Source organism: Rutidosis leptorrhynchoides, chromosome 9, assembly GCF_046630445.1.
Source record: "Rutidosis leptorrhynchoides isolate AG116_Rl617_1_P2 chromosome 9, CSIRO_AGI_Rlap_v1, whole genome shotgun sequence".
NCBI classification, from domain to species: Eukaryota; Viridiplantae; Streptophyta; class Magnoliopsida; order Asterales; family Asteraceae; genus Rutidosis; species Rutidosis leptorrhynchoides.
This window is the reverse complement of record NC_092341.1, coordinates 366,443,159-366,515,247: the sequence shown is the minus strand read 5'-3', so window position 1 is coordinate 366,515,247 and position 72,089 is coordinate 366,443,159. Positions and strand designations below refer to the sequence as shown.

General features: G+C 34.0%; 3 protein-coding genes across 3 annotated transcripts; all 3 read right to left on the bottom strand.

Moving 5' to 3' along the window:
• Nucleotides 1–20,126: 20,126 nt before the first annotated feature.
• Nucleotides 20,127–23,033, bottom strand: LOC139869287 (uncharacterized). The gene is made up of 7 exons (XM_071857599.1): nucleotides 22,890–23,033; nucleotides 22,326–22,475; nucleotides 21,973–22,177; nucleotides 21,698–21,876; nucleotides 21,359–21,598; nucleotides 20,976–21,127; nucleotides 20,127–20,877 (listed from the first exon to the last, which is right to left on the bottom strand). The coding sequence occupies exons 1-7, from the start codon at nucleotides 23,031–23,033 to the stop codon at nucleotides 20,127–20,129; spliced, it is 1,821 nt and encodes a 606-aa protein (XP_071713700.1).
• Nucleotides 23,034–28,239: 5,206 nt separating this feature from the next.
• Nucleotides 28,240–30,859, bottom strand: LOC139865738 (probable xyloglucan glycosyltransferase 12). The gene is made up of 5 exons (XM_071853831.1): nucleotides 30,614–30,859; nucleotides 30,012–30,320; nucleotides 29,568–29,858; nucleotides 29,313–29,426; nucleotides 28,240–28,893 (listed from the first exon to the last, which is right to left on the bottom strand). The coding sequence occupies exons 1-5, from the start codon at nucleotides 30,752–30,754 to the stop codon at nucleotides 28,270–28,272; spliced, it is 1,479 nt and encodes a 492-aa protein (XP_071709932.1). The 5' UTR covers nucleotides 30,755–30,859; the 3' UTR covers nucleotides 28,240–28,269.
• Nucleotides 30,860–31,673: 814 nt separating this feature from the next.
• LOC139865739 (CASP-like protein 4D1) lies at nucleotides 31,674–33,171 on the bottom strand. The gene is made up of 3 exons (XM_071853832.1): nucleotides 32,446–33,171; nucleotides 32,225–32,360; nucleotides 31,674–32,135 (listed from the first exon to the last, which is right to left on the bottom strand). Exons 1-3 carry the CDS (start codon nucleotides 32,589–32,591, stop codon nucleotides 31,857–31,859), a joined length of 561 nt encoding a protein of 186 aa, XP_071709933.1. The 5' UTR covers nucleotides 32,592–33,171; the 3' UTR covers nucleotides 31,674–31,856.
• Nucleotides 33,172–72,089: the final 38,918 nt, after the last annotated feature.

Sequence of the window (72,089 nt, the reverse complement as noted above, 5' to 3'; positions counted from 1 at the left end):
GTGCTCCTTACAGACTCGCACCCAGCGAGATGAAAGAACTGCAAAGCCAACTGCAAGAACTATTAGAACGTTGTTTCATTCGACCAAGCACATCACCATGGGGAGCTCCTGTTTTGTTTGTCAAGAAGAAAGATGGTACATTCAGGTTGTGTATTGACTACCGAGAGTTGAACAAACTTACCATCAAGAACCGCTACCCACTACCGAGAATCGATGACTTATTTGATCAACTACAAGGCTCGTCTGTTTATTCAAAGATTGACTTACGTTCCGGGTATCATCAAATGCGGGTGAAAGAAGATGATATTCCAAAGACTGCTTTCAGAACACGTTACGGTCATTACGAGTTTATGGTCATGCCGTTTGGTTTAACTACTGCACCAGCTGTGTTCATGGACCTTATGAACCGAGTGTGTGGACCATACCTTGACAAGTTTGTCATTGTTTTCATTGATGACATACTTATTTACTCAAAGAATGACCAAGAACACGGTGAACATTTGAGAAAGGTGTTAGAAGTATTGAGGAAGGAAGAATTGTACGCTAAGTTTTCAAAGTGTGCATTTTGGTTGGAAGAAGTTCAATTCCTCGGTCACATAGTGAACAAAGAAGGTATCCAGGTGGACCCGGCAAAGATCGAAACCGTTGAAAAGTGGGAAACCCCAAAAACTCCGAAGCATATACGTCAATTTTTAGGATTGGCTGGTTACTACAGAAGATTCATCCAAGACTTTTCCAGAATAGCAAAACCCTTGACTGCATTAACGCATAAAGGGAAGAAATTTGAATGGAATGATGAACAAGAGAAAGCGTTTCAGTTATTGAAGAAAAAGCTAACTACGGCACCTATATTGTCATTACATGAAGGGAATGATGATTTTGTGATTTATTGTGACGCATCAAAGCAAGGTCTCGGTTGTGTATTAATGTAACGAACGAAGGTGATTGCTTATGCGTCTAGACAATTGAAGATTCACGAACAAAATTATACGACGCATGATTTGGAATTAGGCGCGGTTGTTTTTGCATTAAAGACTTGGAGGCACTACTTATATGGGGTCAAAAGTATTATATATACCGACTACAAAAGTCTTCAACACATATTTAATCAGAAACAACTGAATATGAGGCAGCGTAGGTAGATTGAATTGTTGAATGATTACGACTTTGAGATTCGTTACCACCCGGGGAAGGCAAATGTGGTAGCCGATGCCTTGAGCAGGAAGGACAGAGAACCCATTCGAGTAAAATCTATGAATATAATGATTCATAATAACCTTACTACTCAAATAAAGGAGGCGCAACAAGGAGTTTTAAAAGAGGGAAATTTAAAGGATGAAATACCCAAAGGATCGGAGAAGCATCTTAATATTCGGGAAGACGGAACCCGGTATAGGGCTGAAAGAATTTAGGTACCAAAATTTGGAGATATGAGAGAAATGGTACTTAGAGAAGCTCATAAAACCAGATACTCAATACATCCTGGAACGGGGAAGATGTACAAGGATCTCAAGAAACATTTTTGGTGGCCGGGTATGAAAGGCGATGTTGCTAAATACGTAGGAGAATGTTTGACGTGTTCTAAGGTCAAAGCTGAGCATCAAAAACCATCAGGTCTACTTCAACAACCCGAAATCCCGGAATGGAAATGGGAAAACATTACCATGGATTTCATCACTAAATTGCCAAGGACTGCAAGTGGTTTTGATACTATTTGGGTAATAGTTGATCGTCTCACCAAATCAGCACACTTCCTACCAATAAGAGAAGATGACAAGATGGAGAAGTTAGCACGACTGTATTTGAAGGAAGTCGTCTCCAGACATGGAATACCAATCTCTATTATCTCTGATAGGGATGGCAGATTTATTTCAAGATTCTGGCAGACATTACAGCAAGCATTAGGAACTCGTCTAGACATGAGTACTGCCTATCATCCACAAACTGATGGACAGAGTGAAAGGACGATACAAACACTTGAAGACATGCTACGAGCATGTGTTATTGATATCGGAAACAGTTGGGATCGACATCTACCGTTAGCAGAATTTTCCTACAACAACAGCTACCATTCAAGCATTGAGATGGCGCCGTTTGAAGCACTTTATGGTAGAAAGTGCAGGTCTCCGATTTGTTGGAGTGAAGTGGGGGATAGACAGATTACGGGTCCGGAGATAATACAAGAAACTACCGAGAAAATCATCCAAATTCAACAAAGATTGAAAACCGCCCAGAGTCGACAAAGGAGCTACGCGGACAATAAAAGAAAAGATATAGAGTTTGAAATTGGAGAAATGATCATGCTTAAGGTTTCACCTTGGAAAGGCATTGTTCGATTTGGTAAACGAGGGAAACTAAATCCAAGGTACATTGGACCATTCAAGATTATAGATCGTGTCGGACCAGTAGCTTACCAACTGGAGCTACCTCAACAACTCGCGGCTGTACATAACACTTTCCACGTCTCAAATTTGAAGAAATGTTTTGCTAAAGAAGATCTCACTATTCCGTTGGACGAAATCCAAATCAATGAAAAACTTCAATTCATTGAAGAACCCGTCGAAATAATGGATCGTGAGGTTAAGAGACTTAAACAAAACAAGATACCGATTGTTAAGGTTCGATGGAATGCTCGTAGAGGACCCGAGTTCACCTGGGAGCGTGAAGATCAGATGAAGAAGAAATACCCGCATCTATTTCCAGAAGATTCGTCAACACCTTCAACAGCTTAAAATTTCGGGACGAAATTTATTTAACGGGTAGGTACTGTAGTGACCCGAACTTTTCCATGTTTATATATATTAATTGAGATTGATATTTACATGATTAAATGTTTCCAACATGTTAAGCAATCAAACTTGTTAAGACTTGATTAATTGAAATATGTTTCATATAGACAATTGACCACCCAAGTTGACCGGTGATTCACGAACGTTAAAACTTGTAAAAACTATTTGATGACATATATATGGATATATATATATATAGTTAACATGATACTATGATAAGTAAACATATCATTAAGTATATTAACAATGAACTACATATGTAAAAACAAGACTACTAACTTAATGATTTTTAAACGAGACATATATGTAACGATTATCGTTGTAAAGACATTTAATGATATTCATACATGATAATATCATGATAATATAATAATTTAAAATCTCATTTGATATTATAAACATTGGGTTAACAACATTTAACAAGATCGTTAACCTAAAGGTTTCAAAACAACACTTACATGTAACGACTAACGATGACTTAACGACTCAGTTAAAATGTATATACATGTAGTGTTTTAATATGTATTTATACACTTTTGAAAGACTTCAATACACTTATCAAAATACTTCTACTTAACAAAAATGATTACAATTACATCCTCGTTCAGTTTCATCAACAATTCTACTCGTATGCACCCGTATTCGTACTCGTACAATACACAGCTTTTAGATATATGTACTATTGGTATATACACTCCAATGATCAGCTCTTAGCAGCCCATGTGAGTCACCTAACACATGTGGGAACCATCATTTGGCAAATAGCATGAAATATCTCATAAAATTACAAAAATATGAGTAATCATTCATGACTTATTTACATGAAAACAAAATTACATATCCTTTATATCTAATCCATACACCAACGACCAAAAACACCTACAAACACTTTCATTCTTCAATTTTCTTCATCTAATTGATCTCTCTCAAGTTCTATCTTCAAGTTCTAAGTGTTCTTCATAAATTCCAAAAGTTCTAGTTTCATAAAATCAAGAATACTTCCAAGATTGCAAGTTTACTTCCAAGTTTTCTAAATCCATTCCAAGTAATCATCCAAGATCAAGAAACCTTTGTTAGTTACAGTAGGTTATCTTTCTAATACAAGGTAATAATCATATTCAAACTTTAATTCAATTTCTATAACTATAACAATCTTATTTCGAGTGGAAATCTTACTTGAAATTGTTTTCGTGTCATGATTCTGCTTCAAGAACTTCGAGCCATCCAAGGATCCGTTGAAGCTAGATCCATTTTTCTCTTTTCCAGTAGGTTTATCCAAGGAACTTAAGGTAGTAATGATGTTCATAACATCATTCAATTCATACATATAAAGCTATCTTATTCGAAGGTTTAAACTTGTAATCACTAGAACATAGTTTAGTTAATTCTAAACTTGTTCGCAAATAAAAGTTAATCCTTCTAACTTGACTTTTAAAATCAACTAAACACATGTTCTATATCTATATGATATGCTAACTTAATGATTTAAAACCTGGAAACACGAAAAACACCGTAAAACCGGATTTACGCCGTCGTAGTAACACCGCGGGCTGTTTTGGGTTAGTTAATTAAAAACTATGATAAACTTTGATTTAAAAGTTGTTATTCTGGGAAAATGATTTTTATTATGAACATGAAACTATATCCAAAAATTATGGTTAAACTCAAAGTGGAAGTATGTTTTCTAAAATGGTCATCTAGACGTCGTTCTTTCGACTGAAATGACTACCTTTACAAAAATGACTTGTAACTTATTTTTCCGACTATAAACCTATACTTTTTCTGTTTAGATTCATAAAATAGAGTTCAATATGAAACCATAGCAATTTGATTCACTCAAAACGGATTTAAAATGAAGAAGTTATGGGTAAAACAAGATTGGATAATTTTTCTCATTTTAGCTACGTGAAAATTGGTAACAAATCTATTCCAACCATAACTTAATCAACTTGTATTGTATATTATGTAATCTTGAGATACCATAGACACGTATACAATGTTTCGACCTATCATGTCGACACATCTATATATATTTCGGAACAACCATAGACACTCTATATGTGAATGTTGGAGTTAGCTATACAGGGTTGAGGTTGATTCCAAAATATATATAGTTTGAGTTGTGATCAATACTGAGATATGTATACACTGGGTCGTGGATTGATTCAAGATAATATTTATCGATTTATTTCTGTACATCTAACTGTGGACAACTAGTTGTAGGTTACTAACGAAGACAGCTGACTTAATAAACTTAAAACATCAAAATATATTAAAAGTGTTGTAAATATATTTTGAACATACTTTGATATATATGTATATATTGTTATAGGTTCGTGAATCAACCAGTGGCGAAGTCTTACTTCCCGACGAAGTAAAAATCTGTGAAAGTGAGTTATAGTCCCACTTTTAAAATCTAATATTTTTGGGATGAGAATACATGCAGGTTTTATAAATGATTTACAAAATAGACACAAGTACGTGAAACTACATTCTATGGTTGAATTATCGGAATCGAATATGCCCCTTTTTATTAAGTCTGGTAATCTAAGAATTAGGGAACATACACCCTAATTGACGCGAATCCTAAAGATAGATCTATTGGGCCTAACAAACCCCATCCAAAGTACCGGATGCTTTAGTACTTCGAAATTTATATCATATCCGAAGGGTGTCCCGGAATGATGGGGATATTCTTATATATATGCATCTTGTTAATGTCGGTTACCAGGTGTTCACCATATGAATGATTTTTATCTCTATGTATGGGATGTGTATTGAAATATGAAATCTTGTGGTCTATTGTTACGATTTGATATATATAGGTTAAACCTATAACTCACCAACATTTTTGTTGACGTTTAAAGCATGTTTATTCTCAGGTGAATACTAAGAGCTTCCGCTGTTGCATACTAAAATAAGGACAAGATTTGGAGTCCATGTTTGTATGATATTGTGTAAAAACTGCATTCAAGAAACGGATTTTGATGTAACATATTTGTATTGTAAACCATTATGTAATGGTCGTGTGTAAACATGATATTTTAGATTATCATTATTTGATAATCTACGTAAAGCTTTTTAAACCTTTATTTATGAAATAAAGGTTATGGTTTGTTTTAAAAATGAATGCAGTCTTTGAAAAACGTCTCATATAGAGGTCAAAACCTCGCAACGAAATCAATTAATATGGAACGTTTTTAATCAATAAGAACGGGACATTTCATTCAACGGGTGTTTAATACTTCGTAAACAGACGCACTCGCCAAATGTTCTTTTAGGGGGTAATAATTACGTTAATTTAGTTACTGGGTGCCCACGGATAAGCATATACTTTATCATACTGATTTGAAATACTGATTTGAAACGCTGGTTGAAGCACTGAAATCTCGTGGTCTACATTATATTATTGATTACAAACAAACTATAACTCACCAACATTCATGTTGACTTTTTAAGCGTGTATTTCTCAGGTGCTTAGATGTTGTTGCTTCCGCTGCTAGACTTGTTGTTTTAGTCTTGGTGTTATAGACTTGCTGTTACAGACTCGCTGTGTTAGACTTCCACTGCATTGTTTAGAGATGTTTCAATCATGGAACTTTTACTTTGCATTCACAACTTATGTTACATTTGAACAATGGTTTTGTAATGACCTTTGTGTCACGTACTTATGTTAATGATTTCTATTCGTAGAAGCACGTTATTCTTGTAAAACATTAGACGTTGGTAAAAACGTTACCTTTTCATGAATGCAAAACTTCTTTTAAAACATCATATAGTATTATACCATGTAATGGACCTGTTGTTGATGATCCGTACATGATGGTTTCGTATGGGGCGTCACACACATCGTCCAGTACAATGACATTTACACTGAAAGTCTTTCAACCAACCACTGGTGTCCACAATTTCCTTAATCGATCCATCAGTCAAGGTCTAAAATCTTGTCACGATGTCATTTGGTACCATCAATTTCACGTATTTGTCATTAGATTTAACTCTTTACACAGTTAAATTCCCTCAAATTTCCAAGCAAAGGCAACTGAATTCCATTTATTTCACTAAATTCTGTGTTTACGTCCACAAAACACGTCTTTAATTCACAAAAATTGTCCAGGATAGTCATTTCACTCTCAATTATTTCATTATCCATCTATCGGTTCATGTTCCAAGTATGATTCAAGTCATATAAATTCATTTTAGCTTCTCAGAATTCCTGTATGATTTACCACAATATACTTTCGTTGGCCAGACGCGAGTATATTCTCCTAAATCATACCCTTATCCTGAGTTACTTGATAAGGAAAATACTATATGGTTCACAAATTGTCATGGCACATAATTTCCTGTTAAAGCATCAGTAATAGGATAATTTATTTTATCACTTGTCGTTTAGTCTCATTAGTCACATGCTATCAACCATCATGAATTCTTTAACTAAGTCTTATTTAGTTATCACAGACAACATATCACATTAGTCTAAATCTAGTTTACTGATATTACGTCACTTGCAAGTCAATAATAGTCTGGGCATTTCCAGTCCAATTTTCGAAGGTTACAACATCTAAGTGAAGATGTCACATGGCCATCCAAGTGTAGTGACCCAAAATTTTCCATGATTATCTATTATGTGAGATCCATATTTACATGATTAAATGTTTCCAACATGTTAAGCAATCAAACTTGTCAAGACTTGATTAATTGAAATGGTTTTTATGTAAACGTTTGACCACACAGTTTGTCCGATGATTCACGAACGTTATAACTTGTATATGACATGATAATATATATATATGGACATATATATATATATATGTTTAACATGATGAAATGTTATTTAAGTATCTCATTATGTATATTAACAACAAACTATATACATAAAATAAGACTACTAACTTAAGGAATTCAAAACGATATCTATATGTAACGATTATCGTTGTAATAATGTCTTACTATTTATATATCATATTAAGATATATTAACACACTATGTTATCATGATAACATAAAAATTTAACATCTCATTAGATATAATAACAATAGGATTAATTACATTTAATGAGATCGTTGACTTAAGGTTTCAAAACAACGCATGCATGTAACGACTAACGTTGATTTAACGACTTAATTAAAATGTATATATTTATGTAGTGTATTAAGATGTATTAATACACTTTTGAAGGACTTCAAGACATATATCAAAATACTTGTACTTAACAAAATTGGTTACAATTGCATTCTCATACATTTTCATCAAACAATTCTACTCGTATTCATTCAGTATTCGTACTCGTATTATATCCAGCTTCTAAATGTATATACTATTGGTATATACACTTCAATGATCAGCTCTTAGCAGACTTAATGAGTCATCAAGACATGTGGGAACCATCATTTAGCAACTAGCATGAAATATCTAACAAAACAACAAACTAATGGAGCCTATATGATGAGGCTCCATTCACGTGAATGATCACCAACCATAAACACATTTTGATTCCAACTTTCATGCATCAAACACATCTCTCTCAAGTTTTATCTTGGTGTTCTAAGTGTTCTTCATCATCTTCATCAAAATCTACATCAATCTAGGTCATAAATTCATACATAAAACAACTTACAAAACAACTACTCAAGAACACATCAAGAACACTTTCAAGTTTGCTATCTCACTTTCAATCTCGCAAATCCATTTCAAGTGATCATCCAACCTCAAAAAATCTTTGTTATTTACAGTAGGATATCCTTCTAATTCAAGGTAATACTCATATTCAAACTTTGATTCGATTTCTACAACTATAACTATCTTAATTCAAGTAGTAATCTTACTTGAACTTGTTTTCGTGTCATGATTCTACTTCAAGAACTTCCAAGCCATCAAAGATCCTTTGAAGCTCAAGTTATTTTCTCAACATTTCCAGCAGGTTTACCTACTATACTTGAGATAGTAATGATGTTCATAACATCATTCAATTCATACATATATAACTATCTTATTCGAAGATTATAACTTGTAATCACTAGAACATAGTTTAGTTAATTCTAAACTTGTTCGCAAACAAAGTTAATCCTTCTAACTTGACCTTTAAAATCAACTAAACACATATTTATATCTATATGATATGCTAACTTAATGATTTAAAACTTGGAAACGCGAAGAACACCGTAAAACCGGACATACGCCGTCGTAGTTAAACCGGGGGCTGTTTTGGGTTGGATAATTAAAAACTATGATAACCTTTGATTTAAAAGTTGTTATTCTGGGAAAATGGTATTTCATATGAACATGAAACTATATCCAAAAATCTTGGTTAAACTCAAAGTAGAAGTATGTTTTTCAAAATGGTCATCAAGACGTCGTTTTTTCGACTGAAATGACTATCTCTTTCAAAAACAACTTGTAACCTGTAACTCTGACTATAAACCATCACTTTTTCTGTTTAGTTTCATAAATTTTAGTTCGATATGAACTCATATCAATTTGATTCACTAAAAACGGATTTATAACGAAGAAATTATGGGTAAAACAAAATTGGATAGAATTACGGGCACTAACACCCCCCATACTAGAAAATGGTATGCTTTAGCACTTCGAGTTTATATTACAGATGAGTTTCTATTTGAAGATATTCTATATGCATCTTGTTAATGTCAGTTAACAGGTGTTCAACATATGAATGATTTTATACAGATTGTTATATGTCTGTGTGCAATTTATGTAAAATGAAATCTTGTGGTCTATTATTACAAATTGATATATAGGTTAAACCTATAACTCACCAACATTTTTGTTGACGTTTAAAGCATGTTTATTCTCAGGTGATTATTAAGAGCTTCCGCTGTTGCATGCTAAATAAAGAAAAGAATTGGAATCTGCATGCTTGTATAATATTGTTTAAAAACTGCATTCGAGAATTTATGTTGTTGTAACATATTATTATTATTGTAAACCATTATGTAATGGTCGTGTGTAAACGTTATATTTTAGATTATCATTACTTGATAATCTATGTTATGTCTTCAAAACCTTTGTTGATAAAATAAAGGTTATGGTGTGTTTTAAAAACGAATGCATTCTTTGAAAAACGTCTCATATGGAGGTCAAAACCTCGCAATGAAACCAATTAATATGAAATGTTTATAATCGATATGAACGGGGCATTTTAGTTGGCATCAGAGCATTGGTCTTAGAGAACCAGAAATTTGCATTAGTGTGTCTAACCGAGTTTGTTAGGATGCATTAGTGATTCTGGACTTCGAACGAGTCTATTTTAAAAACGACTGCTTAACACTTTTGTTGGAAACTATATATTTTTAACATGTAAATATTATGTGATATATTAATCTCTTAACGGGCTTGCTATTGTGTGTTAGATGTCTACTTCTAGTACCAATCCCATCAACTCACCTAATAACAATGATGAGTCGGATACATTTTGGGATGATTCACAAATTCCAGAAGAAGAACCGGAAGAAGAAGAACTGGAAGAAGAAGAAGAACCGGAATAAGAAGATCCGGAGGAGGAAGTATTAAAAATCAAAGAAAAATAGTTAAATAAAAGAAAATCCTCAACCAATGGACCAAAGTTAAAAATGGTCGATGGTGTCTCCTCTGAGGAGGAAAAATATTGGGAAAATTACCAATTTTCTGATGAATCGGATCCCGATGAGGATTCCGATTAAGTAATAGAAATTACCGCAGCTCAATTTAATAAAGAAAGGGAAAACAATAAGGGAAAATCTATTAAAATAGAGAAACCCGATCCAAAACCCGATGAACTATATGTTAACATGAAATACCCTGACGGAATATACCGTAAACACCCGTATTTCTTAAACTTTAACTATAGCCCGGGAACATCTAAGGGACCAGATTTTTCCAAACCATTTGTAAAAAGGACTCCTCGTATGAGTACTGGCCCGTTTATCTCTAGGAAATTAGCAAAACGAACCGAGTTCGATGAATATGAAGCAAACAAGTCTGAATAAAAGAGTTGAAGTCATTTACTCTTACCATGTCTTTTAATATATGTATGATAACGTGCTTGTACTTTTATGCTATCTGTAAAATAGCGGTATGGTATGATTGTAAAATATAGTATCAAAAGTTAAAGCGTGAAATGTTAATGAATTAAGTTTTTCATAATAGAATATTATTTTGATAGTAGTAGTTAATTTTTGCACTATCTATTAAGTATGAACTTTAACGGGTAGGTACTACCCGAATTAAAATTATAAAACGCTAATATGAAGAAAAGGCTTTTATAAATAAGTTCATATTATGCTACTAAATACTATTGACTACTCCTAATATTCTATATGATTAACTTAACTCTTTTGGCTATTTTTGAAGGAAATGGCACCGACTACTCGACAGAACTTGAATATGAACGAAGAAGATTTCCGTGCATTCCTTGCTGCAAACATAGCCGCAGTACAGGCTGCAATGCAAAACAACAACAATAACTCAGGTTCTAGCAGTGGAGTTAATTCCAAAGGAAACCGTGTAGGATGCTCCTACAAGGCTTTCACTGCCTGTAAACCTCTGGAATTCGATGGCACTGAAGGACCAGTCGGACTAAAATGATGGACCGAGAAGGTCGAATGTGTGTTTGCTATAAGCAAATGTACCGAAGAAGACAGGGTAAATTACTCCACGCATACCTTCACAGGTATTGCATTAACATGGTGGAACACCTATCTTGAACAGGTGGGACAAGATGCTGCTTACGCTCTACCGTGGTCAGCATTTAAACACTTGATGCATGAGCAGTACTGTCCCAGAAATGAAGTCAATAAGCTCAAAACATAGCTTAGAGAATTACGAACGCAAGGATTCGATATTGCCACATACGAACGACGATTCACCGAGTTGTGCCTATTGTGTCCAAGAGTGTTCGAAGATGAAGAAGAGCAGATCAATGCATTTGTGAAAGGGTTACCAGAGAGGATTCAGGAGGATGTGAGTTCAAGAGCGCCCACATCAATGCAAAAGGCAAGTCGAATGGCTCACAAACTCATAAACCAGATTGGGGGAAGGATTAAAGAGCAGGCGACTGAGGAGGCCAAAATGAAGCAAGTCAAGAGAAAGTGGGAAGAAAACAGTGACAAGGGTCACCAATACAACAACAACAACAACAACAACAATAACAACAATCACAACCATAATCCCAATAACAATCACAACAACCGCAACATTAAACGCAACAACAATCGTAATCTCAACAACAACTACAATAACAACCACAACAACTACAACAACCATCCCAACAACAATAACAACCACAACAACAATCCCAATAACAACAAGAGACAGAAAAAGCCATGCCAAAGGTGTGAAGGATACCATCCGACTGGGTTCTGCACGACATCATGTACTATGTGTAATAGAAATGGTCATGGTGCGATGAAGTGTGAAGTCTACGGACCAGTGACTAACAAAAATAATGGAACAAATAATGTCGGGACAAATAATGCCGCCATTGTTTGTTATGGATGTGGAAAACCGGGCCACGTCAAGAGTAATTGCCCGAATCAAGGAAATACAAATGGACAAAGCCGTGGAAGAGTCTTCAACATCAATATGGCAGAAGCGCAGGAAGACCCGGAGCTTGTTACGGGTATGTTTCTTATTGATGAAAAACCTGCTTATGTTTTATTTGATTCGGGTACGGATAGAAGCTATATGAGTAGAGATTTTTGTGCCAAATTAAGTTGTCCATTAACGCCTTTGGATAATAAATTTTTACTCGAATTAGCAAACGGTAAATTAATTAAAGCAGATAATAAATGCCGGAATCGAGAAATTAAACTGGTTGGCGAAACGTTTAAGATTAATTTGATACCAGTAGAGTTAGGGAGTTTTGATGTGATAATTGGTATGGACTGGTTGAAAAAGAAGAGAGCAGAGGTCGTTTATTACAAAAATGCGATTCGCATTATGCGCGAAAAGGGAAAACCCTTAATGGTGTACGGAGAAAAGTGCAACGCGAAGTTAAATCTTATTAGTAGCTTGAAGTCGCAGAAACTAATAAGAAAAGGTTGCTATGTTATTCTAGCCCACGTCGAGAAAGTCAAAACCGAAGAAAAGAACATCAATGATGTTCCCATCATAAAAGAATTTTTCGATGTATTTCCGTAAGAATTACCAGGACTACCTCCACACCGATCCGTTGAATTTCAAATAGATCTTATACCAAGCGCTGCACCAATAGCTCGTGCGCCATACAGACTTGCACCCAGTGAAATAAAGGAATTACAAAGTCAATTACAAGAACTTTTGGAGCGTGTTTTCATTTGACCAAGCACATCGCCGTGGGGAGCTCCTATTTTGTTTGTCAAAAGAAGGATGGTACATTCACGTTGTGTATCGACTACCGAGAGTTGAACAAACTTACCATCAAGAACCGTTATCCATTACCAAGAATCAACGATTTATTTGATCAACTGCAAGGTTCGTCGATTTATTCGAAGATCGATTTACGTCCCGGTTATCATCAAATGCGTGTGAAGGAGGATGATATTCTAAAAACTGCTTTTAGAACGCGTTACGGTCATTATGAGTTTAGGGTTATGCCGTTTGGTTTGATTAACGCACCAGCCATGTTCATGGACCTCATGAACCGAGTGTGTGGACCATATCTTGACAAGTTTGTCATTGTTTTCATCGATGACATACTTATTTACTCAAAGAATGATGAAGAGCACGGAGAACATTTGAGAAAAGTGCTAGAGTTGTTGAGGAAGGAAAAATTGTACGCTAAATTTTCAAAGTGTGCATTTTGGTTGAAAGAAGTTCAATTCCTCGGTCACGTAGTGAACAAAGAAGGTATTCAGGTTGATCCGTCAAAGATTGAAACCGTTGAAAACTGAGAAACCCCAAAAACTCCGAAGCATATACGTCAATTTTAGGATTGGCAGGTTATTACAGAAGATTCATCCAAGATTTTTCCAAAATAGCAAAACCCTTGATTGCATTAACGCATAAAGGGAAGAAATTTGAATGGAAGGATGAGCAAGAGAAAGCATTTCAATTGTTGAAGAAAAAATTAACTACAGCACCTATATTGTCATTACCTGAAGGGAATGATGATTTTGTGATTTATTGTGACGCTTCGAAGCAAGATCTCGGTTGTGTATTAATGCAACGAAATAAGGTAATTGCTTATGCGTCTAGGCAATTGAATATTCACGAGCAAAATTATACGACTCATGATTTGGAATTGGGCGCTGTTGTTTTTGCATTAAAGATGTGGAGACATTATTTATATGGGGTCAAATGTACCATATATACCGACCACAAAAGTCTCTAACATATATTCGATCAAAAACAACTGAACATGAGACAGCGGAGGTGGATTGAGCTATTAAATGATTATGACTTTGAGATTCGTTACCACCCAGGGAAGGCAAATGTGGTAGCTGACGCTTTAAGTAGAAAGGACAGGGAACCTATTCGAGTAAAAGCTATGAATATAATTATTCATACTAACCTTACTACTCGAATAAAAGAGCCACAACAGGGGGTTGTAAAAGAAGGAAATTTGAAGAATGAAATACCCAAAGGATCGAAGAAACATCTTAATATTCGGGAATACGGAACCCTGTATAGGGCTGAAAGAATTTGGGTACCAAAGTTTGGAGATGCGAGAGAAATGGTACTTAGAGAAGCACATAAAATCAGATATTCAATACATCCCGGAGCGGGAAAGATGTACCGAGATATCAAGAAATACTTTTGGTGGCCTGGTATGAAAGCCGATATTGCTACATACGTAGGAGAATGTTTGACTTGTTCTAAAGTAAAAGCCGAACATCAGAAACCATCAGGTCTACTTCAACAACCTGAAATCCCGGAATGGAAATGGGAAAACATTACCATGGATATCATTACTAAATTGCCAAGGACTGCAAGTGGTTATGATACAATTTGGGTAATAGTTGATCGTCTTACCAAGTCAGCACACTTTCTACCAATGAGGGAAGATGATAAAATGGAAAAGTTGGCACGACTATACTTAAAAGAAGTCATCTCCAGACATGAAATACCAGTCTCTATTATCTCTGATAGGGATGGTAGATTTGTTTCAAGATTTTGATAGACGCTACAACAAGCATTGGGGACTCGTCTAGACATGAGTACTGCCTATCATCCACAAACTGATGGGCAGAGTGAAAGGACGATATAAACGCTTGAAGACATGCTATGAGCATGTGTTATTGATTTTTGGAAATGGTTGGGATCGACATCTACCGTTAGCAGAATTTTCATACAACAACAGTTACCACTCAAGTATTGAGGCGGCACCGTTCGAGGAACTTTACGGTAGAAAGTGAAGGTCCCTGATTTGTTCGAGCGAGGTGGGGGATAGACAAATTTCGGGTCCGGAAATTATCCAAGAAACTACTGAGAAAATCATTCAAATTCAACAACGGTTGAAAACCGCCCAGAATCGACAAAAGAGCTACACGGACATTAGAAGAAAAGATTTAGAATTTGAAATCGGTGACATGGTCATGCTTAAGGTATCACCTTAAAAAGGTGTTGTTCGTTTTGGAAAACGGGGGAAACTAAACCCGAGATACATTGGACCATTCAAGATTATTGACCGTGTTGGACCAGTAGCTTATCGACTTGAATTACCTCAACAATTAGCCGACGTAAAAAATACCTTTCATGTCTCAAATCTAAAGAAATGCTTAGCTAAATAAGATCTCACTATTCCTTTAGACGAAATTAAGATCAACGAAAAACTACAATTCGTTGAAGAACCCGTCAAAATAGTGGATTGTGAGGTTAAAGGACTTAAGCAAAACAAAATACCAATCGTTAAGGTTCAATGGAATGCTCGTATAGGACCTGAGTTCACCTGGGAGCGTGAAAATCAGATGAAACAGAAATACCCGCACTTATTTCCAGATGATGCGTCAACACCTCCATCTACTTAAAATTTCGGGACGAAATTTATTTAAAGGGTAGGTACTGTAGTGACCCGAACTTTTCCATGATTATATATTATGTGAGATTCATATTTACATGATTAAATGTTTCCAACATGTTAAGCAATCAAACTTGTCAAGACTTGATTAATTGAAACGGTTTTTATGTAAACGTTTGACCACACAGTTTGTCCGATGATTCACGAACGTTATAACTTGTATATGACATGATAATATATATATATATATATATATATATATATATATATATATATATATATATATATATATATATATATATATATATATATATATATGGACATATATATATATGTTTAACATGATGAAATGTTATTTAAGTATCTCATTATGTATATTAACAACAAACTATATACATAAAACAAGACTACTAACTTAAGGAATTCAAAACGATATCTATATGTAACGATTATCGTTGTAATAACGTCTTACTATTTATATATCATATTAAGATATATTAACACACTATGTTATCATGATAACATAAAAATTTAACATCTCATTAGATATAATAACAATAGGATTAATTACATTTAACGAGATCATTAACTTAAGGTTTCAAAACAACGCATGCATGTAACGACTAATGTTGATTTAATGACTTAATTAAAATGTATATATATACGTAGTGTATTAAGATGTATTAATACACTTTTGAAGGACTTCAAGACATATATCAAAATACTTGTACTTAACAAAATTAGTTACAATTGCATTCTCATACATTTTCATCAAACAATTCTACTCGTATTCATTCAGTATTCGTACTCGTATTATACCCAGCTTCTAAATGTATATACTTGGTATATACACTTCAATGATCAGCTCTTAGCAGCCTTAATGAGTCATCAAGACATGTGGGAACCATCATTTAGTAACTAGCAAGAAATATCTAAAAAAACAACAAATTAATGGAGCCTATATGATGAGGCTCCATTCACGTGAATGATCACCAACCATAAACACATTTTGATTCCAACTTTCATGCATCAAACACATCTCTCTCAAGTTTTTTCTTGGTGTTCTAAGTGTTCTTCACCATATTCATCAAAATCTACATCAATCTAGCTCATAAATTCATACATAAAATAACTTACAAAATAACTACTCAAGAACACATCAAGAACACTTTCAAGTTTGCTAGCTCACTTTCAATCTTGCAAATCCATTTCAAGTGATCATCCAACCTCAAGAAATCTTTGTTATTTACAGTAAGATATCCTTCTAATTTAAGGTAATACTCATATTCAAACTTTGATTCGATTTCTACAACTATAACTATCTTAATTCAAGTAGTAATCTTACTTGAACTTGTTTTCGTGTCATGATTCTACTTCAAGAACTTCCAAGCCATCAAAGATACTTTGAAGCTCAAGTTATTTACTCATCATTTCTAGCAGGTTTACCTACTATACTTGAGGTAGTAATGATGTTCATAACATCATTCGATTCATACATATATAACTATCTTATTCGAAGATTATAACTTGTAATCACTAGAACATAGTTTAGTTAATTCTAAACTTGTTCGCAAACAAAGTTAATCCTTCTAACTTGACCTTTAAAATCAACTAAACACATGTTTTATATCTATATGATATGCTAACTTAATGATTTAAAACTTGGAAACGCGAAGAACACCGTAAAACCGGACATACGCCGTCGTAGTTAAACCGGGGGCTGTTTTGGGTTCGATAAATTAAAAACTATGATAACCTTTGATTTAAAAGTTGTTATTCTGGAAAAATGATATTTCATATGAACATGAAACTATATCCAAAAATCTTGGTTAAACTCAAAGTAGAAGTATGTTTTTCAAAATGGTCATCAAGACGTCATTTTTCGACTGAAATGACTATCTCTTTCAAAAATGACTTGTAACATGTAACTTCAACTATAAACCATCACTTTTTCTGTTTAGTTTCATAAATTTTAGTTCAATACGAACTCATGGCAATTTGATTCACTCAAAACGGATTTATAACGAAGAAATTATGGGTAAAACAAAATTGGATAGAATTACTAGTTTTAGCTACGGAAATTTTTATAACAAATCTATACTAACTATATCTTAGCTAACTTTCTTGTATTATACATGTCTGGATAGACTATAGACACGTATACAATGTTTTGACATATCATATTGACATCATCTATATATATTATTTTGACTAACCCATAAGACACTATATGCGGTAATGCTCGAGTTAGCATATAATGGGTCGAGGTTGATTCTAAAATAATATATATACCATGGTTTGTGATCGAGTCTGAGACATGTATACAATGAGTCGTGGATTGATTCAAGATAATATGTATAATATGGATCTTGAAAATATTAAGACAATATACTATATCGATTTATTTATGTACTACTAACTGTGGACTACTAATTGTGGACTACTAACGTTTGACTGCTAACTTAACAACTTAAATCGTCAACACGTAATAAAAATATTGTGAATATATTTCGATCATACTTTGATATGTATGTATATAATTGTTATAGGTTCGTGAATCGACCCGTGGCCAAGTCTTATTCCCGATGAATTGAAAATCTTTGAAAGTGAGTTATAGTCCCATTTTTACTATCTAATATTTTTGGGATGAGAATACATGTAGTTTTGTAAATGTTTTACAAAATAGACACAAGTACTTGAAATTACATTCTATGTTGAATTACGAATACCGAATATCACCCTTTTTAGCTTGGTAGCCTAAGAATTAGGGAACAGACACCCTAATTGACGCGAATCCTAAAGGTAGATCTAAGGGCACTAACACCCCCATACTAGAAAATGGTATGCTTTAGCACTTCGAGTTTATATTACAGACGAGTTTCTGTTTGGAGATATTCTATATGCATCTTGTTAATGTCGGTTACCAGGTGTTCAACATATGAATGATTTTATACAGATTGTTATATGTCTGTGTGCAATTTATGAAAAATGAAATCTCGTGGTCTATTATTACAAATTGATATATAGGTTAAACCTATAACTCACCAACATTTTTATTGACATTTAAAGCATGTTTATTCTCAGGTGATTATTAAGAGCTTCCGCTGTTGCAAGCAAAATAAAGACAAGAATTGGAATCTGCATGCTTGTATAATATTGTTTAAAAACTGCATTCGAGAATTTATGTTGTTGTAACATATTATTATTGTAAACCATTATGTAATGGTCGTGTGTGAACGTCATATTTTAGATTATTATTACTTGATAATCTATGTTATGTCTTCAAAACCTTTGTCGATAAAATAAAGGTTAGGGTGTGTTTTAAAAACGAATGCAGTCTTTGAAAAACGTCTCATATAGAGGTCAAAACCTCGCAATGAAACCAATTAATATGAAACGTTTATAATTGATATGAACGGGGCATTTCACCAAGCATAGGAATTATTAAGTCATATCATTCTATCTTAATGATACACTAAACGCAATTCCAAACACTAACTTGACTCTATCTTCAAGTCATAACGTATACCCGGTATCAATCACTGCTCAGGTCAAAGGTTTCCCTATCTTTTAAAGACAACACAGGGAGCACTACTGACAATTCCTTTCTATTGGTCACCACAAAAGTCACGAGGGTCCAGAAAGAAAATAATTTCTTAAAGCTCTACAATTCTTACACCCCTAGATCAGTCATGATCTACATACATGCAAATCATATATAATATATCAACAGCACATGGTTCAAGTCCATCATCATACACATGTGGACTAGTATCCAACCCTAATCCCTACGGGCCACTACAGTTGTTCTGTCAATCAAGCTAAAGGAATATATCTTATATAAGGCCTACATAGTCTTATAGGATCATGCATTTCGCTGTACCAAGTCTAATACAACAGATAAGTCACATGCAATTTATATAACAAATAAAACTCAAAGAGCATGGCAAATCATGTCACATGCTTCATATCTGACAAGCCATAGAAACATGACATTCACTTCACATAGTCCTAACACATTCTTATCAGACTATGCATATCACTATATTCAGTTGAACATAACAAACATGTGGTATCATATGCAGTACAAAACCAATAAATCTCACTAATCATAGCAAGCATATCTAAAGCATCACATCTGACCAGTTTCACGGGACATGGCAATCACAGAAATCATGACAACCAATTAAAGGGAATAGATTCCAATAATGTCACTAGTAGCTTCAGACACAGCTGTTGTGACTAAAGCCGTCAAACTACTGGTATTTGATTCTGTAAACCCACTTACATCCTATTGGCTTTCTATCTTTAGGTAAATCAGTTAGGATTCAAGTGTTGTTTCTATTTAAAGCCTTAATTTCCTCATTCATTGCATTTACCCAGTTTTGGTCTTGACAAGCCTATATGAATGAATTTGGTTCATGACCTTTGTTTAAACTTGTTACAAAACAGTAATTTTCAGATCCCAATTTAGAATAGTTCAAGTAGTTGTTAAGACTATACTTAACATTATGATTAAGTATAAAATCTTTAAATTTAGAAGGAGTTTTAGTTTGTCTACTTGACCTTCTTAATTGAGGAAAAAAATTATTAATATTATCATTTTGATTGCCCTCGGAGACAGTTTGTGTCTCAATACCATCATCATTGGAAGTTGCAGGTACACCATTACTTGATGATTCAGATGAACCAATAAGTAAGGTATGGTTGCCATCATCCTTAGTACTGTCTCTCCCTTCATCATTAGGACTTACAAAATCAGTTGACTCAAGATTATCAGTAAAAGTATTTTGTTTAGAAATATCAGTAAACTCATCATAACAGTCAAAAAAGTTTTGATAATTCACATTATCTTCAGTAAAACCAGTTTTAAAAATAGAATCTAATTTGAAAGGGAAAATGTTTTCATAAAACTTAACATCTCTTGAAAAAACAAAACTTTTATCATCCAAGCAAAACAATTTATAACCTTTTTGAAAATTAGAATAACCTAAGAAAACACATTTTAAAGCTCTACTAGAAAACTTGTCATGATTGTTTAAAACAGTTGCAAAACAAAGACAACCAAAAGTCCTTAAATGGGAGAGATTAGGACATTTTCCATAAATCAATTCATAGGGACATTTGCCATTTAAGACAGAAGAAAGAAGCCTGTTAATAAGATAAGTAGCAGTTAGAACACATTCAGACTACAAATACAGGGTAATTCCACCTGAAACATAAGGGATCTAGCAACATTAAGAAGATGCCTATGTTTCCTTTCAGCTATACCATTTTGTTGGGGTGTGTATGTACAAGAGGTTTGATGAATAATTCCTTTGTTTTTAATAAACTCAATCATTTTGTTATTCAAAAATTCAGTGCCATTATCACTTCTAATACTTTTGATTATTTTACCAAACTGATTTAAAATTAAGTTATAAAACAGTTCAAAACAACTAAAAACTTCTTCTTTTGATTTTAACAAGTAAGTCCAAACAGCTCTTGAATAATCATCAACAATTGTTAAGAAATATTTGAATCCATCTTTACTCTTGACTTTATATGGTCCCCATGTATCAAGATGAATTAATTCTCCTAAGTTTTTAGTTTTGTGTTCACTCAATGGAAAAGGTTATCTTGTTTGCTTTGCCTTATGACAGGTATCACAGGGTTCAGTGTTATCATTGACTTTACTAAAACCAAGTTTATCACTTAATTCATTTAAAGCTTGATTAGCAGGATGACCTAACCTTTCATGCCAAAGTTTATGTTTAGACAAATTAGTATATATCATGTTGCACTTAAACATCTTACCATGTAAAGTTTCATCAAAAAAGTAAAGACCATCAAATTTACTACCAGACCCCATTAGTCTTTGATGAATTAAATCCTGTATATAACATTTACTTTTGTCAAAACTCACAACTAAATTACTGTCCTTATTCATTTTATTGACAGACAATAAACTAACACAGTATTAAGGAATAACCAACACATCATACAGTTCAATAGTGTCAGACAGTTTTAAGTTCCCCATTTGTAAAATTTTAGCAACAGTACCATTTGGATGATTAACAGTTAAGTTCAAATCAGTAACATCAATAATATTATTTAAGTTTTGAGAATTAGAAACCATGTGTTGATTTGCCGCTGAATCAATTATCCATCCTTTAGAAACAAACTTAGACTGAAAACAGTTTGAAGAAATTTTTTTTTTTTTATCAAAATGAGTATTAAAAAACACATTATTGTTTTGAAAGTTACCTGACATGTTTGACTCCATTTGACTGTAAGCAGGTTTCTCATTAACAAAACTAAGTAGCTTCATAATCTGTTCACTAGTAAGTTGAACATTAGTAGCACTAGTATCATGTTTATCACTAATACAGTTATTGCTATTAATCCTATGTGCACCTTGATTAAATGGTTTCTTAATATAGCCAGGAGGGTAACCAATTAATTCAAAACACTTTCAATAGTGTGACCAAGCATGTTACAATTAGTGCATTTTAAAGGTGGATTTTTATATTTTTTCTTGTTATTATTAGACTTATTACTAACAATATTAACAGTTTTAGAATTAAAGGCAGATGATTGTGTCTTGCTAACATTAGAACTTGATGAAGTATGCATTCTATGTGACTCCCCGTAGATATAATAGAAAAAGCAGTTTTAACAGTAGGAACAGGATCAGAAGTGAGAATTTGACTTCTAATAGGAACATATACATCATCAAGACCCATTAAGAATTGCATAAGCTTTAAAAACTGTATATGTTCTTAAAAAGACTTATTTGCAGACACAATATCATCAATTTTAATCATATCATCAAATTGTCTCCACATAGCATTCAACTTATGATAATAATCAGATAATGATTGATCAGATTGACTACATGAATTAATTTTTTGATATAGATTAAAAGTAACAGAGGCATCTATTTTATCATAGGTTTCTTTTAGTTCAATCCAAACAGATTCAGCAGTTTTAGAGAAAATTTGACCACTATAAACATCCTCAGATAAATATAATAAAATTCAGGTAAGCACAACAGAATTACATATATCCCATTGACTGAGTAAAACTTCATCATCTTCATACTCATATCTAGGACATGAACCATCAATAAATCCTAATTTAATTTTAGTTTGCAAAGCAAGTTTGATAGCACATGATCATACATTATAATTTTCAGTACCTTTTAATTTTTGAGTAATAAGAGATGCACCAGAGGTATCACTAGGATGTAAATAAAGTGGATTATTAAACTCTAAACTACTAATCTTAGTGATACTAGCAGAACTAACATAACTATCATCAGACATGATTACAGAATCAAGAAAAGAACAAATAAACAATTAAAAAAATACAGTAAACACACAGTAAAAGATAATCAACAGATTTAGCAATTAAAACAGTAACCAAAAACAAATAGCACACAATAACTGCAACAAATTCACAGTCCAGACACCTGTAAGGAAAGAAAACAAACCCCGATCGACTGGTTACTAACCAGGAAACCTGTAGAGATGATTTACACTATAAATGGTCAAGATCAAACTACGCTTGATCAGGTATTCATAGATCTCAAAGGATCTAGATCAAGAGTTGGGCGTAGTGATCTGGTCAAAAAAGGTTAAAGAAAACACTAATAAACGCGAGACTCCCCTTTGAAGAACTAAACAAAAAAGAATCCAAGAATGAAGCAGTAGCAGCGGAAGAACGCAATTAGGGTTTTGAAGTGAAACCCTAATTTAAAAGATCAATGAACCCTAGCACCAACAGGATCAACAACCGAACCTAAACACAGTAAAAACACTTTTCTTTCAATCGGCTGAAAGAAGAAGAATCAGAAACACCGAAACCCTAATTTTTCAATTCGATTGAAAAACTGGAGACGAACACGATGAAGACGAACACGATCGAATCAATCAACCTTGTCGCTCTGATACCATGAACAAACACACAGAAAGTCTTCCAATCACAGGAAGTAAAACTTCCAATCACAGGAAGTTAGAAATTACAAAAAACCAAAAAACTTAATTGCAATCAACGATTGCAACTAAACAGTATGATCACACAATCACTCTCTATCAAGTTCAACAGATTTGAACTTGAATACACTCACAGTAGTAGAAATCAATAGATTACAGAATGAAAACCCTATCTAGGGTTAGAGAGAATTGAATGAGAGAAAAAACCTAAAAATACAGAAATAATGGAATAAATTAAAATAAAAATAAATTAAATTGATATTTATAAATATGCAATCTGCAGTTTAGCCTCTTGAAGTCTTGTTTGAGTCAGCTGCACAAATCTTTTCTTTTTTCTACTTCAGCCACCAAACACCAAGAATAAGAAAATAGCAGCTTCAGTCACTGCACATGCTTAACCCAAAAATAAATACAAATATAATAAGAAATGTTTAGATTAGAAATGTATAAAAATCAATATATACAGTAACTTCTAAAAATTTATGCACGGTGGATGAGGTTAAATTTAAAAAATAATAATCTCTAGTAGTACATTATAATTTATTTCATGTACTTCATAATTTAGAAACTTATATGTGTAGTGTATTATTTATAAATTTTTAAAATATATGTTGATGAGATGCTCCTAAAGAGGGAGCCTGTCTGATTATATGAAACTATATTATCACCTGGATAACAGGTTTGGTATTTGTGGATGAAAGATGTTGATTTTAGATTTGTTATAGATTTTGGATAGTAACTTATCAACACGGGAACCCAAATGCAACGAATTGAATTGAATAGGATTGCTCCATAATTAGAAATATAAAAAATTTGTACCTTTTCTACTTTACTAGGACATTATACCCCACTACTTGAGTAGTAGTACTACAACTTCATAATCAGAATTTTGAACAAACATAAAAAAAAAATTGAATCGTAACTAAAAATAAGTGAAACAATACGGATTAAATAAATTGATAGTATGAAAATAAACAAACATTTGACTTCTTAATAATGCAAGAATCGAATGATGATCTACCCATTGACTTAGAAGTTGTGAAAGTCTTTTAAAATAGGCACAACTTCGAGTCCTACTGTATAAGTATTTATATCTGTTGACAAAGTGAGATGATACTCGATTTTGTCACATGAGGTTATTTTGTAATAACCCGTCCAACATCAGATTGTGAAGAGATATCTGAGTCCCTTAAACTTAAATTGGTGGCTAACTAAGATCTCCTGTTAGTAATTTTTTTTTTTTTTTTTTTTTTTTGACATCAGTTTGGGATCACCCAGGGAGACTTAACCACTCACGCGTTCATCTCCCGTACTTGCATAACCCGCCCCCAACTACTTCCATGGAAGAAACCCGGACCAATCTTGTTAGTAATTCTAGCGAGCTTTAACAAAAACCTGATAACCCCAGTTATAAACCCACTGCAACAAGCAGATAATATTAAGAACACACAAAGATAATGATTAAAATAAGTGCAAGAAACGTAAAGACCAAAGAAATTTAATGTGGTTATGTCCAATCGTCGAATCTAACGATTGGTTTAGTCCAAGTCCAAATAGAGAGAGTCTTTTTTAATGATTTTATGTAGGTGTTCTTCTGATACAATGAGATTAGGATTGCAATTTATTGGTGAAAAATGAAATCGTGTCCAAATGCATGGCTTGTGCATCTCTTGCTGCGTTTCCAAATGAAACACAGTGACTCTGAGCGATGTCGTTAAGATGCATAAAAGTTTTATACAATTTCACAACCACCACTTTAATTTAAATAAATACTCTGTAACCGTTACAAAGACATTGATGCCCATTAACGACAACCTTTAGAAATGTTGCTAGAAAAACTCAATTTAAATTCTTTATATAATTATTAATTTATCGTAAGATATATATGGAGTATAATGTTTAATTCCCAACATTATATTATTATTATATAATACAAGACTCGAACTAACAATTTCAAGGTTAGTGAGCTCCTTTGATACCACTATGCGACAAGCTTTTTTGTACACACGTTATTTATTATTACACTTGCATAATACAATGTTTTGTATTATAACTTAAGTTTGTTTATTTTTATGCTCTATACTTATTTCATGTAAAATATATCTTTAGTAGAGTAAAAATGCTAGTGCGACCATAGAGAAAATCGGTTTGTATATGGACCTGTGTATGTCAATGAGGATAGTTCTCTGGTTTGCTAGGTTCTTTGTTTTTTTGTTTTCTGCTTTGCTAGGTTCTTTGTTTTTTTGTTTTCTGCTGCTCGTCTCGCTTTAGTCTTAATTTTGGTTTAGGTTTAGTTCCCTATTTATATGTTTAGTTTTGTCAGTTAGTTAGGTTGGGATGGTAGTTGAGAGTGTCGTTTTGTTGCTTATGTTTTTGCCACTTGTTTTGTGTTTCGTTTTTGTTTCGTTTCTTTCGTTTTTTAATAAGAAATTTCTTTCTTATACTATATAAGTTCAATTTTGGAAAGAATAAAAAACCTACCGAAGATGGTCCTGGACTCCTGGGGTACTATGTTTTCCTTTTGTATCACTAATAAAGTAAAAGATATGCCTTTAAAAAAAAAAAAAAAAAAAAAAAGTAAAAGATACATACAAATTAAGGAGTAAAAGTTTGAGTTGTTTAATTTAACGTTTGCTTCAATACAAAACAAAGTTGGTACACGGTGCATAAATAAGTAGTACACAAATCTTGTGACCAAATATTTTCATGTCTATCTTTAACATTTACTCTCTCATTCTAATTAATAGTACAAGTTTATCACTGATATTCCTGACAATCCATGCTGTCATTGTATTATAGACATTTAGATCAAAGATATCATTAGTATAATTTCTTTGAATATAAACTTTCATTTATATTAACCCATTAATAACTTTTATAGTAAAACGAAGTTATATGATTATCCTTACTAATGAAATAAGCATTCCATGAATTTTAATAAGAATTGTTTATACTTTAAAGTCCAAATACTTCATGGCTTGGTAGAAGTATTTGGGCCTTTATATCAACATTTGGATTGTGTAGTATTGGGCCGGTCAAATGTGACCAATATTCCACACTATATACTCTTGGAAGATGTCATATTTCAAGCAGTAAAACATTAGACCTCCATTAAATGGAGCGTGATCGAGCTTTTTTGGGACCATCATGCCCCCATAGCGCCGCTATGGGGCGCGATGGTTTGGTTTTTTCGCCGGCGTGATGCTTGCATCACAGGAAGGTGATGGTGCGAATATCGAATGGGGCATGGCCACGTGGAGTTGTAGGTTTCCGTTTGAACAAAATTGAGCCATTGTATTTTTTATTTTTTACTTTTTTTTTAAAAACTTTATTATTTACATCTCTATATAAATACACTACACCTCCCTCATTTCTATATACTCTCATTTAATCACAACTCTTTCATTTACAAATCTAACATTTCTCAAAATCACAAAAAATATCTCAAAATCAAGATTCAAACGAGGCCGGTTCCGGTAATCTCTACAATTTCGGCTAGCCGAATTTGCCCAGTTCAAGCTCATATTCCCCGCAAAATGTTCGGGGTACTCGACCAATTGGCAATATGTCACAACAAAATCTTCTTAACGATTTCAATAATTCGAGCTTCTTTTCACAATTTCTAAATCAACATCAAATGCAACAACCATTTCAACAACAATACCACCAACCATTTAATCAACCATTTCAACAACAATACCACCAACCATTTCTTCAAGATTTGACGAGTTGTCTTCTAGGTGGGAAGAGAAAAAGGATAAAGAATTGGAGAAACGAAGCAAAGGTATTGATCGTATAGTTGAGGAAGAACGAATGAGGTCGGCACTCGAGTGTGTCACAAAATTATTTAAACTTGACGTTAACGACATCCCCGACCCAAAAGAAAGGAAAAAAGCTTTGAAGTTCAAGAAAAAAATGGCCGAGTGTTGCAAAGAATTCATTTCAAGCGACGAGGACGACGCCTAGTAGTTTTAATTTCTAGTAATTTAATAAAGTAATGGTATTTTAGGATTTCTTAAGTATTGTTTTTTATTTTAGTACTTTAATAAATTGTAATCATTTCATTTATTAATTTAAGTGTGTTTTTATTAATATAACTATTTCATATGTTTTATTTTTATAAAAAAAAATGATTTTTGTAAATAAAATTAATCAAGCAAAAAGAAAAACTAATTAAGAATGTAGGACCAATTTAACTCATCACACAAACATCACGCCCACCACTACAAACTCCATCACGCCCTCACCTCCATCACAGTTGCCAACTCAGCACTATACCCCACAAAAACCTCAAAAAAAAACCATCACCCCCATCACCACTAAATAAGGTCTTATTGCAAAACACATTTACATTTCATGGTGTAAAATGATTAGAACATTTTGGTTAAGGTTTAGGCACAGTACATGGCAGAAAAGGAATGAAATGATCATGAAGAATATTAATAGTTCATTTAAAAAAAATTCAACAAATGTAAGTACCTCAATTATATACACTATTGAAGATGATCACCTTAAACTTACTATCTACCTAAAAACATTCTACTAAAATCCTACTACTTTTACAGTTTTACTCTACCTGCTCACCAATCAAATCTAGTCCAACAAGAAAGAATGCAATTCCTTGAAACAGCAAGAAGTAAAAATGAATCCCTTGAGCCGATAACAGACTACGAACGGCCGCAGTCAATAACAAAAAAGCTAACATCAACTCCTTTGTATAAACTTTATTATGTTTCTTCTTCCTATAAGCTTTCATTTCTTCATCTTTCAACTGTTGTTGAAACTCCTCCAAATCAGGTTCCGAGTTATACTTTGGTTTCGGGCCTTTTTCATTTAATGAAATTAGATCGCCTTCTGATGACCGACCGGATTTCTTGGTGACAACCCATTCGTACGCACTTCCAAGTTGAAAAAGTCCCGAGATCATGGCATTAAATTTAGTAACGGACATTGTGTTTTCAAAGAGAAGGTATGGGACGATAAATGGAAACGATTTAGGAGCCGGGAGAATGTTGAGAAACGACATGGTAACGGGGATGTAACAAATGATTAGTAACGGAAGGGTGGCTTCGGGTATGAACATCGTCATTGAGAGTACAATGCAGAAAAGGGTAAAAGAGTAAAATGGTAGGATGAGTTTTCGTAGTAGAAAAAAGAGAAATATTAGATTTCCTTTCTTCCAAATGCTAATCTGCGTAAGCAACGAATTCATATCAGTTGTCGTTTTTTATAAAGGTGGTAACTTTAATCCACTTAAAGGATACACATGTCAATTGGGTTATGCTTTGCTTGAAACATGTCACACTGGTACATTTTTGAACGGTTCAACTCTGAATAATTGAACGGTTTAATATCATCTGTTATTCGGATTTCACAAAACGCATGAATGGTTGAGCATTCAGTGTTGCTGAACCATTCAATTAAGAGACGATCAAATGCAGCCTTAGTATGAAAACGGGTTGAGTAGGTCAAATGGGTCAAAAGTTGCCCAGCATTAAATTTTCATCTTAAAGGTTATATTTGAGAATGTAACTATCAGGGATCTTTTTCGATTATTTCATGTACTTGCAACAAAAGGGCATGTGCGAACGACAAAAAGTGAATACGTACCTTTGATTTGATAATATCAGGCAAGCAAAGTCTAAACAACTGCATAGGTCCCGAATGCCATCTATGTTGTTGTTTCCTGTAGGCTTCGTACGATTCAGGCAACTCACATTGGCACTGAAAGTTTGACAAAAAGGCGTAAATTAACATCAAATAACCTATTCTTATGACATCATACAAGCACTAGTTCATGCCCATTGATGACTACTTGTTAATGGAAGAAAAACTATTGACTTAAAAAGTCAAACCTGCATATACCTCTACATCATTAAGAAAGATCATTTTCCAACCATGCAGATGAGCTCTAACTGCAATGTCCATATCTTCAACTGTGGTCCTTTCTAACCACCCACCAGAATCTTCCAACGCTTTAATCCTCCATACGCCAGCTGTCCCATTGAACCCGAAAAAGTTCAAGAAAATCCCATTCACTTGTTGTTCAACTTCAAAATGGAACGCTAAGTTGATGTATTGTAACCTTGTTAACAAATTCTCATCCTTGTTCACAAACGACCAACGTGCTTGTACCAATCCCAATTCCTCATTATCCTACAAATTTAAATCAAAATTTCTGTTACCTAAATGACACATTACCCATTATAATGGATTATGAAGTAATTAAATCTTAATCGATAATCATGAAATATACTATTTGCAAATTGCAACGGAGATTCATTAATAAGTCAAAACATGATGTAGTACCTTAAAATGAGAGACGGTTTTTTTAAGAAAGTCAGAGGAGGGCTGAAAGTCGGCATCGAAAATGGCAACAAATTCGTAATCTTTAACATAACTACAGCTCATAGCAGATTTCAGATTACCAGCTTTATATCCATCTCTAATCACTCTGTGTCTGTATACAATATTAACACCATCTTGTTTCCATTTATGAACCTCCTCTTTGATCAGCCATTGGGTTGTTGGGTCATCTGAATCATCCAAAACTTGTATTAAAATCTTGGATTTTGGCCAATTTAAATTGCACACAGCCTCAATTGATTGCTGATAAACCTGAATATGAGCAGATATAAATAAATTACCAAGTGTGCATACAAATTTTCAGAGAATTAATGTTCAAAACGAACTACACAAGTTCCAATTCTTTTAGTAATTAGATAATGGGCAACTCAAATTCCAGAAGAAAAAAAAATTGCCCAACAAAAAAGATTTAAACTTGAACAAGAAAAACATCAGATTGACCGATATATAGCTCAAAACTTCAAGAACATTCAAAAGAAACTTCAAAGATTCAATCTTTTTCCATAAATAAGCAAATGGGTACCTCAAATATAAACAAAGATTACCTCTTTTTCATTACACATTGGAATCTGAACAAGAACCATAGGAAAAAACCCATCACCTGCACCATCTTCAACATCAATTAGCCTTTGTTTTGTAACCGGTTTAATCTTCATTACTCGAATCCAAAAACACCCCAAACACATCACAAACCTATCCAAACTCTGAATCAAAAACAAACAAACACACACATTCGCCAAAACTTGTAAAGGTGGTGCAACATACTCGACCCGTATCACAACCCAATTTGAATAAACCCAATCGAAAAAACCTTTAAACTCAACTTTATTTGTCAATGTATACAAATATTGTAAATGCAAATCATGTGTCCTAAACTGCCATCCTTTAAAATAAGCAGCAATCTCAAATACCAACAACAAAACAGATAACCAAAGACAAGCCTTTATGCATGTAACGGTTGACCGAGTAGTCAACCTTTCTGGCTCTGTGTCCACATGGCCTGAGGTTACACGGCGGCGAATGGCGTAGGTGAGAGAAAAGGTTGTGGACGCAATGGAGGTAATGCAGCCGGCGGCCCGGTGTGCTTTTAGGAGTAAAACCCATGTTAGTTGTTTGGCATTTTTGTTATGGGCATGATGATTGATGTTGGATGATACGGTGTCGTTTAGGTAACGTGGGTTGGATCCAAGATTGAGTTCCACCAATGACCATTTGGCTTTCCTGTGTTGGTGGTGGTGGTCCATTTTTACCATCACCGGAGTTGTAACTTGGTGGGTCTTCTTTACCCACAAAGGTATTTGCGCCATTTTTTTTTTTTTTTCCTCCAAGAATCTATTTTTTTACAGGGCTTTATTGGAAGAATGAAGGATGTGAAAGATTCATGGCTGCATATTAGGTTTTGATAGTTATACTAATGAGGTTATATTTTTGTTTTGTTTATGTTTCTTGATTCTTGATTCATTTACAACCAGCGTTGTTACATTGCTTGTTGTAAATAAGATATTTAAATTTGATTCAGATAGAAAATATCATGGTAAATTGTATTTGGAAAGAAAAAAACAGAAGAGAATTCTTTATTTAAAAAAAAAAAAAAAGGATCCTGCAAAAGATAACATGTGTTTTAAACATAATACGTTGAAGGCAACCTCATCTTAAAAGAGTAATTCCATCACATAAATTGTTCTTTAATTGATTATCAATCAAATACATAAATCATCAAATTGTTTTAACTACCATTACTAATGAAAATAGACATATAATAAGATGGAGCTATGCACGTAAATTAATTTAACCAAAGAAGCTTTTGGTTCCAGATGATCTATTGAGAGATGAAAGAATAGAGATGATCACCATGCAAACACAACCAAGAGTAAGAAGAATTGTTGTAATGATACCGCGATGAAAATACTTATCTACCCGCGAATGGAATTGATCGATATCGAACCCAAGGTCTATTGTTGCACGTATGAAATCTAAAAGAGTAACCACTTCATCTGTGTATTCTTTTAACTCCATTGATGCAGCAAAGCCTGCACCAACACCAGTTGCTAATATGTAGCTGACCAACTGCAAAATTATCCAGTGCATCATGGTGCGTGTTAATTATAGTGATCCTAATTAAGTTTGATACTATGTTCTCAAATTAGTCAACTTACCTTATCGGCATAGAAGTCAAATTCAGGAAGACACGAATGGCGAATCAACCTCTTCTCTTTATACGCGTAGTATACCGCGAAAGGGATCTGAAATAACGTGTAGACAACGCCTATGACAGCCGTTGCAAAAACATACCTAACAATAAAAACAAAAACTTGTATCAAATGCATATATGTTTCTTGGCTGAAAAAACTAAAAGTTCGTTCCAAATGATACGAACCTGTAAGTCTTGATATCTTTCCATGTGTACTTATCACCACCGAGTTTGTAAGAATTGCATAACAAGCAAACCGCAGAAGCAACTAAAAACAAAAGAGTAAGGATCCTTAACACAAGAGCGCTGTATGCAATAGTTTTGATCGTCATCTTTACTTCTTTTATTCTGTTAACTTGTTTTTATGGTTCTTGATCTAATCTTTTTATATGGCCATTTTGTAATAAGTACAAACAGGTAAACACCAAATGTGTGGATGTTATCAAGGTGATATTTTTGTCTCAGTTAGGAACCAAATCGCCACATTGTTATAAGTTAAGCAAGAAGCTGCCGGCTTCTCACTTTCATTGTTTCCGCAATTTTTAATTGCTTTTAACTCGTTCCTATCGTAATCGTATTAAAATTGTTGCCTTTTTGTTCTTCACTTGTTCTCATGGGTTCAATGTTGATTATAGCTCATTTAATGGTATACTTGCATACTATTTTGCTTGTTTTATGTGGATTGTCAAGTTAAATGTCGTTTAATTCGATTTAAGGAAGTATTTTATGTATATCGTTTCATAATTTTAATAACTACATCAATGTCCTTGTAAAAATTAGAATTACTTTAACATCATTTTCAACCTATGAAATTATACACTGATATACAAGCCTTAAAAGTTTCTAACTTATGATACCTAGATTATAACTCGCAAAATAAAACATTAAATAAGTACTCCATTTATTATTAATATTATTAAAACTGAAAAAATGGAAACTGAATACGAACCCTGCAATCAAATGAAGTAAACGAAGGGCTCATTTAACTCGCCTCAAAAGTGAATATGTTATAAGATTGCCGGTGCCGGTTGCTTTCTGCCGAGCACGACCCCAAACATATCGGCGTGATTCAAGAAGAACGTATTAGAAGCCTTATTTGTGATCTAACCAATTTCACCCCCAGTAGAGTAGATGTTACTTTAGCATTGTGGTGGAGCTGTGATTCTGAGTTTGATTATTATGTTAGAGAATTAAGAATAAAGAATTTACGGTAAAAGGGCGTATTTGTTTATTTTAATTGATTGAAAAGGGTAACAAAGTAACTGGTTTTTGTTTTTTGTTTTTGTTTTTTTTTTTTTTTAAAGCAGTATATGGTATTTATATAACTCAAAATGGTTCATACAACATTACATACCCCATTGAGAATTAAAAGGGGCCAAAAACACGAAATCGCAACATAATTACAATACTCACGTGCTATTTAACGAGACGTTAAGCAACAGTTTTAAATAACTACGGATTGGGGATTATGAACACAAGAATGCCAATCGATAGTCTTCTCTTTGCACATTTTCGCAATCCATTCATACGTCTTTGTTTGTATTTCGCACAATGCCGTGGGAGTAGTCCAACACTTTTTATTGAAGACCATTTGGTTCCTATTGCTCCAAATGAGATAACCACTTGACCATATTACCGCTTGCCAAATTTTACCTCCAATATCCGTCATCGCAACACTTGAATTACCAAGAAATATCTCGTTGACACTTAGTGAAGATGAAACATTCAAACCCCACCACTCGAAGACTTTAGACCATACCTCGAAAGCATATTTGCAAAAGATAAGAGAATGATCTACCGTCTCCAAGTCGTCGTCGTCGCAAAATGGGCATCTAACGGAGTGGAGATCAATACCACGCTTTTCTAACAAAGTAACTGTATTTTATTTTGAATTTTGCTAACGAGTCATTAACCCCTCAACTTGTCTTTATTTACCTCTTAATTAATTGAATAGTAGCATTGTATGCCGAACAATTAAACATTTTGCGACTTGTTTTTAACCTTTGAATGAGTTATGATGCTGAACTATTCAGAATTGAAACACTCTCTTAATCATTAAGTAGTTAAGTTTATGTACTCCGTAATATTCAGCTCAAATAATAATATCCGGAACATTAACAAGTATACTGAATTATTATTTTTTGTTATAACATGTTAATAAGGTAATTTTACATAATTCATATCATTTATTCAAAATGATTATCAAACAACTTTTTCATTCAGAGCCAAGCTTATTCATAGACGTTAAATCATTCAGATTATAAACCATTCAACGCTAAATTATTCAGTTTAAAAAATACAACCTTAATGTGTACAATTTAATAACGGTCATTTTGAAAGTGACAAGTAATTGTTGTGTGCAATACAATAAAGCGTGTTAAGGGCTACCGTTAACAAAATCTTTTTATTTTTGATACGTGAGAAGACAATTTTATCTCTACTCTCGAGTTTTGAATGGAGAGAAACGAAGTAAAGTAAAGAGAAAAAGGAAGAAAGGAAGAGATTCAAAACTATCCAATTTGAAAGTGATTGTGAGAGAAATTTAGGCATAAATATTCTTTCACTCTCTTTCAGTTTCTCTCCTTAGAAATACTCAGGAACACCAAATATCTTTTATATTTTTTCAGTTATTTTTCTTTCTTTCTTGAAAAAACTCTAAAACTTAGCGTTAGACTTGAGGAGTAGCGTATTTCAAAAGAGGAAGACGAGGTGAGAAGCCATAGCATATTATATGCATTTTGCTTCTCAGTTTCTGCATCATAATCCACTTGATATGGAAATTGTGGCGGTTGTTCCATGTTAGGACTCAATTTATCATCGTAAATGTATCGATTTGTAGCTTGCCCAGTGATACCACTGGCATGACATTTTCAAACCTGTATAGTTTCACAACTAGCTTGAATTTTCAAAAATCAAAAACTTTTCATGAAGGTCCTTATTTACCCGGGGATCAAATCTTTTTGACTTCACCGCCTATCGTCTTCATTTCTTCGTCACTCATAAATATCCCGAAATCCGTCCTCATGATGACTCAAACACTTTCACCGACATCGATAGGTTCTTCATTGCCATCCTCCTCCAGTGTATCACATCTCTCCTTCAAAGATATTGTAAATGTTCTTTATCAACGTACATTGATTCGAAGCTTAGCACAGAGTCTCGATGTTATAACAGCTGTTGCTCTTTCCGTGCTTCACAAAGTTAGCGAATGTTATCATATAATTTCACGTAGCTCAGTGTTACGTCCTCAATGAGATGATTATGACAATTCTGAGTCACGAGGGAGAGAAGAAAGCTATATGGGGTACTTAATCGAATTATTTGTCAGGGGAGAATATTGGTACATCAAAAGTTAAGGAAGATATTGGTACACCTAACACATCTGGAGGAGATGGTCAAGGAGTTAGTCAATAACACATCTGGAGGAGATGATCACGAAGTTAGTCAATATGATGAAGATTTGGATCTTTTGTAATTTGCACTATCTTATATCAACAAGTGTGGCATGATGAAGTGTGATCCAACATTCATCATGAGGGGGAGAACACGTTTATATGTTGATACCCACTTTCATTTCACCAGCAAATTCAAGGAATCCAAGATTTTAAATCAAAGACACGCAAGCATCAGTGGGCCACAAAATCAAAATGATTATTGTGCCGGTACTGGTTTTGATTCATATGTGACGAAATCTGCAACAACTCATCACAAAGAGCTTCCGCAACGCAACTTCAAAAGTAGATTTAACAAAACATATACAAGAATCATTTGTTGAAACTTCAAGAGCAACAAAATCAGAAGATTATCATTCAGAAGACTACTCTGATAATGTCAAGACAAGTTTGAAGAAATCTCGTCAAAATCTGAAGATAATCATGTGTTTCAAAAGAGAGAGACTTCTCGAAGAATTTCAAAGCTATTTAAGTCAACAACTCGTTCATCAATAATCTTCTCTAGGATTCAAAGTCATTATGAAGACGAACAAATACAACTCAAAGAGTTCATCGTCTTCAAGATAAAGATCAAAAAGGGGAGATTGTTATCATAGGAAGAGTTTATTCGACCAAGCCAATTATCGAGAAACATACAAGCACAAATCAATACATAGGGGGAGATTGTTATGACTCAGTTTATCATCGTAAAATGTATCGATTTGTAGCTAGGACTTAATTGTAAAGGGAGTGGGTATTGTGTCTATAAATACCCACACACCCTCATTGTTAGGGATTGATGCTCCTAACTATGTTCAAGAGAGCAAGTGAAAGTTAGTGTATTTTGATAATAGTAAGTTAGTTACAATTTCTCTCTCTAACCTCACAAGCTTTCTCTCTCTAGTTCTAAGCATCATTCGTCCATCAAACAACAAATCGAAGCTATAATTCAGGTAATTACATTCCATGTGGTTGGTCGCTTCACACACTCCTTCCAGTGCAATTTTTTCTCTACTTGGTAGGATTTTAAGTTCGGTTTTTAATATTCCGATGGCCGATTTCCTAAAGGGTTGTTAAGCTGTGTTTTTTGGTGGTTTATTACTGATGGTTTCTACTTTAGTTTGGTAGCTTATTGTATTTCGAGGTGTTGAGTCGATAGTGGTCATAGATTTTGATATTCCGTTCAGTAACTCACTTTAAACACTATTCAATTTGGATGTGTCGTGGGAACTTTGTTTTGTTTCTTCAACACGCACTATGAATTGCATTAAACAAGCGTCTTGACTAGGACTGAATAAACACGCTCGAAAAGGGAATGGATCTTGAACTCCAAAAAGACCAACTTGAAACATTACCCTAGACTACAAACTTCTGCTAGACCACCTTGCACCTCAACCAATTTCTAAACTTACTAGGAAACCACCTTAATTGCACCTTAATGTTGCTTTTAACAATATCGTTTAAAGTTTAACTTATCACTTTGTATTTTAAATTTCAGAATTTGCTACTAAATCACCAGTCTAGCTAATAGCCTAAAACATGTACACTCTTGAGTATGATATTATCAGGCCCATTATGGCATGTCTTTCTCACAAATTAAGACCAATAACACTGGGCCGGGATTTGGTTCAGGACCCGGTTTTATATTACATACAATCTAATCTATCTAATTCTAATTCTACTTTCTAATCTTCTAATTAACAATCTATATTATATATAATAACAAAGTCAACTTTTGCTAATCATCATTCAAAAATTTAAAATGGAGAAAAAATGACCATTAGATTAAAAAACATCTTTACATAATAGCCATTAGATTAATTGATCACTCAACAATTTTCTCTCTCCTCATTTTCAATTGTTGAGTGACAATACTGCCCCCTACCCCTCACCAAAGCATACCCGTAACAATTGAAATTAGGAAAACAGGATGCACAAAACATCATTCATTCTTCAATCGAAACGTATCTAAAAAATTAGCATGCTACACTTGAAATTTACAGTAAATCGTATTCAAAACACAAAGATCAATCATCGAAATTTGGAGTTCCAAATTTTGTATGTGTTGATTATTCGATCCTCTTACGATCCATGAAAAACAAGATGTACCAGAAACCATGAGGAAGCGTGACAATATCAAATTAGGGTTCTTCGATTTGTTTAACGTAATTCGTACAACAATTCGATCTACCTAGATGTTGAAGACGGCATGAAACATCGATGATGAATACCTAGGTGAGAGTATCGTTTATTAATCTTTTATTTATTTATCTTATATTTATTGAATTTAAGTTCTCAAAATCGAATAACTATTACTAATTGGCTATCAATTTAACGTCTTCATACGTTTTTCATTTCTATGGATTAGTTAACCACCAAAACCTGTAGTTACTCTTCTGAATTTGCAATCTCGAATAATGTTAGGGTTTTTGATGTTATACGAGGTGTATATGAAATAGCTTTATTTTTACAACTAAATACTATTAAATATGCTACAATTTTACACAAGTTATTTATTTATTTATCGAGTGGATATACTTAAACCTTGCTACAACACTTATAGGTAGTGTACCTAATCGTACAGTAGTGTAGTTTTTAGTAAGTCCGGTTCGTCCACAGGGAATCTTTTAAACAAAGCTTAACGCTATATTAGTTTTAATTTATAAAAATACAAATATATATAAGTAATATTATTATTATAAAAAGGGGGTTTTTTTACCGTTTAATGACCGGTTTGTCGATTTTAAAACTTAGTCGCAGTTAAAACCTAATGTAAAATATTAAAAATAAATATAACTTAATTTAAAGCGTAAAGTAAATAACGATAATGAAATTGCGATAAATAAAAGTGCGATAAAATAAAATTGCGATAATTAAAAAGTACGATAATTAAAAGTGCAATTAAATACAATAACAATAAATAAAAAGTACGATAATTAGAAGTGCAATTAAATATAAAATAAAGGAAATTAAATATGAAATAAAAGAATTATGCTTATTTAAACTTCCGTAATCATGATGTTTGACGTGTTGATTTTAGTTTTATGCACATGGGTTAACTGTCCTTTGTCCTGGATTATTTAATATGTCCGTCTGGTTTTTGTCCATAACAGTCCATCAGTCATAAATATAAAGTGCGAGTGTCCTCGTCAAATTATCCTTATACCCGAAGTTAAATATTCCAACTAATTGGGGACTTAAACTATAACAAGATTTTAATACTTTGTTTAATAATTACAGCAAGTTATCGACTGCGTGTAACCCAAGGTTTTAATACTTTGTTATCAATTATGCCAAGTGTCCTTGTACATAATTTCACCCCTGTTTTAATAATTCTAGTGACTATTAATCCATTCCCGTGTCCGGTTAAATGAACGATTATTCGTACATATAAATACCCCGCCCATCGTGTCCGATCGAGTGTATATGGTTATTTATAGGGACGTCCAATTGTAAATCTTTATATTAAAATTAACAAACTATCATTTAGTTAAACAAATATAAAGCCCATTAATAGCCCATAGTCTAATTTCCACGAGTGTCGTTCTTTTGTCCAAACCCCAATAATGGTACAAAACCCAATTACCCAAATTTAAATATTTAGCCCAACATCATGATTACTTCAGCTTAAATAAGCATAATAATAACTTAGCTACGAGACATTAAATTAAAAAGGTTGAACATAACTTACAATGATTAAAAATAGCGTAGCGTTACACGGACAGAATTTCGACTTACACCCTTACAATATTCGCTAACATACCCTTATTATTGGAAATTAAAATTAAAATTAAAATTAAAATATATATATATATATATATATATATATATATATATATATATATATATATATATATATATATATATATATATATATATATATATATATATATATATATATATATATATATATATATATATATATTTACGTATATAGAGAGATAGATAGAATTAGGATATATAAAACGTTCAGAATGCGCGAGCTTTTATAGGCATTTTTGTCCAGGACAGCTCCGCGAGTCGCGGTATTTTTGTTCTTCACACTCCGCAAGTCGCGGAGTTTGACTTTACAGCTCACTCCAATTTGGATCTTAGTCTGCCGACGGTTTTAATATATAAATATAATATATATATATATATATATATAATTTATATAATTAATGATATATTATATTATATTTATATACATAGTTAACTTGTAATTTTTAGTCCGTTGCGTCGAGCGTTGAGAGTTGACTCTGGTCCCGGTTCCGGATTTTCGAACGTCCTTGCGTACTATTTTATATCGTGTACTTTGCGTTTTAAATCTTGTACTTTTGTAATTTTGAGACGTTTCTCATCAATAATTGGAACCTCTTTGATTGTATTTTGTACTTTTGAGCTTTTTGGTCGTTTGCGTCTTCAATTCGTCGAATCTGTCTTTTGTCTTCACCTTTTATTATTTAAACGAATATCACTTGTAAATAGAACAATTGCAACTAAAAGCTTGTCTTTCTTGAGGAATAATGCTATGAAATATATGTTCGTTTTTAGCATTATCAAATATTCCCACACTTGAGTGTTGCTTGTCCTCAAGCAATATAGTCTTGAAATACTAGAATCACTTCTTTATTCTTCACACTTTGTACATCAGTGATTTCTTTACGGCAGTATAAATAATGGTAGTAACGATGTGGTTTATAGTCCCACATGACTATAAAATTTAGATCCTTTAAGGAAATTGGATCTTTATGAAAACATTTGATCTTTTGAAAATTCATTCTAGCTTTTACCCTAGTTAAGTTTTCCGGAATAACCCTTCACCGGTGTTTGCAAAATATTTTTGTGGGTTTGGTGGGTTTCAGATTTGAAAATTTTAGCTCAAAACTTGTGGTTTTGTGTCACCCACTTGCTAACCTTGTATTAGGAAAGTAACACGTCCAGTATACTTGCTCCGTATATTACCTTTCGATAAACTACCGTCCGGTTGTAAAGGAAAGCGTTGAACAAGCAACTATTAAGGCAATGTCCCCTGACATGCTTTTAATTATGGTCTATAACGTGTCGGACGCAATTACTATCCTTTGTAGGAGCAATAGTAAAGCTCACCCTTATAATTTTTTGGTCTGGCACAAGGTCCTGTCTTTGACCATACTATGCAACTACCGTTCTTACGGTTGACACCCGATTTGGTTCAGGTGACCTAATGAATTCCAGGTGAATTCCAAGGATTTTACGTTCAATGGTAATGAACGCATTGAAAATGGGTTTTCAGAAAACAAATCGGTTTGTAATTTTGATCAAAATATTTTCTCGTTCAAGCTCGAGTTTAGATATCATTGAATTCCTTGAGTTTGTAATTCTCAATCTTTAAGGTCAATCTCTAGGATTGAGTAATATCAGTCTTAAAAGCTGATTTTTGATCTTTAAGGAGATTATCCTTTCTGGAGATCTGATTCATTAGTCTTATCCAGCTAATTTGCACGGCGTCCTCCCCATTTTACGAGACAGATCCTCTCATGGTTAGGATAAGTCTGACCACTTGGCGACCCTGTTTGATGCTGAGGTCCGTGGATTTCCTGCGGATTTTAGAGATGACTTTTCTAGGTTTTTCGTCAACCTACAGCTGGTCTGGATGACAACTTCTTGACCTAAATCAAGAAGCGCGTTTCTTTTTCGGAAAACTTTACCTTTTAATGATGGAATTAATTCATCGTGTAGATCCATCTTTTTTACAGTAAATCGGGTAAAACTGTTTAGTTTAGTCCAAAGCAAAAGTATTTTCAGTTATTTGTTACATAAATATGTGACATATGTTTAAAATAACTTGGTAAATTTTTCCACACTTGGCTTTTATTTTCCTTTTTATTGTCCTCTATTCCATTTTAAATGAATTCTAACATTTTGGTTTGTTTCTCAATTTATGTCCTTTCCGAGGTAACAATAATTTCGGTGTTAACATCTAGTTTTATCGTTCATAAATATGTATAAACATTATTTTGAGTTCATTTAATTGAAAATTTTTACTAGAATTTGGTAGTCAGTATATAAGACTAGGGCTGTTCTTTATTATCAGAGAGCACTAGATTCTAATACAACTACTGCGTTACTAGTATTTTTTAAAAAAAAAAATTAACATTCTGAAAGAATTTAACCCCTTCCCACACTTAAGATCTTGCAATGCCCTCATTTGCAAGAAATCAGTAACAATTTAAATTATTGAGGGTGATTAGCGTAGAAAAATGATTAAATTTTACCAAAGTTTCCAAACATATTGTTGTTTGTGTTGAATGATAAATGGTGCACATCATTTGTTCATTCCGTCTTGTTGTTATGTCACATATATTTTGCATCTTGTCGTTAAAATTAGTTACTTTTGCTGAACTTAATGCCAGTCTTTGAAAATGCGTTGTTTTACCCTGTTGTGTACATAAGATAAACTGCAAACATATATACATATTTTTGAAGTTTGGTATATTACCCCACATTCAAAAATTATTAAAATCTAATAATAAAAGTTAGAAAATTATAAAAACTATTACAATATCAACATAAGTGCTAAATGTAGTAACATTACAAAAATAAAATAAATAAAACTAAATAAACTAGGGTTGATACTGATACCAGTAGGGGTTCCATGCATAACCGTATGTGTTATAAAATGCTTCAGCTGGGTTATAAGTAGGATACGGTGGTTGGATTTCTATAGACCAGGGAGGAAATATGGGCTTTGGAGTAGGAATATAGTTTCTACCTATATGTTGGCAATGAGCTATGATGTGATTTTGATGAACTTGCCAATCTTCAAATGCTCGATGTCTAGCATTTTCATACTCTTGTGAAGCTATAAACCTTTGCATTTCTGTCATTTCATTTCCCCCTCCCACATTACCTGGCTGTTGATTTCTTTCAACCTGTGGATGTCTTTCATTATATTGTACTGCGGCGTTATTTCGCCTCTTCAAAACCTTAGCACCATGATATACATTTAAACCAATTGTATCGTGGGGTTCTGGTTCTTCGATTAATAATCCCCCCCGACTTATATTCACATCGAGATACTCGACAATTAATGTAATAAATATACCACCTCCTATTATACTGTGCGGTCTCATCCCCCTAACCATAGCCGATAAATAATAACCCACACAATAAGGTATACTTACAGCGCTTTGTGGGTCTCGAATACACATGTGGTAAAATAAATCTTGCTCATTCACCTTTTCCTTATTTTTACCTCGCTGTGTAATCGAGTTCGCTAGAAACCTGTGAATTACTCTTAACTCAGCTCTATCTATATCCAAATAAGAGTAATTTCCCCCTTTAAATCGGTGATGGCTAGTCATTTGACTCCATATACCATGCGTATCAAAATTTTCATCAATCTTTCTACCATTTAATATCAACCCTCGACAATCGGCAGATGCTAGCTCCTCAGGCGTATATATACGTAAGGCCTGAGCCATGTCTAGTAGAGACATGTGGCGCATCGAACCTCCTAACAAAAATCTAATAAAAGTTTGATCGGTTAAACTAGCTACCCGATCATTTATTTCTATACTACACAATAATTCTTCACACCATACTTTATATACAGGTCTACGCATGTTGAATAATCGTACCCAATCGTTAAAAGTAGAATTACCATACCTCTGTGTAAGTAATTCTCTAATTGGCTCTGCCAATTGCACTACCTCTAATGGTTCCCATTCTATTACCCTAGGTACTTCAACAGCTTTAGAATGAAGAGTGTGCAAGCCCCTTTGGTATTTTGGATAATCTATCCAACGTCTGTCTAATCTCAAGTTCGGGTGCAAATCTTCCACGTGCATATCTGAAAATGTCATAACTGGATGAGGTATATCTTGTTTGTAATAGTTATCAACATCCTATTGTTCCGCATTCTCAGGAGGAGCAATGCGAGCTTGGGATGAAGATTCACCCCTTTCAGTCTGCAAAACACATCAAACACAATTTTTGTGCATCCAAATATGCATTAGTGTCAGCAAAATCATCAATCAAAATAATTACAATGACATGTTCAATTTATATCAAACTTATGCTCATTTTCATATTTTTATCAAATCTACATTTTTTCAAATAAGCATATACGAAAATGTTCGCCAAGTTCATAAGCATTCAACTCAAATAACATGTCAAAATAATCATTATTAGCAATTAAACAAGTTTCAAATGGCAGTATCTCTCAAAAATCAAGTTCATGAATTTTAGACTTGAAAAGTCCACTTTAATTCTCAAAAATCATGTTTAGGCTCAAAGTTTGGATCATTTAACTACCTAAACATGTTACACTACTTAATTTAGCAATAATTCATGACAAAAATCGGTCATAACCTGTTTATATCAAAAAGCCCCAAATTGCTCAAGAACACAAACCCTAGATTACTCAAAATTTGAAGTTTAAGGCTTCTAATCATGTTAAATAGCATCAATCTAGGTTATACAAGCATAATACATAAGCAATTTAAGCATAATTACACTAAAAAGCATCAAAATCGTATTGGGTATAAATTTGCTCAAGAACACTAAATATTCGGATTAAAGGGTGTTTTGATGTAGAAATTTACCGTTTTCCTTGAGTAATTCCTTGATAGCATTCTTCTCAACATGATTTTGTGAAAGATTTGATGAAAAACGGCCAAAAATTACGAATTTGAGAGTGTTTTTGGGTGTGTTTTCGCAGTATTTTGGGGTGTTTGTGTGTTGGGGATTGTCTGATCGATCCCTTTTATTTTATTTTTTTGGATTTTGCAACCTCCGCGAGTCGCGGTGTATAACACCTTCAAACTCCGCGAGTCGCGGTGTTTTTTTTTATAAAAACCTTAACTTATAAAATAATTAATTAATTAATTTTAAAATTTTGTTTCCCTTGTTATTTAGGACGAGGTCGTTTCGGAACGATGTCCTAGTCCGTCCCTCGATAAAATTTTAAAATTTGTCAATTTAAAGCGCGGTTTTAAAAGCAAAGATTTATGAGTTTTTTAATATTTTTGGCATACTTTAATTCAATAAGATTAAAAATAATGATAATAAAAGTTCTCGTCCCTCCCTCGGGTAAAGCAATTTCGGTTCAAAGACCTAGTCTTCAACTCACGACGAATTTTAAAATTCATATTTTTAACTTAGCGAAATAAAGTAAATTTTTGTTTTTAAATTCACACCAAACTTAAATTTAAAATGCATAAAATTAAAAATTCATATTTTTTTAAAAAAAATTAAAAATTCACACCAAACTTATATTATATTTTTGTTTTTATACATACAAACTTATATTAATTTTTCAAATATTTACAATTTTAAATAAGTTTATATATTAAATTAATATTTATATATTAATTTAAAAATAAAACATGGTAAAAATAAAATTAAAAATCTTTTTGGTCTTTTATCCCACTTTAATCAATCGAATATTATCAAAAATATACGCCCCTCTTTTCGGTAAAGTAATTTCGGTTCCATGACCTAATTTAACTCATGACGAATTTTTGAAATATTTTGAGTTGATTGATTAAAGATATTTATACCTTAAGAATAAACGTTAAATTTCGCAGTGATGTAATAAATTTTTGTATGATATCAATAATTTCGGTCGCAAGACCTAATTTTATTGAATACCAATTTAATACTTTATAGCGAACAAATTAGCGTTTATTATCAAAAGGTTAAAAATAAAAATAAAAATAAAAACTGTACAAACTTACCTGTGAAATAGATTTCTTAGTGATATGCTCTAGTCCACTCATAAGATAGTCAGACTAATTGGTTTTCCATAGCTACATAGGCGTAACCTCGAGCACTTAATGTTTTTTCTTCTAAACATATGAACGGTCCATCTCTGCATAAAGTAACAAATTCGGTATTTGAATAGGTTTGATTATTTGAACATTTACCTTCGTGTGACCATTTTCCGCATTTGTGACATCTTTCAAGGTGTCGTGCTCTTCTTTTCGCTGCGGATTTTGATTTTCCTTTACCAAATTGTAACTTATTATCTTCGCATCTGGATTCTTTTCTTACTCCGTCCAATTTACTTCTGATTAATGATACTAGTTCACTCGAAAGTGTGTCATTATTTCGTTTAGTGATCAAAGCGTGTAGCATTAGACCATGGTTTAATTCACAGGAAGTCTTCATTTCGTAAAACCTAAAAAAATAAAAATTCAGAATGGGGGGAGAAGACTAGTTCTTTAGGGTCTGCTAGGGAAAGACCATTCGAGTTCCATTTTCGAGAACTACACGAAAACAGAAAATCTAACTCTAACAGAAATACATATTATCCTTTAAAAGACTTGATTCTCCCCACACTTAGTTAGCTGTGGTGTTGAAATTGTGATTAACTTCGTTGTCAACTTCCATTGGACTATCTATGTAATGTTTAACTCTGTGACCATTAACCTTAAATTCAATTCCATTTGAATTTATTAATTCTACTGTTCCGTATGGGAAAATTCTTTTGACTATGAATGGTCCAGACCATCTTGATTTCAATTTTCCAGAAAATAGCTTGAATCGTGAATTGAAAAGAAGAACTCTGTCTCCTTCCTTAAATTCTTTTGAACTTCTTATTCTTTTATCATGCCATTTCTTCGTTCTTTCTTTATAGATTAACGAATTTTTGTATGCTTCATGTCTTAATTCTTCTAATTCGTTTAATTGACTTAACCGTAGACGTCCAGCTTCATGTAAATCAAGATTACATGTCTTCAAAGCCCAAAATGCTTTGTGTTCAAATTCTACTGGAAGATGACATGCTTTTCCATAAACGAGTCTAAAAGGTGTGGTTCCAATTGGAGTTTTTTAGGCTGTTCTAAAAGCCCAGAGTGCATCCTCCAATTTTATGGACCATTCCTTCGGATTTGATCCTACGGTTTTCTCTAGAATACATTTTAAAGCTCGGTTGGTATTTTCAACTTGTCCACTTGTTTGTGGATTATATGCGGTGGAGATTTTATGAGTTACTCCATATCTTTTAAGAACTTTCTCAAGTTGATTATTACAGAAATGAGTTCCCCGATCACTTATTAAAGCTTTCGGTGTTCCAAACCTAGCAAAAAGACGTTTTAAAAAGTTGACTACAACTCGTGCATCGTTAGTTGGGATAGCTTGTGCTTCCGCCCATTTAGATACATAATCAATGGCTACGAGAATGTAGAGATTATTATGATATTTTGGAAATGGACCCATAAAGTCAATACCCCAAATGTCAAATACTTCACATACTTGAATGACATTTTGTGGCATTTCATCACGTTGACTTATTTTTCCGGCCCTTTGACAAGCATAACAGGATTTACAAAGAAGGTGCGCGTCTTTGTAAATTGTAGGCCAATAGAATCCAGCATCATAAACTTTTCTTGCTATGAGTTGAGGCCCATAATGCCCTCCTGTTGGTCCGGTGTGACAATGGTTTAAAATTTTACTAGTTTCATCTCCGAATACACATCGGCGTATTATTCCATCTGGACAACTTTTAAACAAATGTGGATCTTCCCAGAAATATTGTTTTATATCACTAAAGAATTTCTTTCGTTTTTGGTACGACAATCCTTTTTCAAGGAATCCACATACTAAGTAGTTTGCATAGTCTGCAAACCATGGAATTTCATTATAATCTATCTTCAATAGATATTCATCAGGAAAGTTGTCTTGTATGGCCGATTCATTTAGAACTTCTAATTCGGGATTTTCAAGACGAGAAAGATGATCAGCGGCGAGATTTTCTGCTCCTCTTTTATCTCGGATTTCAATATCGAACTCTTGTAAGAGTAAGATCCAATGGATTAATCTTGGTTTAGCATCTTGTTTCGAAAATATGTATCTAAGAGCAGAATGGTCGGTATAGACCACCGTTTTAGCTAGAACGAGATATGAACGAAATTTGTCAAAAGCAAAGACAATAGCAAGGAGTTCTTTTTCAGAAGTTGTGTAATTTGTTTGTGCTCCTTGTAACGTCTTACTAGCATAATATATAGGTTGAAATCGTTTTTCAATCCTTTGTCCTAAAACGGCTCCCATTGCAAAATCACTTGCATCGCACATAAGTTCAAATGGTAGATTCCAATTTGGAGTTATCATGATCGGCGCATTAGTGAATTTCTCTTTAAGAATATTAAAAGATTTGATGCATTCATCTGAAAAGATGAATGGAGCATCCATTTCTAGGAGTTTATTCATAGGAGTGGCAATTTTAGAAAAATCTTTTATAAAACTTTGGTAAAAACCGGCATGCCCTAGAAAACTCCTAACTCCTCTAACATTGGTGGGATGTGGAAGTTTAGCAATTACATCTACTTTAGCTCTATCCACTTCAATTCCTTCTTTTGAAATTTTATGTCCAAGAACGATGCCTTCTTTAACCATGAAATGGCATTTCTCCCAATTAAGTACTAGATTTGATTGTTCACATCTAATAAGCATTCGTTCAAGATTAACTAGACATGATTCAAATGTATCACCGAAGACTGAAAAGTCATCCATGAAAACTTCCATGCATTCTTCTATCATGTCGTGAAAAATCGTCATCATGCACCTTTGAAAGGTTGCAGGGGCGTTGCAAAGTCCAAATGGCATGCGTTTGTAAGCAAAAGTACCATAAGGGCATGTGAATGTGGTTTTCTCTTGGTCTTCGGGTGCTTTGGAATTTGAAAATATCCGGAAAAACCATCAAGAAAACAATAGTAACTGTTTCCGGCTAATCTTTCCAACATTTGATCAATAAAAGGTAAGGGAAAGTGATCTTTTTTGGTGGCGTCATTTAATTTTCTATAATCAATAAATTCACGCCATCCTATTACAGTCCTAGTAGGAATAAGCTCATTTTTCTCATTTGTGATGACAGTCATGCCACCCTTCTTAGGCACGCATTGAACTGGGCTTACCCATAGACTATCAGAAATTGGATAAATTAAACCTGCATCAAGCAGTTTAATAATTTCTTTCTTAACTACATCTTGCATATTAGGATTTAGTCTTCGTTGGCGTTGCACGTACGTTTTATGACCTTCTTCCATAAGGATTTTATGTGTGCAATACGAAGGACTTATTCCTTTTATATCATGAATCTTCCATGCAATGGCTGGTTTATGAGCTTTCGACACAGAAATGAGTTGTGATTTCTCATTTTCAGTAAGAGAAGACGATATTATTACAGGTAATTCAGATTCACCATGTAAATAAGCGTATTCCAAATGATTTGGAAGTGGCTTTAACTCTAATGTCGGAGGTTCTTCTATCGATGATTTGTATCGATATCTGTCTTCTTCTTTTAGCATTTGAATTTCTTCTGTTGTTGGTTCATATCCATTAGCTATTAGTGTAGCTAACATTTCAGTTTCATCAATTGATTCAGTTCCTTCTCCTAAAAAACATTCTCCTGTTCCTTGTAATTCTGGAAATTCTTCTAACAATTCTGCATGTGAATCTATAGTTTGAATATAATAACATGTATCATCTGCAGATTGCGGTTGTTGCATTGCTCTATCAACTGAAAAGGTAACACTCTCATCCTCTATACTTAGGGTCAGTTTCTTACCAAACACGTCTATCATTGCTTTAGCCGTGTTTAAGAATGGTCTTCCTAATATGAGAGGAACCTGAGAATCTTCTTCCATGTCCAGAACAACAAAATCTACTGGAAATACTAAAGTACCAACTTTAACTAGCATGTTCTCCATTATCCCTCTAGGATATTTTATTGATCCATCGGCTAGTTGTATGCTTATTCTTGTTGGTTTCAATTCTCCAAGGTCTAGTTTAGTGTATAGTGAATACAGCATTAAATTTATACTAGCACCTAAATCTGCCAATACTTCTATTGAACTAAGACTACCCAGAAAACATGGAATTGTGAAACTTCCTGGATCGGATAGTTTTTCTGGTATCTTATTCAACAGCACTGCTGAACAATTAGCATTCATAGTAACAGCCGAGAGTTCTTCCATTTTCTTTCTATTTGTGATTAGATCTTTCAAGAATTTAGCATATCTAGGCATTCCTGAAATTACATCAATGAAAGGAAGATTTACATTTATCTGTTTAAACATATCCAAAAATTTGGATTGCTCGGCTTCAAGTTTCTCTTTTTTCATTTTACTCGGGTAAGGAAGTAGTGGTTGGTATGGTTTAACATAAGGTTTAGCCTTAACTGTGTTATCTTCATTAACCTTTTCAACTACCGGTTCTTTTTCCTTATCTTGTTCAGGTTGTGATTCTTGTAGAGTAGGAATGGCTTCATCAGAAGTTACAGGTATTTCAGGTGGTTTAAGTGTTGTACCACTTCTTGTGGTAATGGCTTTAGCTGTTTCATTCCGGGGGTTAGCATTTGTATCACTAGGTAAACTTCCCGGTTTTCTTTCACCTATTAACCTTGCTAGGTTACTTACTTCTTGTTCCAAATTTTGAATAGAAGCTTGTTGATTTCTAAATGCTTGAGCATTTTGTTCATTGGTTTGTTTCTGAGATGTGAAAAACTGTGTTTGAGATTCAACTAGCTTCGTCATCATATCTTCTAAATTTGGCTTTTTATCATCGGTTTGTTGTGGTTTGTTTTGAAAATTAGGTCTTTGCTGATTGTAAGTATTATTGGATACTTGTTGATTGCTAGGACCTTGTTGGTTGTTGTATGGAACATTTCGATTATAATTATGGTTTTGATTGTAAATTGGTCTTGGCGGTTGATAATTATTCTGATAATTATTTCCAGGCCTTTGGTTTATGTATGAAATATTCTCTCTTTGTTCCATTGTTAGTTCAATACTGAGACAATCTTTTGTCAAATGTGGTCCTCCACACTGCTCACAACTAATTCGTATTGAGTGTTTATCCTTAGTCATCTTTTTTCCATTCGTCTCTCGACAGCATCTATCTTTGCGAAAATGGAATCTAAGTCATGGCTAGAATCGGCTCTAGCTGCTTTAGATGATCTAACGATATCTTTTTCTTGGTGCCACTCATGTGAGTGGGAAGCAGTGTTATCAATAATTTTGTAAGCATCAGTTTCGGTTTTCTTCATAATGGAACCACCAGCTGCTATATCGATGTCTTTTCTTGTAGTGATGTCGCATCCTTGGTAGAATATTTGTACTATTTGACAACTGTCTAAACCATGTTGCGGACATTCTCTTAATAACTTTCCAAATCTAGTCCACGCCTCATATAGAGTTTCATTCGGTTTCTGTGTGAACGTAACAATTTCTCCTTGAAGTCTTACGGCTTTAGATGCCGGAAAGAATTGTTTAAGAAATTTTTCAACTAAAACGTCCCATGTATCAATCGCCCCTTCAGGTAACGATTCCAACCAATCTTTGGCTTCTCCCTTTAAAGTCCAGGGAAATAACATGAGATATATCTGTTCATCTTCAACTTCTCAGATTTTAAATAAAGTGCAGATTCTATTAAAGGTACGAAGATGTTCATTTGGATCTTCCTTCGGCGCACCACTAAATTGGCATTGATTAGTCACCATATGTAGAATTTATCCTTTGATTTCATAATCTGGCGCATTAATGTCTGGATGAGTAATTGCGTGACCTTGGCCAGTGCGTTTAGCTCGCATTCGGTCTTCCATACTTAGAGGTTCCAGATTTTCCATAATTGAATTTGTTGAATCTGAATCACTAGAGGATTCTGATTTAATGGTTCGTTCCTCAACAATCTCTGTTTGAATGTGTCATAACCCGACCTTAACCATAAGAACGAATACAATAACATATGATTTCATCGCGAGGTATTGACCTCTATATGCGATATTTTTCAAAAACTGCATTCGTTTTTACAATACAAACCATAGCTTTTATTACAAATACAAGGTTTAAACAACTTAATAATGATTATCGTTTAGCGATAATCTTAGACTTACAAACTTTACATGTGATAATAACAATACGACCTCCAACATATTTTACATTACAAATCCTCCAATATGCAGTTTTATTTTTGACACAAATATGCATACTCAAGATCTTGCTTAAATTCAACATGTTGCAGCGGAAGCTTTTAGTTATCACCTGAGAATAAACATGCTTAAAACGTCAACATAAAGTTGGTGAGATATAGGTTTAATGCCGGCAGCGTTATGAATATAGACCACAAGATTTCATATATAAACGTTTTAATAAAAATATTCTAAGTTGTTGAGCACTTGATAACCATACTTAACATTTAATCAACGTCGCATATTCCCTTTATTATGAAATCTTACTACACCGTACCAAGTGTAGTCACCGAAACGAAGTACTGTGCAACCATTGAATACTGGTCGTCCAGTCCGGTTGGGGTTGTCAGGCCCGTTAGATCTATCAACAGGATTCGCGTTTACAATACCTCATGTAAATAGTAGTTACCAAGTTACAGGGAAGTATGCCAGTGGTACAACTCAACGTAGAATATATATTTTTAATCACTTGTGTCCATAACGTAAATCATAAAATGCATGTATTCTCATCCCGAAATATTTAGAATTTAAAAGTGGGACTATATACTCACTTTTGTCTTGAAGGTATTTAACTCGACTTGGTCTCCGATAGATATCACGAACCTAACCATATATATAATATATCAACATATTTTCTTTTCAAGTAATCGTTACATATATATATATATATATATATATATATATATATATATATATATATATATATATATATATACTTTTAATACTTTTAATATTTTCTTAGTCCGTAGTTAGCAGTCCGATGTTAGTGGTCCACAATTAGTTGCTTAAATAAAATAAATAAAGACCCCATCGTATTCGTATTGATAAGAATTAATCTTGACCCATGGTACCATGTTGTCAAATGACGTGTTGCGTACATAAAGTACCGTGTTGTCAAATGACGTGTTGCGTACAATCATGAGGTCTTATGATTAATCTTCTCGTGTTGTTTACGGGTGGTCCTGAAATATATAAAATCAAATCATAAGTAAATATATATTAAATATTATGTTAATTAGCCAAGATATGATTAATCCGATTTTGTCATAATATGATATATTACAGGTCTTGAAGTGTTTTTAAAAATCAAATTAGAAGGATCTATTTAGTTTGCAAACAAGTTTGAAATCACTCAAACTATGTTCTTGTTGTTAAAATTTTATAACACAAAATAAGATAGCTATATAAATATGAATCGAATAAGGTTATGAATAAGGTTACTACCTCAAGTTACTTGGACAAAGCTACTGGAAAAGGTAAGAAAAATCTTGGAATCAAAAGAGTGGTGGAGTGGGATTGAAAGATTGGAAGTAATCTCCTTGAAATCGGATGACTATATTGATACGTTCTTGAGTAGGTAAATGAAGAGAGATTAGGGAGTGAATTAACTTGAAATAAAATTGGAAATGAAATTGTATGTGTGTGTGTGCAAAATAGCATGATTATGGGATGGATATATAGGAGATTTAGTTTGTTTTCTTGCACAAAAGTCACACATGAGGTTAAATGGCTGGTTCCCACATGTAACATCATGTCTAGTGGCTGATCATTGAAGTTTATTGTTGGTATATACCAATAGTAAATACGTATAGAAGCTGGGTATGATACGGTTACATATACCCTAGATATACTTGTAGAAATTTTGAGGAATCGGAACGAGAATTCAAATATGGACGGGTTTATAACTGTAAAAGAGGCTCAAAACTGGGCTTTTATTTTTGGGTCAGCTCGACCCCAGCCAGGGGCTCTGCCCCTTGGACCCCGCCAGGGGTTGCCACCCCTTGGACCCCGCTTATCGGGGGCGCTGCCCCCGAACTCCCGTCATAATCAAAATAAGTTCAAACAAGTGTGCACTCCACACTTCCCAAAACTTGTTCGATATTTATCAAGATTATTTTAGTTACAAATTAATCCCATTACACTTAAATCATATTGGTGACATAGATCACCAACACATTATATATTGTAAGTATATATGTCAAAGAATGTTACATATAGTTATCGTTTTGAAAACTTAAGTTAGTGGTCTCAAAGTATACTTATAACTCATTGTTGTTAGTTCACAATAAAATGTTAAACCATCCTTAAATCATGTTAAATATGTATAGATATGTACATATACATAATCGTATAATTATCGTGTGTTATATAGTTTGTGATATCATCGGTCAAATTGGACGGTCAAACGTTGTGTGAAACTCTTTTCAAAAACATAAGTCTCAACAGTTTGGATTGCTTATCATGTTGGTAAGGTTTATTTTATGTAAATATTAATCTCATAAGTATAAAACGATCGGAAAAATCCGGGTCGTTACAGAATGATTGGTGGTTCCGGAGGAAAGATTAATGGTTCAGGATCTATGAATCGTCCCTGAATATTCTCCGGATTCTCAATTGTGAAGTCGGGTTCAAAAAATGGATTATCGGAAATTTGAATTGGAGTAACTGGTTGACTGGATGACGATTCTAAAGAAAAATCAACGGCGACAATATTTGCTAGATGTCTTGATCTGGTTACAGGTGGTGAACGTACAAAAGGTGGTGAAAGTCTTGCTCGGTGCATTCACTGAATATCCTATTAGTTTTTAAAAGGAAAGAAAAATTATATAAGTTATCCAATTAATAGACTTTTCTGATTTTGCCCACGTTTCGAATAGCCAAAAGATGCAGCAGAGGGGCAGGATTCATTTGGTCTCAATATAATTGAGTACTGTTTGGCTCCAATAACCCGGTCCACGTACAAATCCAACTATTACTACGAACCAGAAAATTTTGATGTCTATCAATTTAACTACTTAAAATAAATTTTCGTAATTTAAAGAAATTTAGAGAAGAAATAGAATAAAAATCTATGTCCTAAAAACTAGAATGACGAGAAATAAGAAAGAAAAAGAGCGCGTCGAAAAAGGTCAAAAAAGAAAAGGGTTGAAAAATAAAAGGCGATGAAAAATAAGAAAGAAAAAGAGTGACTTATAAAACTTTAAAACACTCGACTAACCCATCCTTATTATTATTACTAACTTAAAATTAAAATTGCAAATTGAGATTACTAATTGGAGTGATAATTGATACATAGGTAAAAGGCGTCGAAAAATAAAAAATAAGAAAGTAGCGCGTTGAAACTTAAAAAAAAACTAAAAACTAAGAATTAAAAGTTGCGTCTAAAAATATTAAAGCTTACAAGTAAAACTATATCCCAAATGGCAATAACTTAAAAAGGTACTAAAACTTAAAAAGGCGTCGCAAAATTCTAAAGCACCTAAATCTTAGTCTAAAGTGAAAGCACTTAAGGGATTTTACGGCAAAGCCTAAAAATCTAGAAGTAAAAATAACTATGGCAAAAACTATATTTAAAACTAAATACGAACGACAAAAATACAAATATTACGATAACAAATAAAAAGATACAAAATATAAAAATAAACTTAAAGTTGTAAAAATTATAATTTTTATAAAAATATTATTTTTATCCTTATTATTTTATAAAAGTATTAATTTTTATAAAACTAATTAAAATACAAAATACAAATTAATTAAAAATTAAAACTAATTATAATAATAATTAAGTAATTAGGGTTTATAATAAATAATAATAATTTATACTCCGTAATAAATGCTGATTAGGGTTGCTGGACACGCGTGTCAGGGTGGCTCCGCGAGTCGCGGTGATTAAATTTTCAAATGAGGTGCAGGCCAAAATCGTTCGGTTTTTAATATTTTTTTATTTATATTTTTTATTTTTATTTTTTAATATTTATATAAAATATTTATATTAATTAAATAAAAACTAAAATAAAAATAGAAATACAGAAATTTTATAAAACTTAAATATTTAACAAACTCTTAAAAATATTTATATTTTTGTTTTTCTTTTTATATTTTCGAATATTTAAAACGTATTTTTACAAAAACGTATTTTTATAAAAGTAAACTAAAAATAAAAATCTTTTTTTTATATTAGCGTTACCCTTCCGGCTTTTAAGTTAGATTTCGATCCCCGGCAGCGGCGTCAAAAATACTTGATGTTATGCGAGGTGTATATGAAATAGCTTTATTTTTACAACTAAATACTATTAAATATGCTACAATTTTACACAAGTTATTTATTTATTTATCGAGTGGATATACTTAAACCTTGCTACAACACTTATAGGCAGTGTACCTAATCGTACAGTAGTGTAGTTTTTAGTAAGTCCGGTTCGTCCACAGGGAATCTTTTAAATAAAGCTTAACGCTATATTAGTTTTAATTTATAAAAATACAAATATATATAAGTAATATTATTATTATAAAAAGGGGTTTTTTATACCGTTTAATGACCGGTTTGTCGATTTTAAAACTTAGTCGCAGTTAAAACCTAATGTAAAATATTAAAAATAAATATAACTTAATTTAAAGCGTAAAGTAAATAACGATAATGAAATTGCGATAAATAAAAGTGCGATAAAATAAAATTGCGATAATTAAAAAGTACGATAATTAAAAGTGCAATTAAATACAATAACAATAAATAAAAAGTACGATAATTAGAAGTGCAATTAAATATAAAATAAAGGAAATTAAATATGAAATAAAAGAATTATGCTTATTTAAACTTCCGTAATCATGATGTTTGACGTGTTGATTTTAGTTTTATGCCCATGGGTTAATTGTCCTTTGTCCTGGATTATTTAATATGTCCGTCTGGTTTTTGTCCATAACGGTCCATCAGTCATAAATATAAAGTGCGAGTGTCCTCGTCAAATTATCCTTATACCCGAAGTTAAATATTCCAACTAATTGGGGACTTAAAATGTAACAAGATTTTAATACTTTGTTTAATAATTACACCAGGTTATCGACTGCGTGTAACCCAAGATTTTAATACTTTGTAATCAATTATGCCAAGTGTCCTTGTACATAATTTCACCCCTGTTTTAATAATTCTAGTGACTATTAATACTTTGTTTAAGGTCAATCTCTAGGATTGAGTAATATCAGTCTTAAAAGCTAATTTTTGATCTTTAAGGAGATTATCATTTCTGGAGATCTGATTCATTAGTCTTATCCAGCTAATTTGCATGGTGTCCTCCCCATTTTACGAGACAGATCCTCTCATGGTTAGGATAAGTCTGACCACTTGGCGACCCTGTTTGATGCTGAGGTCCGTGGATTTCCTGCTGATTTTAGAGATGACTTTTCTAGGTTTTTCTTCAACGTACAGCTGGTCTGGACGACAACTTCTTGACCTAAATCAAGAAGCGCGTTTCTTTTTCGGAAAACTTTACTTCCTTTTAATGATGGAATTGATTCATCGTGTAGATCCATCTTTTTTACAGTAAATCGGGTAAAACTGTTTAGTTTAGTCCAAAGCAAAAGTATTTTCATTTATTTGTTACATAAATATGTGACATATGTTTAAAATAACTTGGTAAATTTTCTCACACTTGGCTTTTATTTTCCTTTTTATTGTCCTCTATTCCATTTTAAATGAATTCTAACATTTTAGTTTGTTTCACAATTTATGTCCTTTCCGAGGTAACAATAATTTCGGTGTTATCACCTAGTTTTATCGTTCATAAATATGTATAAACATGATTTTGAGTTCATTTAATTGAAAATTTTTACTAGAATTGGGTAGTCAGTATATAAGACTAGGGCTGTTCTTTATTATCAGAGAGCACTAGATTCTAATACAACTACTGCGTTACTAGTATTTTTTTTAAAAAAAATTTAACTTCTGAAAGAATTTAACCCCTTCCCACACTTAAGATCTTGCAATGCCCTCATTTGCAAGAAATCAGTAACAATTTAAATTATTGAGGGTGATTAGCGTAGAAAAATGATTAAATTTTACCAAAGTTTCCAAACATATTGTTGTTTGTGTTGAATGATAAATGGTGCACATCATTTGTTCATTCCGTCTTGTTGTTATTTCACATATATTTTGCATCTTGTCGTCAAAATTAGTTGCTTTTGCTGAACTTAATGCCAGTCTTTGAAAATGCGTTGTTTTACCCTGTTGTGTACATAAGATAAACTGCAAACATATATACATATTTTTGAAGTTTGGTATATTACCCCACATTCAAAAATTATTAAAATCTAATAATAAAAGTTAGAAAATTATAAAAACTATTACAATATCAACATAAGTGCTAAATGTAGTAACATTACAAAAATAAAATAAATAAAACTAAATAAACTAGGGTTGATACTGATACCAGTAGGGGTTCCATGCATAACCGTATGTGTTATAAAATGCTTCAGCTGGGTTATAAGTAGGATACGGTGGTTGGATTTCTATAGACCAGGGAGGAAATATGGGCTTTGGAGTAGGAATATAGTTTCTACCTATATGTTGGCAATGAGCTATGATGTGGTTTTGATGAACTTACCAATCTTCAAATGCTCGATGTCTAGCATTTTCATACTCTTGTGAAGCTATAAACCTTTGCATTTCTGTCATTTCATTTCCCCCTCCCACATTACCTAGCTGTTGATTTCTTTCAACCTGTGGATGTCTTCCATTATATTGTACTGCGGCGTTATTTCGCCTCTTCAAAACCTTAGCACCATGATATACATTTAAACCAATGGTATAGTGGGGTTCTGGTTCTTCGATTAATAATCCTCCCCGACTTATATCCACATCGAGATACTCAGCAATTAATGTAATAAATATACCACCTCCTATTATACTGTGCGGTCTCATCCCCCTAACCATAGCCGATAAATAATAACCCACACAATAAGGTATACTTACAGCGCTTTGTGGGTCTCGAATACACATGTGGTAAAATAAATCTTGCTCATTTACCTTTTCCTTATTTTTACCTCGCTGTGTAATCGAGTTCGCTAGAAACCTGTGAATTACTCTTAACTCAGCTCTATCTATATCCAAATAAGAGTAATTTCCCCCTTTAAATCGGTGATGGCTAGTCATTTGACTCCATATACCATGCGTATCAAAATTTTCATCAATCTTCCTACCATTTAATATCAACCCTCGACAATCGGAAGATGCTAGCTCCTCAGGCGTATATATACGTAAGTCCTGAGCCATGTCTAGTAGAGACATGTGGCGCATCGAACCTCCTAACAAAAATCTAATAAAGTTCGATCGATTAAACTAGCTACCCGATCATTTATTTCTATACTACACAATAATTCTTCACACCATACTTTATATACAGGTCTACGCATGTTGAATAATCGTACCCAATCGTTAAAAGTAGAATTACCATACCTCTGTGTAAGTAATTCTCTAATTGGCTCGGCCAATTGCACTACCTCTAATGGTTCCCATTCTATTACCCTAGGTACTTCAATAGCTTTAGAATGAAGAGTGTGCAAGCCCCTTTGGTATTTTAGATAATCTATCCAACGTCTGTCTAATCTCAAGTTCGGGTGCAAATCTTCCACGTGCATATCTGAAAATGTCATAACTGGATGAGGTATATCTTGTTTGTAATAGTTATTAACATCCTGTTGTTCCGCATTCTCCGGAGGAGCAATGCGAGCTTGGGATTAAGATTCACCCCTTTCAGTCTGCAAAACACATCAAACACAATTTTTGTGCATCCAAATATGCATTAGTGTCAGAAAAATCATCAATCAAAATAATTACAATGACATGTTCAATTTATATCAAACTTATGCTCATTTTCATATTTTTATCAAATCTACACTTTTTCAAATAAGCATATACGAAAATGTTCGCCAAGTTCATAAGCATTCAACTCAAATAGCATGTCAAAATAATCATTATTAGCAATTAAACAAGTTTCAAATGGCATTATCTCTCAAAAATCAAGTTCATGAATTTTAGACTTGAAAAAGTCCACTTTAATTCTCAAAAATCATGTTTAGGCTCAAAGTTTGGATCATTTAACTACCTAAACATGTTACACTACTTAATTTAGCAATAATTCATGATAAAAATCGGCCATAACCTGTTTATATCAAAAAGCCCCAAATTGCTCAAGAACACAAACCCTAGATTACTCAAAATTTGAAGTTTAAGGTTTCTAATCATGTTAAATAGCATCAATCTAGGTTATACAAGCATAATACATAAGCAATTTAAGCATAATTACACTAAAAAGCATCAAAATCGAATTGGGTATAAATTTGCTCAAGAACACTAAATATTCGGATTAAAGGGTGTTTTGATGTAGAAATTTACCGTTTTCCTTGAGTAATTCCTTGATAGCATTCTTCTCAACATGATTTTGTGAAAGATTTGATGAAAAACGGCCAAAAATTACGAATTTGAGAGTGTTTTTGGGTGTGTTTTCGCAGTATTTTGGGGTGTTTGTGTGTTGGGGACTGTCTGATTGATCCCTTTTATTATTTTTTTTCTGGATTTTGCAACCTCCGCGAGTCGCGGTGTATAACACCTTCAAACTCCGCGAGTCGCGGTGTTTTTTTTTTTTATAAAAACCTTAACTTATAAAATAATTAATTAATTAATTTTAAAATTTTGTTTCCCTTGTTATTTAGGACGAGGTCGTTTCGGAACGATGTCCTAGTCCGTCCCTCGACAAAATTTTAAAATTTGTCAATTTAAAGCGCGGTTTTAAAAGCAAAGATTTATGGGTTTTTTAATGTTTTTGGCATACTTTAATTCAATAAGATTAAAAATAATGATAATAAAAGTTCTCGTCCCTCCCTCGGGTAAAGCAATTTCGATTCAAAGACCTAGTCTTCAACTCACGACGAATTTTAAAATTCATATTTTTAACTTAGCGAAATAAAGTAAATTTTTGTTTTTAAATTCACACCAAACTTAAATTTAAAATGCATTAAAATTAAAAATTCATATTTTTTTTTTAAAAATTAAAAATTCACACCAAACTTATATTATATTTTTGTTTTTATACATACAAACTTATATTAATTTTTCAAATATTTACAATTTTAAATAAGTTTATATATTAAATTAATATTTATATATTAATTTAAAAATAAAACATGGTAAAAATAAAATTAAAAATCTTTTTGGTCTTTTATCCCACTTTAATCAATCGAATATTATCAAAAATATACGCCCCTCTTTTCGGTAAAGTAATTTCGGTTCCATGACCTAATTTAACTCATGACGAATTTTTGAAATATTTTGAGTTGATTGATTAAAGATATTTATACCTTAAGAATAAACGTTAAATTTCGCAGTGATGTAATAAATTTTTGTATGATATCAATAATTTCGGTCGCAAGACCTAATTTTATTGAATACTAATTTAATACTTTATAGCGAACAAATTAGCATTTATTATCAAAAGGTTAAAAATAAAAATAAAAATAAAAACTGTACAAACTTACCTGTGAAATAGATTTCTTAGTGATATGCTCTAGTCCACTCATAAGATAGTCAGACTAATTGGTTTTCCATAGCTACATAGGCGTAATCTCGAGCATTTAATGTTTTTTCTTCTGAACATATGAACGGTCCGTCTCTGCATAAAGTAACAAATTCGGTATTTGAATAGGTTTGATTATTTGAACATTACCTTCGTGTGACCATTTTCCGCATTTGTGACATCTTTCAAGGTGTCGTGCTCTTCTTTTCGCTGCGGATTTTGATTTTCCTTTACCAAATTGTAACTTATTATCTTCGCATCTGGATTCTTTTCTTACTCCGTCCAATTTACTTCTGATTAATGATACTAGTTCACTCGAAAGTGTGTCATTATTTCGTTTAGTGATCAAAGCGTGTAGCATTAGACCATGGTTTAATTCACAGGAAGTCTTCATTTCGTAAAACCTAAAAAAATAAAAATTCAGAATGGGGGGAGAAGACTAGTTCTTTAGGGTCTGCTAGGGAAAGACCATTCGAGTTCCATTTTCGAGAACTACACGAAAACAGAAAATCTAACTCTAACAGAAATACATATTATCCTTTAAAAGACTTGATTCTCCCCACACTTAGTTAGCTGTGGTGTTGAAATTGTGATTAACTTCGTTGTCAACTTCCATTGGACTATCTATGTAATGTTTAACTCTGTGACCATTAACCTTAAATTCAATTCCATTTGAATTTATTAATTCTACTGTTCCGTATGGGAAAATTCTTTTGACTATGAATGGTCCAGACCATCTTGATTTCAATTTTCCAGAAAATAGCTTGAATCGTGAATTGAAAAGAAGAACTCTGTCTCCTTCCTTAAATTCTTTTGAACTTCTTATTCTTTTATCATGCCATTTCTTCGTTCTTTCTTTATAGATTAACGAATTTTTGTATGCTTCATGTCTTAATTCTTCTAATTCGTTTAATTGACTTAACCGTAGACGTCCAGCTTCATGTAAATCAAGATTACATGTCTTCAAAGCCCAAAATGCTTTGTGTTCAAATTCTACTGGAAGATGACATGCTTTTCCATAAACGAGTCTAAAAGGTGTGGTTCCAATTGGAGTTTTTTAGGCTGTTCTAAAAGCCCAGAGTGCATCCTCCAATTTTATGGACCATTCCTTCGGATTTGATCCTACGGTTTTCTCTAGAATACATTTTAAAGCTCGGTTGGTATTTTCAACTTGTCCACTTGTTTGTGGATTATATGCGGTGGAGATTTTATGAGTTACTCCATATCTTTTAAGAACTTTCTCAAGTTGATTATTACAGAAATGAGTTCCCCGATCACTTATTAAAGCTTTCGGTGTTCCAAACCTAGCAAAAAGACGTTTTAAAAAGTTGACTACAACTCGTGCATCGTTAGTTGGGATAGCTTGTGCTTCCGCCCATTTAGATACATAATCAATGGCTACGAGAATGTAGAGATTATTATGATATTTTGGAAATGGACCCATAAAGTCAATACCCCAAATGTCAAATACTTCACATACTTGAATGACATTTTGTGGCATTTCATCACGTTGACTTATTTTTCCGGCCCTTTGACAAGCATAACAGGATTTACAAAGAAGGTGCGCGTCTTTGTAAATTGTAGGCCAATAGAATCCAGCATCATAAACTTTTCTTGCTATGAGTTGAGGCCCATAATGCCCTCCTGTTGGTCCGGTGTGACAATGGTTTAAAATTTTACTAGTTTCATCTCCGAATACACATCGGCGTATTATTCCATCTGGACAACTTTTAAACAAATGTGGATCTTCCCAGAAATATTGTTTTATATCACTAAAGAATTTCTTTCGTTTTTGGTACGACAATCCTTTTTCAAGGAATCCACATACTAAGTAGTTTGCATAGTCTGCAAACCATGGAATTTCATTATAATCTATCTTCAATAGATATTCATCAGGAAAGTTGTCTTGTATGGCCGATTCATTTAGAACTTCTAATTCGGGATTTTCAAGACGAGAAAGATGATCAGCGGCGAGATTTTCTGCTCCTCTTTTATCTCGAATTTCAATATCGAACTCTTGTAAGAGTAAGATCCAATGGATTAATCTTGGTTTAGCATCTTGTTTCGAAAATATGTATCTAAGAGCAGAATGGTCGGTATAGACCACCGTTTTAGCTAGAACGAGATATGAACGAAATTTGTCAAAAGCAAAGACAATAGCAAGGAGTTCTTTTTCAGTAGTTGTGTAATTTGTTTGTGCTCCTTGTAACGTCTTACTAGCATAATATATTGGTTGAAATTGTTTTTCAATCCTTTGTCCTAAAACGGCTCCCATTGCAAAATCACTTGCATCGCACATAAGTTCAAATGGTAGATTCCAATTTGGAGTTATCATGATCGGCGCATTAGTGAATTTCTCTTTAAGAATATTAAAAGATTTGATGCATTCATCTGAAAAGATGAATGGAGCATCCTTTTCTAGGAGTTTATTCATAGGAGTGGCAATTTTAGAAAAATCTTTTATAAAACGTCGGTAAAAACCGGCATGCCCTAGAAAACTCCTAACTCCTCTAACATTGGTGGGATGTGGAAGTTTAGCAATTACATCTACTTTAGCTCTATCCACTTCAATTCCTTCTTTTGAAATTTTATGTCCAAGAATGATGCCTTCTTTAACCATGAAATGGCATTTCTCCCAATTAAGTACTAGATTTGATTGTTCACATCTAATAAGCATTCGTTCAAGATTAACTAGACATGATTCAAATGTATCACCGAAGACTGAAAAGTCATCCATGAAACTTCCATGCATTCTTCTATCATGTCGTGAAAAATCGCCATCATGCACCTTTGAAAGGTTGCAGGGGCGTTGCAAAGTCCAAATGGCATGCGTTTGTAAGCAAAAGTACCATAAGGGCACGTGAATATTGTAACATCCCGCCTTTTTCCATTTAATTTTCCGTTATACTAATATAAAGTCCGTTATATGTTTATAACATCTCCCGTTGATACGCGTTTTAAATTATCTCGTTTAGGTAATTCACGCACCCGAACGAAAGTTGAGGGACTAAACTTGACAAGGGATCAAACCCTTGACTAGGTCAAAGGGTCAAACCCCTTTCACTCATTCATTATCATCTCCATCTCTCTCTCTTTCTCTCTAGCAAGAACACACACACCATTACCAAATTCATTCAATCATCATCTAAATCCGATCTAGGAGGCTTACAACAAAATAAATTACATTTTCGTGATCCTCTCTTCATCCTCTTCGATTTAGTACCGATTTCATTACATTTGGGTAACTTTCTAAAATCACTATATTTTGTGTTCTTGATGTTTTTAACTTATAAAAGTGTTAATTAGTGTCTATGGCTCAAGTCTAACATGAATATATGATTTATATGCTCGATTTCGTTATTTGAAGTAACTAGCTTGAGTATGAACTTTGGTGTGTTTGATTTGGTGATTTGGTTGTTTGAATGTAGTTAAATGTTATAAATGCATGTATTAAATGTGTTCCTAGTATCACTAGCTTCAATTTGATGTGTAGGTTGCCTGGGAAAACTCCATAAACTTGATTAGTGATTTTGGTGAATTTGGGTTAAGGTTTGATAAGCTTGAAATGAATAGTTGATGCATTGAATGCCATGAATTATTGTTAGTAAGTAGTTAGTTGTATGTATGCATTAAATGCCCGAATCATAAATGTGCACTTATCAAATTCGAGTATTAAATGTGTGCATTAATTGATCATTTATTTTGGAAAGCCGATTGTTACAAATAATGTTTTTGGTTGGTGAAATGTATTTAGTTGTGTTCTTTGTCAAATTACCTTTCCAACGATATAAGGTGCGAGTTCTAAGTGTTAGCGGTTTGTAATTTATGCTTGAAAGAGTTTTGATTTGGGACTTGAACAATTGAGACTGACCAGGTACCAGCGCACGGCCAATGCCGCGGCGCGGCCAGATTATGTCGCGGCGCGACATAAGCCGTGGTCAGGTTCTGACCACCATGTCCAAATTACGAAAAATGTTTGGCATACTATGGACCTCCGATTCACATGAAACTTGTTCTAACATGCTCATATATGATTAAAAACCTCAGAAAAATAGTTCGGGACCCGACCCGAACATGTTGACTTTTTCGTTAACTTTGACCCGACCAAGTTGACTTTTAATCAAACTTATCCAAATGGTTGTGCAATCGTTCTAACATGCTTTTATACTTGTATCTTGCATGAAACATGACAACTTGATTCACATGCTACATTATTGAGTCGTAACGAGCCATAGGACTAATTGAACATCTTTGACCTATCGTGTTTACCGTTATTGATACGACCTATTTGTTTAGGTCAAGACTAGCACTATCCTTCGCACACGTTATTTTGTGAAGTACTTTTCGTACGTGCACTCAAGGTGAGATCATAGTCCCACTTTTACTCTTTTGCACTTACATTTGGGATGAGAAAAACATAAACGTTTCTTTTTACTAAGTGAACACAAGTACAGGAAAACAAACATTCTACATACGAGTTTGAACAAAAATCCTCAATTCGATTATCATTAGTTACACTTGCCGGGTGTAAGTGAGAACTTATGTTATATGGCCATATGGGTTTGACAAACCCTCATTTAAACGGTTCGCTACCGTTTACGAATGAAATATATTTTCGAGAAACAGTGTATGTTCAAACACTATTGTGATGGGGTTCTATGGAAGGAATGTTAAGCATTGATAATTGGGTGCTCGTGAAACAAACTTTTGGAATGTATTACTATTATCTCATTGTTTCAAATCTTGTGGTTCACTTGTACTTACTTACTCAAACCTATGATTTCACCAACGTTTTCGTTGACAGATTTCTATGTTTTTCTCAGGTCCTTGAACGATACATGATACATGCTTCCGCTCTTTATTTTGATACTTGCATTGGATGTCGAGTATATATGCATACATGGAGCGTCTTTTGGCTACTTTTAAATTGTGTCGCATAAGTTTCATTTGTACTTATAACTTTGTAACGTAACTTGTGGTGGAACTATTCTCGTAAACTTTGAACAATCTTTACATTTGAAATGAATGCGACATATCTTTTGGTCAAACGTTGTTTTAAAGACTTATGACCACGTAACGGGACCTAAGTAGACGGCGCCGTCAATGACGATTTTGTCGGGTCGCTACAGATGGTATCAGAGCGTTGGTTGTAGGGATTTAGAGTTCATTGGTGTCAACCTCGAGTCATAGGGTACATTGGTGAGTCTAGACTACAACCGGCATATAGACTTGAAGTAGGAATTACTTGACTACTTGTGCATTTATACTCGAACGCTTCTACTCATATCTACTCTTAGTTCATCTTAATCTCACGTTGTTTAATTTGATTGACACGCCACCTTGACTTTATAGAATAATGTCGAATGCACATATGAATCAGGGTAATATAATTTCCGGGATTATATTACGGTGACTCATATGAACGTTCCGACATTATGGCATAAAGAATTTAAGGCGAGTCGAGGAAAAACTTCTCTTTATCTTTATTCTATATCACGGTTAGTATTATTGAGAATACTAATCAATGATATTCTTGTGTCTTGAAGGAACAATGGCTCCTCGTCGTGTACGCCGCAATGAAACTCCCGAACAAGCTCTCGAACGGATGATAGCTACCGCCGTAGATGCGGCCATGGCCGGACACTCATCCAACAACAACAATAATAACAACCATAACAACAACAACAACAACAATGGGGCCGAAAACTCAAACGAGGGATGCTCCTATAAAGCTTTCATGGGGTGCAAACCTCACACTTTTGATGGAACCGGGGGACTGGTAGTGCTCACCCGATGGTTTGAGCAAACGGAAGCCGTCTTTAGCATAAGCGGTTGTCGGGACCAAGACAAGGTCAAATACTCCACTCACACCTTCGCCGGTGTCGCTCTTACATGGTGGAATACTTATGTACAATCGGTGGGTACCGATGAAGCTCACGCCCTCTCTTGGGCCGACTTGAGGGAAAAGATGATTGTCGAATATTTCCCTCATGAAGAAACCCGAAGGCTCGAACAAGAGCTAAGAACTTTAAAGGCGATCGGAAATGATCTCAAGGCTTACAATCAACGATTTTCCGAACTAGCCTTGATGTGCCCAAATCTTGTGAACCCCGAAGCTTTAAGGGTTGAACTTTACATGGATGGTCTTCCAAAGAGTATCAAACACGGAGTAATGTCATCCAAACCCACTAATCATCAAGAAGCTTTGAACATGGCCCGCAAATTGATAGAAACGGTTGACGAAATCGTAGTTCCGGCACCTAAGGCCGAGGATAAATCGGGCGGCAACAAAAGAAAGTGGGAACCCTCCCAATCAAGCAACAACAACTTTGCTAAGAAGCCTTACACCTCCGACGGCAAGAAAGGTTATGCCGGGAACCTACCTCTTTGCAACAAATGCAACAAACATCACTTTGGTGAATGTAGTAAGTTAATTTGCCACCGGTGCCAAGGAGTTGGTCGTAAGGCCAACGATTGTAAAAGTGCCACTCTCGTCGCTCGAAAGTGGCCCAATGCACCAAAGACGGGCACTTGTTACGAATGTGGCCAAACGGGTCATTATAGAAATGCATGCCCAAAGAAGAAAGATAACCCCAATACGCGCGGCCGAGCTTTCAACATCAACACCGAGGAAGCCCGGGATGACACTGAACTAGTCACGGGTACGTTTCTTCTCAACAATTCTTATGTCTCTTGCTTATTCGATTCGGGTGCCGATAAATGCTTTGTATCCAAGACTTTGACTCATTCTTTTAGCACTCCACCTCTTCCATTAGATACCACTTATACCATTGAAGTGGCTAACGGGAAACTATTAAGTGCCGACACATATTACCGGGGGTGTACGATAAACATTTTGGGTAAAGAATTTGAAATTGACTTGATACCCATAGAACTAGGAAGCTTTGATGTAATAATCGGTATGAATTGGTTAGTCAAAACGAAATCTCACATCCTTTGTGATCTTAACGCAATCCGAATTCCTATCGAGAATGGTGAACCTTTGATTGTTTATGGCGATAAGAGTTGCACCAGACTCAACCTCGTTTCGTGCCTTAAAGTTAGAAAACTACTCCGTAAGGGTTGTTTTGCGATCCTTGCCCACGTTAAGAAAGTCGAGTCCGATGATAAGCATATCGATGATGTGCCAATTGTTAGTGATTTTTCCGATGTATTTCCCGACGAATTGCCGGGTCTTCCACCTCATCGACCGGTAGAATTCCAAATCGATCTTATCCCGGGAGCCGCACCCATAGCATGTGCACCATATAGACTCGCTCCATCCGAAATGCAAGAATTGCAAAGTCAAATCCAAGAACTACTTGATCGTGGTTTTATCCAACCTAGCCATTCACCTTGGGGCGCTCCGATTTTGTTTGTTAAAAAGAAAGACGGATCCCTGCGAATGTGCATTGATTATCGTGAACTAAATAAATTGACGGTTAAGAACTGATATCCTCTTCCTCGCATCGATGACCTCTTTGATCAACTACAAGGGTCTTGTGTATATTCGAAAATCGATCTCCGCTCGGGTTATCATCAATTAAGGGTTAAGGGGGAAGATGTCTCCAAAACCGCTTTCCGAACTCGTTATGGTAGTTATGAATTTCTTGTAATGCCATTTGGTCTCACTAACGCACCGGCGGTGTTCATGGATCTTATGAACCGCGTGTGCAAACCGTATCTCGATAAATTCGTTATTGTGTTCATCGATGATATATTGATCTATTCTAAAAATGAAGAAGAGCACGAACAACATCTCCGACTTGTGCTTGAACTCTTGAGACAAGAACGACTTTATGCCAAATTCTCCAAGTGTGAATTTTGGTTAAAGGAAGTTCAATTTCTTGGTCATGTTGTAAGTGACCAAGGTATTAAAGTCGATCCAACGAAAATCGAAGCCATTAGCAAATGGGAGACTCCTACTACTCCTACTCACATTCGTCAATTCTTGGGTCTCGCCGGATACTACCGTAGATTCATCAAGGATTTTTCTTTGGTTGCTCGTCCTCTAACCGCTTTAACTCACAAGGGAAAGAAATTCATTTGGGCGACCGAGCAAGAATCCGCGTTCCAAATCTTGAAGACAAAGCTTACCACCGCTCCTATCTTGTCACTTCCCGAAGGCAACGATGATTTTGTTGTGTATTGCAACGCCTCGAAACATGGTTTTGGGTGTGTGTTGATGCAACGAACGAAAGTCATTTCTTATGCTTCTCGACAACTCAAAATTCATGAACGAAACTACACGACACATGATCTCGAACTCGGAGCCGTTGTCTTTGCACTTAAAATGTGGAGACACTATCTTTATGGAACCAAGAGTACTATCTTTACCGATCACAAAAGTCTCCAACACATCTTCGATCAAAAGCAACTAAACATGAGACAACGAAGGTGGATTGAAACCTTAAACGATTACGATTGCGAACTTCGTTACCATCCCGGGAAGGCAAACGTAGTAGCCGATGCCTTAAGTCGAAAAGAAAGAGCGGTGCCTCTTCGTGTCCGAGCCTTAAACATCACCATCCACACCAACCTTAATAGCCAAATTCGGGTAGCCCAAGATGAGGCTCTCAAGGATGAAAACGTTTCACACGAGCTCTTGAACATTCTCGTCTCTCGATTCGAAACTAAGGAAACCGGACTCCGATATTTTGCCGGAAGGATTTGGGTGCCTAGTTATGGGAACCTACGAAGTCTCATTTTAGATGAAGCCCATAAGTCACGATACTCGATCCACCCCGGTGCCAATAAGATGTACCACGACCTTAAACAACAATATTGGTGGCCGAACATCAAAAGGGACGTAGCTACTTATGTTTCCAAGTGTTTGACATGTTCCAAAGTCAAAGCCGAACACCAAAGACCGTCCGGACTACTTCAACAACCCGAGATCCCACAATGGAAGTGGGAAAGAATAACGATGGATTTTATCACCAAACTACCAAAAACGACGGGCGGTTATGATACCATTTGGGTTATTGTTGACCGTCTCACCAAATCCGCACACTTCCTGGCCATGAAAGAAATGGACAAAATGGAGAAACTTGCACAACTTTACATTAAGGAGATCGTAGCCCGACACGGTGTACCTTTATCGATTATCTCTGACCGAGATGGCCGTTTCGTTTCTAGATTTTGGCGTACATTGCAAGAAGCGTTGGGAACGCGTTTAGACATGAGCACCGCATATCATCCTCAAACCGATGGACAAAGCGAACGTACAATTCAAACCTTAGAGGACATGTTACGAGCTTGCGTGGTTGATTTCGGAAAAGCTTGGGACAAGCACTTACCTCTCGCCGAGTTCTCTTACAACAATAGTTATCACGCGAGTATTAAAGCCGCACCTTTTGAAGCGCTATATGGCCGAAAATGTCGTTCACCTCTTTGTTGGGCCGAAGTAGGCGACGTGCAAATCACCGGACCCGAACTCATTCACGAAACCACCGAGAAAATCGTTCAAATCCGAGATAGGCTTAGGACGGCCCGAAGTCGTCAAAAGTGCTACATCGACAAAAGACGCAACGATCTTGAATTTCAAGTCGGTGACTGAGTAATGTTAAAAGTCGCACCTTGGAAGGGTGTAATCCGTTTTGGGAAACGCGGGAAGCTAAATCCGCGGTATATTGGTCCTTTCGAAATCTTGGAGCGTATTGGAACCGTTGCTTATCGTTTAGATCTTCCGCCTCAATTGAACTCCGTTCATCCTACTTTCCATGTATCTAACTTGAAAAAGTGTCTTGCCGAACCCGATATCGTCATCCCTCTCGAGGAACTTACTATTGATGACAAACTTCATTTTGTGGAGGAACCGGTTGAAATTGTGGACACCTCCGTCAAGACATTGAAACAAAGCCGAATCCCGATTGTTAAAGTCCGTTGGGATGCCAAAAGGGGACCCGAGTTTACTTGGGAAAGACAAGATCAAATGCAAAGGAAGTATCCTCATCTATTCGTGAATTCAAAAATGCAAGATCTCGAGGAAGAAACAACGACTACTACGCCTACTTAAATTTCGGGACGAAATTTCTTTTAAGGAGTAGGTAATGTAACATCCCGCCTTTTTCCATTTACTTTTCCGTTATACTAATATAAATTCCGTTATATGTTTATAACATCTCCCGTTGATACGCGTTTTAAATTATCTCGTTTAGGTAATTCACGCACTCGAACGAAAGTTGAGGGACTAAACTTGACAAGGGATCAAACCCTTGACTAGGTCAAAGGGTCAAACCCCTTTCACTCATTCATTATCATCTCCATCTCTCTCTCTTTCTCTCTAGCAAGAACACACACACCATTACCAAATTCATTCAATCATCATCTAAATCCGATCTAGGAGGCTTACAACAAAATAAATTACATTTTCGTGATCCTCTCTTCATCCTCTTCGATTTAGTACCGATTTCATTACATTTGGGTAACTTTCTAAAATCACTAGATTTTGTGTTCTTGATGTTTTTAACTTATAAAAGTGTTAATTAGTGTCTATGGCTCAAGTCTAACATGAATATATGATTTATATGCTCGATTTCGTTATTTGAAGTAACTAGCTTGAGTATGAACTTTGGTGTGTTTGATTTGGTGATTTGGTTGTTTGAATGTAGTTAAATGTTATAAATGCATGTATTAAATGTGTTCCTAGTATCACTAGCTTCAATTTGATGTGTAGGTTGCCTGGGAAAACTCCATAAACTTGATTAGTGATTTTGGTGAATTTGGGTTAAGGTTTGATAAGCTTGAAATGAATAGTTGATGCATTGAATGCCATGAATTATTGTTAGTAAGTAGTTAGTTGTATGTATGCATTAAATGCCCGAATCATAAATGTGCACTTATCAAATTCGAGTATTAAATGTGTGCATTAATTGATCATTTATTTTGTAAAGCCGATTGTTACAAATAATGTTTTTGGTTGGTGAAATGTATTTAGTTGTGTTCTTTGTCAAATTACCTTTCCAACGATATAAGGTGTGAGTTCTAAGTGTTAGCGGTTTGAAATTTATGCTTGAAAGAGTTTTGATTTGGGACTTGAACAATTGAGACTGACCAGGTACCAGCGCACGGCCAATGCCGCGGCGCGGCCAGATTATGTCGCGGCGCGACATAAGCCGTGGT

Excerpts from the sequence above, each read along its gene's own strand:
- LOC139869287 (XM_071857599.1), bottom strand. The coding sequence starts at position 23,033 with ATGTCTGATGATAGTTATGTTAGTTCTGCTAGTATCACTAAGATTAGT. Across the intron at positions 21,877-21,972 it reads AATGGAGTCAAACATGTCAG|GATGGATAATTGATTCAGCG; the intron begins GTAACTTTCAAA and ends TTGTTTCTAAAG. Across the intron at positions 21,128-21,358 it reads CCTGTGATACCTGTCATAAG|TTTGGTAAAATAATCAAAAG; the intron begins GCAAAGCAAACA and ends ATTTTAAATCAG.
- LOC139865739 (XM_071853832.1), bottom strand. The coding sequence starts at position 32,591 with ATGACGATCAAAACTATTGCATACAGCGCTCTTGTGTTAAGGATCCTT. Across the intron at positions 32,361-32,445 it reads AAAGATATCAAGACTTACAG|GTATGTTTTTGCAACGGCTG; the intron begins GTTCGTATCATT and ends TTTTATTGTTAG. Across the intron at positions 32,136-32,224 it reads TTGACTTCTATGCCGATAAG|TTGGTCAGCTACATATTAGC; the intron begins GTAAGTTGACTA and ends ATAATTTTGCAG.
- LOC139865738 (XM_071853831.1), bottom strand. The coding sequence starts at position 30,754 with ATGTGTTTGGGGTGTTTTTGGATTCGAGTAATGAAGATTAAACCGGTT. Across the intron at positions 30,321-30,613 it reads CAATGTGTAATGAAAAAGAG|GTTTATCAGCAATCAATTGA; the intron begins GTAATCTTTGTT and ends GCTCATATTCAG. Across the intron at positions 29,859-30,011 it reads AAACCGTCTCTCATTTTAAG|GATAATGAGGAATTGGGATT; the intron begins GTACTACATCAT and ends TTAAATTTGTAG.